This window comes from Hypanus sabinus (genome assembly GCF_030144855.1).
Source record: "Hypanus sabinus isolate sHypSab1 chromosome X2 unlocalized genomic scaffold, sHypSab1.hap1 SUPER_X2_unloc_10, whole genome shotgun sequence".
Lineage (NCBI taxonomy): Eukaryota > Metazoa > Chordata > Chondrichthyes > Myliobatiformes > Dasyatidae > Hypanus > Hypanus sabinus.
The window spans coordinates 122,418-194,506 of record NW_026778980.1 but is presented as its reverse complement, the minus strand read 5'-3'; the positions used below and the strand labels follow the sequence as shown (position 1 = coordinate 194,506).

Here is a 72,089-nt window from a genome sequence, read left to right as displayed (position 1 = left end):
CGCTGATATCCCCACAAGCACATTAGATTATCCCAGAGAAAGAATCATTTCAAACAGTTCACAGAATAGTTGCCTCATTGAAAAAGCAAACTGCATTCATTTTTAAAGAATTTCTGTCTGTTTGCATCTCTATGTGTTCCTTTGCGTCCTTGTATGTGTCTGTCCGTCTCTTTGTGTGTCTGTGTGTGTTTGTGTCAGAGACCAGGTCACAGACAGCGCTCGGTCTTTGTCGTGACGGCGTAGCTGCTGAGAACACATGGCTATCCCGTCTACTCCACACTCCGTGCCCCCACCTATTCTGTAGCGCACAGAAAGGGAACAGACCGGCCTCTCCCGGAAACCACAAGCCTTCATCTCTGAGAGAACATTGCTGCTTTCCAAACTATGAAGAATTACACAACATCTATAATTCACTGTGCGTGTCAACCGTCATCAAAGTGCGGGATGTGGGGACGGGTGGGTGGCGGGGAAAAAGGCGACAGAAAAGGGGGAAGATTAGGGAGGAATGTGTGGAGGAAAGAGTTGGGCAGTGTGGATGAGAACGGATGAAGAGAGGAGGACAGGGGTAAGAAATTGAGGCTGTAGGTATTTAGTCTCTCTCTCTCTCTCTCTCTCTCTCTCTCTCTCTCTCTCTCTCTCTCTCTCTCTCTCTCCTCTCTCCTCTCTCCTCTCTCCTCTCTCCTCCACACTCCCTAACCCGGCCTATTCTGTAGCACATAAAAAGGGAACAAACTGGCCTCTCCTGGAAACCACAAGCCTTCATCTTCCGAGAAAACATTGTCACTGTCCAAACAACGAAGAATTGTACAACATCAGACAATTCACTGTGCGAGTCAACCGTCATCACAGTACGGGTGGGGGATGTAGGGACGGGAGGGTGGCCCAGAAAACGAGCTGCAGTAAAGGAGGAATTGTGGTGAGGGTGAGAGGCAGGGGAAGCATTGAGTAGAAAGGGAGAAAGAGACAATAAGGGAGAGAAGAAGGGGATTGAGTGAGTGGGTAGAGTAGGGAGGAATGTGCGGAGAACAAGGGTGTGTCAGTGGGGAAGTGAACGGATGAAGAGAGGAGAGAGAGTGTGTGAAAAAGAGGGAAATAGGTGAGGCGAGAGGAGGAAGAGAAAGGATGAGGGATTGGGAGACATGAGATGGAGAGAAAGTGACGGTGAGGGAACGGGGAAGCAGAGGTGGCAAGAGAGGGAAGGGGTGAAAATGGGGGCAGGAGAGTTTGAGGTAAAGAGGAGAAACGGGCAATTTTTTGGAAGCGGGGTGAATGGCAATGGGGGGAGGGAGGGAGGGAGAGAGAGGGAGAGAGAGGGAGAGGGGGAGAGAGGGGGGGGAAGAGGGGGGGGGGAGAGAGAGAGGGGGGGAGAGAGAGGGGGAGAGGGGGAGAGGGGGAGAGGGGGAGAGGGGGAGAGGGGGGGTGGAGAGAGAGAGAGAGAGAGAGAGAGAGAGAGAGAGAGAGAGAGAGAGAGAGAGAGAGAGAGAGAGAGAACGAGAGAACGCGCCACACCTTGACCATGGATATCTAGTATCAATTCACATCTGTCCCCAGCAGGAAATCCTGAAAGCTTCCCGACAACAGCCCCAACCAATTCCCCTTCATCAAGACTTTATTTGGAGTCAGAGAGCACTATAACAAACAAACCCTTTTTCCCATTTAGTCCATACCGAATTGTTATTCTGCGGAGTCCCATAACCGCAGCTGGACCATGGTCCTCAATACTCCTCCCGTCCCTGTACTGATCCAAACTTTTCTACAATGAAATCCATAACTTCCACTGGCAGCTCTTCCCCGACGCTCACCACCTTCAGAGTGAAGGAAATCCCACTCAGATTCCTTATAATTATTTTACATTTCACCCTTAAACTGCGACCTCCAGTTCCCATCTCACCCAACCTCAGATGAAAAATCCTGCCTGCATTTTCCAACACTAAAGGGAATAAAGTCCTTAACTTTTTCTAAAGCTCGAGTCCTCAAGTCCCAGCAAACGTAAATTTCTCTGCACTCTCTCTATTTTGTTGATAATTTTCCTTTAGGCAGGTAACAAAAACTACACACAATACTCCAGATTAGGCTTGACCAACGACTTATACAACTTCAACATAACATCCCATCTGCTGTACTCAATACTTTGATTTATGAAGTCCAATGTGCCAAAAGCACTCATTTTGATGCTGTCTACCTGTGACGCCACTTTCAAGTCATTATGAACCTGTGTTCACAGATCCCTCTGATCTACCAACTCCTCAGGACCCGTGTCTTCATGCACCCCAAATCAGTGCACACCCCGAATTCAAACCTTTGAATATGAAACAATGTTGGATGAGTTTCCAGCAGTAAATCTGACCTGCTGCAAGAATGACCTTTTTAAGACTCTTGAAAACCGAAAGGGAATCTGAAAGAATTACAACTTTGCAGCAAAAAAATTCCTCACCCACTGTAAGCGTGAAATGATGACAAGCGATTCTGTTGCACCTGATAAATAGTTGGTAGGTCATTTTTTATTGTTACCAATAATTCACGCAGAACGCAGCAACATCAACAATCCCAGTTAATTTATATTTTGATCCTCTGGAAAATGGTTCAACTTTCTCAATAATTTCCTTAATATACACTGAACCAACAAATTCTCAGGCAGAACAGAATTGTTAGACTTCATTAAATTGAGTATCTTATAATCAAATAAAGGCATTGACAGAAACAAGGTGGGGTTACCGAGAACACAACTGTGGGACGATTTGCATAACCCAACAAACACATATTTCCAATGTGATCAGAACCCAGGCAACGAAAACTAAAAACACTCTTCTTGTGAAGTTCCCAAAAGTCCTCCAGCACACCTTTAACAGCATACTCATGTTTCCCCCTTAAATTAATCCAATATGTTAAGATTAAATTCAAACTCCATAATTTCAATCAGTAAAGCCGAAACAGGGGACGACCTGACTGCACCACAACACAGTCTCAAAGCCTGTGCTTGTATCACACACAAACATAATAAAGTTGAAGCTGATCTATAAACCACAACTATAATCAAGAATAGATCCAAATAAACAAATGAGATTGGTCATCAAATATTTTCATGTCACACCCAAGAATACTCACAGGGATAACGAAGAGTATTTAATGTTTCTTTATATTTATCAATTATTTTTGTCCGGTGCTTCCATGTCAGCTTATTATCCATCCACATGCCTGGAAATCTCACCACTGACACCTTTTAAGGAGTTTGACCATATCATTTCCAATCAAGTGCAGGTCCATTAATCCTGTCTGAAAAACACATAACTTGTCCCACCCATACCTGACACAAAATGTTCAATTAAAACAACTCAAAGTTAGATAATAGCCCCTCCATCCTCATTTCCACAATTTCATAAAAATTCTTTCCTTCCATAAATACCATTTCCCTTTTGAATAGTAAAAATACTACTGTTACAACATCTATATTTAACTGGCTTTACTAATACCATCTTCCAAATATAAAAATGAATTTAATGTCATACTTGCCCACCCATACCTTTACAAGACGTACAAATAGAAACAATCAGAAAAATTGTACAATAGCCCTCTCAATTGCATTTCCAAAAATTAATCAAAAGTCCGTCCTTCAATAAATATTATTTGCCTCTTCAATATCAAAAATATTGCTATTACAACATGTTTATTTAACTGTACTTTTCTAATATGATCTTCCAAACCCAAACTGATTCCAATGTTATTTAAGGCAGAGATTGCTAGGTATCTGAGTAGCCAGGGTATCAACGGTTATGGTGAGAAGGCGGGGGAGTGGGACTAAATGGGAGAATGGATCAGCTCATGATGAATTGGCAGAACAGAGTCGATGGGCTGAATGACCGACTTCTGCTCCTTTGTCTTATGGTCTTATTCTACCGTTCCAAATTCCCCTCTGATAAAACGTGAATTTACCTCTTTTATCGAAAATATAATTCAAACACTCGATTACCATACATTCCACAAGTTTACATAAATGAGACTTTAATGATATTGGCCTACAAGAAGGAGGATCAGACGGGGAGATCCAGGTTTTAGAATGGGAACTACTACAACCATTTTCCATGAGAAAAGTAGATGGCCAAACCTCCAAATGTGATTCAGAAAGTTAAAATCAAGATTTTCTACAAGTTCATGATGCAGTCTATTCCCATTCACAACACTATACTCTGCCCCTTTTCCTTATAAAACTGACATCACCCCTCTACCAACTAACCTGTCAAGCCAAACGACAATATAATCCTGCACAGGAATAAAACTTAAAATTTGCAGGTTTCCTGAACAGATATAACATCGGAAGAATCTGACAAATCAGAAATAAACTGCTGAAAGTGTTGGCCATGTAAAATCAGGCTTCTTGCATTTCACTTCAATATTTCAATCCCATTACATATCTTCACAAGTAGACTGGGATGCAGAAACCCCCACAACTCAGAGCTTCATTTACAGCTTACCACATAACACCAGTTACACCAAGATACCTTTCTGCAGCTTTCACAATAATTTTAATTCCCTCAGTCTGATGAGATGTCTGACGTGTACAATTTACCGCATCCGTTATAAACATCACAAACTTCATTTTATCCAGCAGTGAAGTACCTTTGGTGAGAGAACTGTGATGCCGGCATATATCCACTGACGTCACAGTCTGTTCCTTGAGTGGGATCACTTTATCCAGTTTACCTGCTCTGCTTGCTGTACTTGTCCTTGAACAGGCCCTTCTGCTCACTGTGTTGTTCTGAACCAATTGTCACTTCATGCCTTACAAAACCAATCCCTTCTGACTACACAAGGAACACATCCCTCCATTCTCCTCACATCCACGTGGTACCTAATAGCCTCGTTTGCACCTGCCTCCACCACCACCCGATATTCACTCCAGACACCCACCACTATGAGAATGAAAAGCAAAACTCGAAACGCAAATCTCCTTTAAACATTCGGAGTCAGGTTTTTAACATCATTGCCTTTTCAATTTTTTTTTCAACAGCAGCTATGCAGAGAAAAGAGACAAAATGCACTAAATTACAAAATACTTCAATAGTGAAAAAAGGTCCAATGAGGATGTGTTCCCCCTTTCTCCTGAAGTGCATGCCCACTGGCATTGGACATTTCCTCTTTAGAGAAAAAATCCCGTCTCTCCACTCTGTCTGTGTCTCTCACATTCCTGTAAACGTCTGTCAGACCTCCCTCAGCCTCTGCCACTCCGGAGAAAATTCCCCGAGATTGTCCGGTCTCACTTTATCCAGGCAGCATCCTGTTAAGCCTCTTCGGCTCACCATTCAAAACCTCCACATTATTCTTGCATTCGAATGCAATTCTCCAGATGTGGTTAAACAAGAGATTTATACAACTGCAACATAACTGCCTGACAATGGAACCACTATCTGGGAGTTATGAACTTGCATTCCAAGATCCCCCTGCAGATCAACACAGTCCAATCTCGCCCCATGAATATAACAGCAACGAGATAATGCTGAGGCTTTATGAGACACGAGTTAGGCCGCACTTGGAGAAGTGTCAACAATGTTGGGCCCCACATCTCAGACAGGATGTGTTGTCATTGGAGAGAGTCCAGAGGAGGTTCAGAAAGATGATTTTGGGAATGAACGGGTTAAAATATGAGGAGCACTTGGCAGCTTTGACCCTGTGCTCACTGGAACTCAGAAAAATGCGGGGAATCTCAATGAAATCTACCGAATGTTGAAAGGACTGGATAAGGTGGGAGAAGGTATTTCCTGTGGTGGGGCACAGCCACAAAGTTGAGGGGCCACCTTTTCAAACAGAGGTAAGCAGCTTATTTTTTTTTATTAGACAAGGTGTATTGGATCTGTGGAATTCTCTGCCACAGACTGCGGTGGAGGCCGAGTGTGTGGGTATATTCAAGGTGGAAGTTGATCGTTTCCTGATCGGTCAGGGCATCAAAGGATATGGCGGGAGGTCAGATATCTGGAATTGAGTGCGATCTGGGATCAGCCATGATGGAAAGGTGGCTGACTCAATGGGCTGAATGGCCTAATTCTGTTCCTATGCCTTATGGACTTATGAACAGAAGCCCCCTCAATCATGATGAATCTCCTCTGCACTCTTCCAGCACAAAACATCCTTTGTACAGAATGCTAAGCGGAACTGAATGCAACGTTTCAAGAACATTATCATGTCAGGCAGCATCTGTTGAGGGGATTAGAGTCGATGGTTGGGACAGAACCCGTCACTTACGGCACTAACACAGGCCTTTCGGCCCAACCTTTTCATGCTGTCCTCCTGTCCATTTAAACTAATCCCTCTGCCTGTCTTTGACACAGAACACAGATATCTACAGCACATTACAGGCTCTTCAGCCCACAATGTTGTACCGACCATGTAACCTACTCTAGAGACTGCCTCGGATTTCCCGATCATATAGCCCTCTGTGTTTCTAACCTCCATGACGCTATCTAAGAGTCTATTAAAATATCCTGTTGTATCCACCTCCACCATCGCTGCCAGCAGTGCATTCCACGCACCCAGCACTCTCTGTGTGAGAAACTTACCCCTGACATTCCCTCAGTACCGACTTCTAAGTGCTAAAACTACGTCCCCACGTGTTAGGCACTTCAAGCCTTGAAAAATGCCTCTGGCTATCCACATGGTCAAAGCCTCTCACCATCTTATACACCTCTATCAGGTCACCTCTCATCCTCCGTCGCTCCAAGAAGGAAAGGCCAAGTTCACTCAATCTATTCTATCTATCTATCTATTAAGGCATGCTCTCCAATCCAAGAGCAACATCCTTGTAAATCTACTCTACACTCTCTGTAGTATCCACATCCTTCCTGTAGTGAGGCCACCAGAACTGAACACAGGACTCCCAAGTGGGGTCCAACTAAGCCCACAGCCCTGCCGTGTTGGGGTACAATTACTTTTGTACAGGTTAGGAGAAATATAGCTTCAACATCACCTCACAGCTCTTGAACTCAATCCCACGGTTGATGAAGCCCATCACACCAGACACCTTCCTAACAACACTGCCAACCTCCACAGCAGCTTTGAGTGTCGAATGGACATGGACCCCAAGATCTCTCTGACCGTCCACAATGCCAAGAGTCTTACCATTAATATTATATTCTGTGTTCAAATTTGACCTGCAGAAATGAACCTCTTCATCTGTGTTGAACTCCATCTGCGCTTCCCAGTTCTGCATCCGAGGCAAGGAAATAGATTGCAGAGCCTCTGGCGAAGATCATTATGTCCCCATTGTCCACGGGAATTGTACCGGAGTATTGGAGGGAGGCGAATGTTGTCCCCTTGTTCAAAAAGGGTAGTAGGGATAGTCCCGATAATTATAGACCATTGAGCCTTACATCTGTGGTGGGAAAGCTGTTGGAAAAGATTCAGAAAGATAGGATTTATTGGCATTTAAAGAATCATGGTCTGATCAGTGACAGTCAGCACGGCTTTCTGAAGGACAGATCGTGTCTAGAAAGCCTGATGGAGTTCTTTTAAGAGGTGACCAGGCATATAGATGAGGGTAGTGCAGTGGATGTGATCTACATGGATTTTAGTAATGCATTTGATTAAGTTACACGCGGTGGGCTTATTCATAAAGTCAGAAGGCTTGGGAACCAGGGATGTTTGACCAGGTGGATTCAGAATTGGCTTGCCTGCAGAAAGCAGAGAGTTCTGGTGGAGGGAGTACATTTGGATTGGAGGGTTGTGACTAGTGGTATCCCACAAGGGTCAGTTCTGGGACCCCTACTTTTTGTGATTTTTATTAACGACCTGGACGTGGGGGTAGAAGAATGGGTTGGCAAGTTTGCATAAGACACAAAGATTGGTGGTGTGGATAATGAAGAGGATTGTCAAAGATTGCAGAGAGACATTGAAAGGATGCAGGAGTGGGCTGAGAATTGGCAGATGGAGTTCAACCCAAAGAAGTGTGAGGTGGTACACTTTGGAAGGACAAACTCCAAGGCAGAGTACAAAGTAAATGGCAGGATACTTCGCAGTGCAGCCTAGCAGAGGGATCTGGGGCTACATGTACACAGATCCCTGAAAGTTGCCTCACAGGTAGACAAAGTAGTTACGAAAGCTTATGCGGTGTCAGCTTTCATAACTCGAGGGATAGAGTTTAAGAGTCGCGATGTAATGATGCAGCTCTATAAAACTCTGGTTGGGCCACAGGGAGTACTCTGTCCAGTTCCGGTCATCTCACTATAAGAAGAATGTGGAAGCACTGGAAAGGGTACAGAGCAGATTTACCAGAATGCTGCTTGGTTTAGAGAGTATGGATTATGATCAGAGATCAAGGGAGCTAAGGCTTTACTCTCTGGAGAGAAGGAGGATGAGAGGAGAAATGATAGAGGTATACTTGATATTAAGGGGAATAGATAGAGTGGACAGGCAGCGCCTCTTCCCCAGGGCACCACTGCTCAATACAAGAGGACATGGCTTTAAGGTAAGGGGAGGGAAGTTCAAGGGGGATATTAGAGGAAGATTTTATACTCAGAGAGTGGTTGGTGCGTGGAATGCACTGCCCGAGTAAGTGGTGGAGGCAGATACACTAGTGAAGACTACTAGACAGATGTATGGAGGAATTTAAGCTAAGGGAGGCAGAGTTTAAGGGTCAGCACAACATTGTGGGCCGAAGCGCCTGTACTGTGCTGTATTGTTCTGTTTTCTCTCCATTTCTCGCTGGAATGTTTCTTTTACTTTATTTTTTCACTGAAGGCACGACACAGTACAGAAAACTTAATGCATTACATGTTCCTCCATTTTGCTTTTACACCTTACCCCGAAACAACAACACAACATCATCAGTGGGGCCTTCCGGGAGTTGTAGTCATTGGTCCTCGTTCGCTCCCTGTCAAAGCATGTTTCGTCAGCCACCACAGACGTCACCGAAACAGACCCACCGGGGCGCGAAGGGGAATCACACCCGTCCTTGTGGGCGCCGAGGCCGGCGACACCGACAGAAGCGACTCGCTGATCTCCGCCATGGCGATGGAGCGGAAGAGGAGGGGCTGATCATGGGCCGCTTTCCTCCAGCCTATCGCAGCTCAAATTTAATACTAACCCCTGCTGTCATTGGCTGTAGTGCCCGTCGCTCAAGTGGGAACTCAGAGGGTGATTAGTTTATTTGAACGTCAGTCAGCCTTCCTGTCTTTCTGAGTTTGGATTTGGATTAATAATGGGACAGGAAGCAAATTGGGAGAAATGTGAGTTTTTGTGTGATGGTGCATCAGTCTCCGAGTTACATTATTAACAACAAATGGGCAAAGGCCGTGGTGAGGAAGTAGGTGATTTACTGGAGATTATATGAAGGGATATCAAACTTGAAATTGTTTGGGATATGATTTAGAAAATGGGATTTGTGGGGATCATAATATTCCAGTGTTGATTAATGAGGGCAAAATGATTGTTACTGAAACAGGGAAGGTTGTGTTACTGGCTGGGTCATTTGCTGAGATTCATAATCAGGATAATTTAAGTGAAGAAGTTAAACAATGTAGGGATATGTTTTTCAGTGAATACCCTGATGTGCTGGAAGTCAGCTGCAGCAATGATAGTATCACGGATGGAGAGATTTCTTTGTATGAATTTAAGAAGTATATTAATAATGCAGGTCAGGTGTCTCCAGGAAAGAGTGATATTTGAAATTGTAATTGTATATAATTCGCATTTGTAAAATATTAAATATTTGAATTGTGCATCCACTTTCCTCATGGAAAATGGAAATAGTAGTGCCTATTCTAAAACCTGGCAGATCCCCATTTGATCCTTCTAGTTAAGGGCCTATATCGTGAATGCCTCATTTATGTAACCTTATGGAATGTATAGTAATCAAGCGCTTGAGTTATATTTTGGAAAGAGTGGTGATAAAGTGTTTTATTAGAGTGGATTTTGGAAGTGTGAAATGACATTAGATTCAGTTTTAGGTTTGGAAGATGATATTTGGAAAGCACAATTAAATAAAGATGTTGTAATAGCAGTATTTCTTGAGACTGAAAAGGGAAATGATATGGAAGAAAGGACTTTTGATTAAATTAGGAGTAAGGGGGACATTGTATAATTTTTCTGAGTTTTTTTTTGTATGGACTGTCCAAGTAACGGTCGGCATGTTTGTGTCTATGAGATAGAGAATGGAATCCCACAAGGCAGTATTTGTAGCCCTTCATTATTTAATATTATGATTAATGATATTTTCTCTGAGATGGGAAAATGGGATTCCCTGGGTAAATCACAATAGCTTTATGGATTTGAGGTATTAACTGCAATTTACAATTAATAGCTCAAACAGTGGGCAGATTGATGAGGATTGTAAGCTTTCAGTCGTTAAAACACATTACGTGGTTTACAAACAGCATTAATAGACTTGCAGTTGATTTTAAATTATATGATTAATATCTTGAGGAAGTGTCAGTGGTAACATTTCTCAGTATGTGGATGGATAATAAGCTGACGGGGAAGCACCTATCAGTAAAATAATTGATAAATGTAAAGAGCTTTAAATCCCCTCAGACATCTATGTGGGTATTCTTGGGTGCAACATGAAAATCTTTGCTGACCAATTTTATTTGTTTAATTAGATCTGTTCTTGATTATGTCTGTGTGGCTTGTGGATCACCTTCATCTTCAAATTAAAAGTGTTTGTATGTGATACAATTACAGACTTTTAGATTGTGTTCTGGTGCGGTAATGTTGTCTCCTGTTTTGGCTTTACTGATTGCAATGGGACAATTGCCCTCAAAGATTCAAGTTGATGTCAACATACTGGATTAATTTGCGGGTCAAGGAAATGATCATCCTGTTAAAGGTGCGCTGGAGGACGGTTGGGGACATCACTAGAAGAGTGTATTTTGTTTTGGGTGGCTGGGTTGTTACCACGCTGCGAATATGGGTGTATTTGATGATACAGTATGTCCCACTGTAGCGTTCTCTGTAACCCCACATTGTTTTTTCCAATGACTTCAGTTGATTTTAGTTTTTACACGATCGGATTCGGTTCTGCCTGAGAGTCTGTTGGTCATCAGTATATTAATGAAAGTTATTATCATACAGTAACCATTTTTACAGATGAATCAAAAGATAATTTAATTGGGGATGTTGGTGTGGCTGTTTTTGTGTGCCTGAATTGCAGGTAATGATAAAGAAATGACTTATAGCCATTTATCAGCATAGAAGGCAGAATTCTTTGCCAACAGTTTAGGCTTACAGTGGATGGAAGAAATTGGTCCTTATAATTTGCTCAGAATACATTTCGGTTTTGATGAGTCTTAAACAGGTCATTCTGGCAGTAGGTCAGATTGACTGTTGGAAACTTGTCAAACGGTATTTCATATATAAAGTTTGATTTATATGTCTGCACATGATGGGCCCTTCATATCACACTGTTGAGGGAAATGATGATGTTGACTGTTTAGCTCCAAAAGCTGTTAAATGTTAAGCTGTGGATATAGACTTTCCACTCAGCAAATTAGAAGCTAAAAGGTTGGTAGTGTTAAGAATTAGGGGCTTATGGCAAGACGTAGGATAATGGACGTAAAGACAGACACCTTTCCAGAATACATAAACCTGTTGGGTTTATAGAAGAAGGGCTTAAATGATATTCACATGACAGAAATATCCACACTATGCTTAATTATGCCTTGTAACTAATTGGAAAACTTCATTCTGTGTCGTGTACATTTTGTCATTGTGAAACCGTCAAAACACATACTATTTCAATGTGAAGCGTACAAGGCTGAAGAAAAATCAAATGCAGTCTTCAGTACAATCTTTGCGAGGGAAGATAGTTTTCAAATAAAAGCTATTAAATTATGGGACTGACTTTAAATCAATTCACAGTTTGAGCTGGAAAAGGCACGTAATAATTGTGTTAAACATAAGGAAATAACATAAAGGGTAGCAAAGGTGAGTGGGCTGTTGGTGGGTTATTTTATTATTATTATTATTATTATTATTATTATTATTATTATTATTATTAATAATGGGTTATTTATTTTTTTAGAAAATTTCAAAGAATAAATGTAATGAAAAATTAGTAAGAAAAAGAAAAATAATATTAATCCTCCCCCTCCCCACCTTAACCCTTATCTAAAGAAAGAAATAAGGAAGAAAAAGATTGCCTCGATATTGGAGGATACCCACATGCTCCATGGAGTTCAAAATAATTTTAATATTTATTCTTACTTTCCCCAATTACATTATAATTTTATCTTCAAAGGACCTATATATTTAATCCCATCTTTTGTAGGTATGGGAGACAAATTTTGAAAAATATATCATATTCATTTCTTAGATTATATGTAATTTTTTCAAGTGGAATACAACTATATATTTCATTATTCCAATGATCCATAGTTAAATATAACTCAGATTTCCAAGTAATTGCGATAACTTTTTTAGCTACTGCCAATGCAATATTTATAATTTTTTTCTGATACTTATTCAATTTAATTTTCGGTATTGTCCCTTCAATATCTCCTAATAAAAATAATATTGGACTATTTGGGAGTTGAACTCCAGTACTTTGTTCCAATAAAAGTCAGATTTATCGAAAATGGTTGAATTTTAAAACAAGACCAAGTAGAATGTAAAAAAGTACCAATTTCTTGATTACATCGAAAGCATTGGTCAGACATATTTGAATTTAATCTATTTATTTTCTGTGGTGTTATATATAATTGATGTAAAAATTATATTGTATTAATCTAATTTGAACATTTATTGTATTTATCATACTATCAGAACATAATCTTGACCAACTTTTTCCAACAATTTTAAGATTCAAATCAGTTTCCCATTTTTGTCTTGATTTATGAATTCCAGATTCAGTCTGTTTTTGAATCAAATTGTACATACAAGATGTAATTTTTTAAATTTTTCCTTTTTGAATTAATATTTCTATTTCACTAAGTTTTGGCATCAACATTGTTTGACCCAGCTTTTCTCGTAAATTGTCCATTAATTGAAAATAAGAGAAAAGAGTGTTGTTTGATATTTTATATTTATTTTTTCATTGATCAAACAACATCAATATACCTCCTTCAAAACAATTACGTATGTATTTAATCCCCTTTTGGAACCAATTATGTAAAAGTTTATTATCCATTGTAAAAGCAATAAGCCTATTTTGAATTAAAGTTTGTTTTTGCTAATAAAGATTTCTTTATCTTATCGTCCATATTTACCTTATTCCATAAATCAATCAAGTGTCCTAATATTGGAGATTCTTTTTTTTCCCGTATCAATTTGGATTCCCATTTATATGTAAAATCTTCTGGTATGTTTTCTCCTATCTTATCTAATTTTATTCTAATCCATGCCGGGTTTTTTTTCATCAAAAAAAGATGCAATAAATCTAAGTTGATTTGCTTTATCATAATTCTTAAAATTTGGAAGTTGTAATCCTCCTAAATCAAATTTACATCTCAATTTTTCCAATGATATTCTTGACATCTTTCCTTTCCAAAGAAATTTCCTTACATATTTATTTAGTTCTTGAAAAAACTTCTGCGGTAATTGTATTGGTAAAGTTTGGAATAAATATTGCAATCTATGGAATATATTCATTTTTACAGCATTAACTCTACCTATTAATGTTATTGGTAACATCATCCAATTATCAAGATCCTCTTTCATTTATTTTTAATAATGGCAAATAATTTTGTTTATATAAATTTTTGACATCATTGTCAACTCTGATACCTAAATATTTTATCCCATTTATTGACCATCGAAATTGAGTTACTAATCGACATTGATTATAATTTCCTTTGGTAAGGGGTAAAATTTCACTTTTATCCCAATTTAATTTATACCCTGATACTTTCCCGTATTCTTCCAATATAAAAGATAACCTTTGCAAAGATTGTAATGGGTTTGTTAAATGAATCAAAACATCATCAGCAAATAAATTAATCTTATATTCTTCTTGATTAACTCTAAAACCGCCAATATCTGAATCTGTTCTAATTAATTCAGCTAATGGTTCTTTTGCCAATACAAATAAAGCAGGTGATAACGGGCAGCCTTGTCTAGTTGACCTTGTTAAGCAAAATGGTGTTGAAATCTGAGCATTTGTAACTACTTTAGCTTGAGGATTAGTATTTAAGGTTTTAATCCATTTTCCTAGCTCATATTTTTCCAATAGCTTAAACAAAAAATCCCATTCCAATCTATCAAATGCTTTTTCTGCATCCAAAGCAAATGCCACACTAATTTCCTCTCTTTATTGCGCCAGATGAATTATACTAAGTAACCAGGTTAGATTATCCATTGATTGTCTGTTTTTAATAAAATCTGTTTGATCCATATGTATTAATTTTGGTAAATATTTAGATATTCTATTAGATAAATTTTTTGCTATTATCTTATAATCTGTATTCAACGAAGAAATAGGCCTATATGATGTTGGTTTTAGAGGATCTCTTTTTTTGGCAATACCGTTATGATCGCTGTTAAAAAAGATTGTGGGAGTTTATGCATTCTTTCCACTTGGTATATTAATTCCATAAAGGGAGGAATTAATATATCTTTAAATTTTTTTATAAAATTCAGGAGGAAAACCATCTTCTTCTGGGGATTTGTTACTCTGAAGTGATCCTAAAGCTTCTTCAACCTCTTTTAATGTAAAGGGCATATCTAATCCTTTCTGTTCTTCCAAATTAAATTTTGGAAGGGTTATTTGTGATAAAAATTTATCTATCTCAGTAATCTTATTTTGTGATTCTGATTGATATAGTTCAGTATTAAAAAAAAATTAAAGTTTCATTAATTTCTAAAGGTTTATAAGCAACCTTATTTACACTTGTTCTAATTGCATTTATTGTTTTAAAAGCCTGTTCTGTTTTCAACTGCCAAGCAAGAATTTTATGTGATCTTTCACCTAATTCGTAATATTTCTGTTTAGTTCTCATAATTACTTTGTCTGTACGATATGTCTGGAGTGTATTATATTGTAGTTTTTTATTAACAAGTTGTCTTTGTTTTTCTTCGTTCATATATCTTGAGATTCTTTTTCTAACTTTATGATATCTTTTCTCAATTTTCCTTCTTAATTTTAGATGTATAACTTATAATCTGACCCCTTAAATGTGCTTTCATCGCTTCCTATAATGCAATTTTATCCTCAACTGAATGTAAATTTGTATCCAAAAAAAATGAAGTTGTTTTTTCATAAAATCACAAAAATCTTGACGTTTTAATAAAATTGTATTAAATCTCCATGTCTATTGTTTTATATGTTTTATGTCTATTTGAATAAAATGAATAATCTCTTTCTCTTGGATTAATTTTTCTCCATATATCAATCAGGTTTAAATCTTTCATTAATGATAAAGTTAGTTTTATTACTTTTAATTTTGTAACAACTGTAGTTGGCCTTTCCAAAACTGGATCTAAACAAAAATTAAAATCTCCGCCTATTAATATTTTATCATTTGCGTCAGCCAAGTTCAAAAAATCTTCTTGTATGAATTTTGCATCATTTTCATTTGGTGCATAAATGTTCATAAAAGTCCATAATTCTGAGAAAATTTGACAATGTATAATCACATATCTCCCCACAGAATCAATTATTACATTTTGTATTTTAATTGGTAAAGATTTATTAACTGAAATTGCAACTCTTCTTGATTTTGAATGAAATGAAGTTGCTATAACATTTCCAACCCAATCTCTATTTAATTTCTTATGCCTGTGAACTTACTGAACACATCCTGGCCAGAAAAAAAAAACTTATCCCAATCCACTCTTCCTAGATCCTTTTTCATTTCCACAAAATTGGCCGTTCTCCAATTTTACCAGAACATTAAGCTGCCAGTTCTGCCCCTCACTAATAGCAGTAATGACGTTATCCCACGTGTCAACCCAAGCCCTAAACTCATCTGTTTTACCGACAATACTCCGTGCATTGAAATAGATATACCTGAGAATATGTATACCATCTGCTTTTTTTTTTCATTTCCGTTTATACATGCAGTCCTCTCATGTTCCTTATCCTCCTGCACCTCACTATCTGCTCTGACACTCTGGTTCCCCTCCCTCTGCAAAACTAGATTAAATTCCCCGGAGCAGCACTGGCAAATCTACCCGCAAGAATGTTATTCCACCCCCCCCCCCCCCCCCCGCCCAGTTTAGGGGCAAACCGTCCTGTCGGAACAGGCCCCACCTTCCCTGGAGCAAAGCCCAATTGTCCAGAAACATAAAGCCCTCCCTCCTGCACCATCTCCTGAGCCACGTATTTAGCTGCACTCTCCGCACATTTATATTTACAGAGACTTTACTCCTGACGCCGGTCCAGGGACCCGACCCGTTTACAGACCCGGAGCGGAACCGGAGCAGATTCTCAGCCACTGGTTCACATCCCAGGTCCGGAAGAGAGGATAAAGTTTCCCCGTGAATTTATTCCCAGTGAAGGTGTGAAGATGGGACTTGGTCTCCGCGTTGTAAAATGAAACTGTCCCGGACTCGTAACTGAGATAAACTCCCACCCTCCCGGGGATGGGACCGGCAGCGAGACGGGACTCGGGGGAGGGGAGACCGGACACGTCACAATCCCGATGTAACACGTCATAATCCCGCCCGATGACCCAGAATCCGGTCTCCGGACTCAGTCTGACCCGTCTCTTCCTCTCCACAGACTCTGCGGCGACTCCCAGACACCAGAGCCGAATCCCCGTCACCTCCACCTCCCAGTAATGTCTCCCCGATGTGAATCCCTCCGATCCCAGCACACAAGCCCAGACTGTGAATCTCTTCCCGGTGTCAGGGAGATTCCTCCGGGTCCCGGTCCGTCTCACACTCTTCCGATCCTCAGACACCTCGAGATACGGATGCGCCGTTTCCAGATCCAGGGTGACAGAGACTGGGGGGAGAAGCAGAGAATTAGAGAGTCCCCGGGGATCGGGGGGAGACTCGGACAGCGGGACCCCGGGGATCGGGGGGAGACTCGGACAGCGCGGCCCCGGGGATCGGGGGGAGACTCGGACAGCGCGGCCCCGGGGATCGGGGGGAGACTCGGACAGCGCGGTCCCGGGGATCGGGGGGAGACTCGGACAGCGGGGCCCCGGGTATCGGGGGAGACTCGGACAGAGGGGCCCCGGGGTTCTGGGGGAGACTCGGACAGCGCGGCCCCGGGGATCGGGGGGAGACTCGGACAGCGCGGCCCCGGGGATCGGGGGGAGACTCGGACAGCGGGGCACCGGGGATCGGGGGGAGACTCGGACAGCGGGGACCGGGGATCGGGGGGAGACTCGGACAGCGCGGCCCCGGGGATCGGGGGGAGACTCGGACAGCGCGGCCCCGGGGATCGGGGGAGACTCGGACGGCGCGGCCCCGGGGATCGGGGGAGACTCGGTCAGCGCGGCCCCGTGGACCGGGGGTGGTGGAGATCTCAGGCGCCATTCGGCCCTTCGAATCTGCTCTGCCATTTTATCATAAGCTGATCCATTCTCCCATTTAGTGCCACTCCCCCACCTTCTCACCGTGACCTTTGATGCCGTTGCTACTCAGATACTGATCAATCTCTGCCTTAAATACACCCAATGACCTGGCCTCCACTGCTGCAACAAATTCACAGATTCACCACCCTCTAGCTAAAAAAATTTCTTTGCATCTCCGTTTTGAGTGGGCGCCCTTCAATCCTTAAGTCATGCTCTCTCGTACTAGACTCCCCCATCATGGGAAACAACTTTGCCACATCCACTCTGTCCATGCCTTTTAAAATTCAACATGTTTCCATGAGGTTCCTCCTCATTCTTCTAAACTGCACGGAGGTCAGTCCAAGAGTGATCAAATGTTCCTCACATGTTAACCCTCTCATTCCCGGAATCATTCTGGTGAATCTGCTCTGAACCCTCTCCAATGTCAGAACATCCTTTCTTAAATAAGGAGCCCAAAACTGCACACACTATTCCAAGTGAGGTCTTACCAGTGCCTTATAGAGCCTCAACATCACATCCCTGCTCTTATATTTTATTCCTCTAGAAATGAATGTCAACCTTCTTCACCACCGACTCAACCTGGAGACTAACCTTAAGGGTATCCTGCACGAGCACCCTCAAGTCCCGTTGCATCTCAGAACTTTGAATTCTCTCTCCACTTAAATAATAACCATACACTTTTCAACATTGTATTTCATTTGCCACTTCTTTGACCATTCTCCAAATCTATCCAAGTCTCTCTGCAGACTCTCTGATTCCTCAGGTGGGGGAGTTTCCACCTACCTTTGTATCATCAGCAAACTTAGCAACAAAGCCATCTTTTCCATAATCCAAATCGTTGATATACAACGTAAAAAGAAGTGGCCCCAACACGGACCCCTCTGGAACACCACTTTTAACCGGCAGACAACCAGAATGGGATCCTTTATTCCCACTCTCTGTTTCCTCCCAATCAGCCAACGCTCTATCGACAGATGTAACTTTCCCATAATTCCATGGGCTCTTATCTTGTTTAGCAGCCTCATGTGCGGCACGTTGTCAAAGGCCTTCTGAAAATCCAAATACACAAAATCCACTGCATCTCCCTTGTCCAGCCTACTTGTAATCTCCTCAAAAGATTTCAATGGGTTTGTCAGGCAGGATTTTCCTTTAAGGCAACCATGCTGAGTTTGGCCTATCTTGTCATATGCCTCCAGGTACTCCGTAACCTCATTCTTGACAATTGACTCCCACCGATGTCAAGCTAACAGGTCTATAATTTACTTTTTGCTTCCTTGCCCCTTTCTTAAATACCAGAGTGGCATTTACAATCTTCCACTCCTCCAGAACCATGTCAGAATCTATTGACTTTTGAAAGATCATTGCTAATGCCTCTGCGATCTCCACAGCTACTTCCTTCAAAACACAAGGGTGAATTCCATCTGGTCCTGGAGATTTATCTACCCTGAGACTATCCAGCTTCCTGAGTACTTTCTCTGTCGTAATTATGACAGCGCACACTTCTCTTCCCTGACACCCTTGAGTGTCCGGTATACTGCTGATATCTTCCTAGTGAGGACTGATGAAAATACTCGTTCAGTTCCTCAGCCATCTCCTTATCTCCCATTACAATTTCTCCAGCATCATTTTCTATCAGTCCTATATCCACTCTCACCGGTTTTTTACTCTTTATATACTTGAAAAAGCTTTTGGTATCTTCTTTGATATTATTTGCTAGCTTTCTTTCATAGTTCATCTTTTCCCTCTTAATGGCCTTCTTAGTTTCCTTTTGTAAGCTTTTAAAAACTTCCCAATCCCCTGTCTTCCCACTATTTTTTTGTTTCCTTGAATGCCCTCTCCTTTGCTTTTACTTTGGCTTTCACTTCTCTTGTCAGCCATGGTTGCATCTTTTTCCATTTGAAAATTACTTCTTTTTTGGAATGTATCTGTCTTGCACCTTCCTCACTTCTCGCATAAACTCCAGCCACTGCTGCTCTGCTGTCCTTCCGCTAGTGTCCCTTTCCAGTCAAATTTGGCCAGTTCCTCTCTCATGCCACTGTAATTTCCTTTACTCCACTGCAATACCGACACATCGGATTTCTGCTTCTCTTTCTCAAATTTCACAGTGAAGTCAATCATGTTACGATCACTGCCACCTAACAGTTCCTTCACCTCAATCTCTCTAATCACCTCTGGGTCATTACACAATATCCAATTCAGTACCACTGATCCCGTAGTGGGCTCAACAACAAGTTGTTCTGAAAAGCCATCTCGTAGACATTCTTCAAATTCTCTGTCTTGAGATCCAGTGTCGATCTGATTTTCCCAATCCACTCGCATGTTAAAATCCCCACAATTATCATAAAACTGCCCTTCTGGCAAGCCTTCTCTATTTCCTGTTGTAATCTGTAGTCCACATCGCTGCAGCTGTTAGGAGGCCGGTAGATAACTGCCATCAGGGTCCTTTTACCCCTGCGATTTCTTAGCTCAACCCATAAAGATTCTGCACCTTCCGATCCTATGTCACCTCTTTCCCATCCCCCTGCCAAATTAGTTTAAACCCTCCCTAACAGCTCTATTAAACATTTCTGCTATGATATTGATCCCCTTCGGGTTCAGGTGTAACCCGTCCTTTTTGAACAGTTAATACTTCCCCCTAAAGAGATCCCAATGATCCAAGAATCTGAAGCCCTGTCCCCTGCACCAGTCTCTCAGCCACACATTCATCAGCCTGATCCTACTGTTCTTGCCCTCGCTAGCACATGGCACAGGTAGCAATCCTGAGATAACTACCCTGGAGGTCCTGCTTCTCAGCTTCATTCCTAACTCCCGGAAATCTCTCTTCAGGACCTCCTCCCTTTCCCTCTCTATGTCATTGGTACCAACATGTACCAAGACAGCTGGCTGCTCGCCCTCTCCCTTCAGGATATTCTGGACCCATACCCTGGATCCCATACCCTGGCACCTGGGAGGCAGCCCACCATGCGGGTATCTCTATCAGGCTCACAGAATCTCCTGTCTGTTCCCCTGACTATGGAATCCCCTATGACTACCGCATTCCTCTTCTCCCTCCTTCCCTCCTGCACAACAGCGCCAGGCTCAGTGCCAGAGACCCGGTCACCATGGCCGTCCCCTGTCAGGTCATCCACCTCAACAGCATCCAAAACGATATACTTGTTGCTGAGGGGGGCAGACACAGTGGTGCTCTCCACTACCCTGGCATTTCCCTTCCCTCTCCTGACAGTCACCCAGTTTTCTGACCCCTGTAGCCTAGGGATGACTACCTCCCTGTAGCTCCTGTCTATCACCTCTTCGTTTTCTCTAATAAGCAGTAGGTCATCAAGCTGCTGCTCCAGATCCCTAACACGGTCTCCGAGGAGCTGAATCTCGGTTCACCTGGTGCAGATGTGGCTATCAGGGAGGCTGGAGGTCTCCCAGGATTCCCACATCTGACACCCTGAACAAAGCACTAACCCTGCAGACATGCTACCTAATTCTACAGGAATGAAACAAAGAAAGATAGGTCTACTCACCCACTTACTTCACCAAGCACACGAACTTTTTAAACCATTAGCTAATGTGCCCTGCTGTTCCCCCGTCCGTCCGGGCTGATTTTCAAAGGGGAGAAAAAGAGTCGGTTCCTCGCTCTCGCCTCTTCCCGTTACCGCCTGAGCCCGTTGAGCCAAAGCCCTACACTCTGCTGCCACCCACTCCGCTGCCCGCTGTATAGGGTGCTCATCTTTTTAAACTCTCCGCGCTGTCCTGCGCAGTCTCGCCGTTCTTGTACACAAAGTTTTTTTTTTACACTGTCTTCCTTCAGAATTTAGCTCCCACGCCGCCCTTCTTGTCCCAATCTAAAAAAACACCTTCAGTCGTGTATTCATCAGCTTATTCCACACTGTCCACATGAAATTTAGCAAGGCCTTTGATGTCGATGATAGACCATACTTGGAGTATTGTCTGCTTTTCCGGTTCCCGAATATGGGGAGGATGTCATTACACTGGACAGGAGGCTTCAGGAGGATGTTACCAGGACTGGGGGCTTGGGTTAAAAGCAAAGAGTGAGTAAGCTTGGGCTATTCAGCTGTAGTGTAGGATGTTCAGGTATGACCCCTTATCAAGGTAAATAATTCTAAGGAGCTTAAATAACGTTCTTTTTCCAAGAAATGGGAGTACAGAACCAGAGGCCTCAGATTGAAAGTGAGATGGGAAATCGGGTAACATTCTCAGAGAGAGGGAGGTTGGTGAACGGAATTTGCCCTCAGACGCTGTAGAAACAGGTAAAAAATAACATATTTTCAAATAAATACACAGATGGGAAATGGTTAGAGGGATGGGGGGGGGGGCAAATACACACAAATGGGCCATGCTTAAGAAAACATCTTAGTCTTGCAAATTGATGAAGTGGGCCGTGAGTTCAACATCCATCAAACCCTCCGAGATCATCCTCCTGAGGAATCTCACCCCTGAGTCTGTGTGTCAAGTGTTGATGTGACGTCACGTCAGAGGGCAGCTCAGTGCCACAGAACAGACAAACTGGGTAAGGACAGGTTTCAATCCTAAATGGGAATTTGTGCCTTTTTCTGTGGCCCTGTGACACACTCTGATAGTGTGTGTGTGTGTGTGTGTGTGTGTGTGTGTGTGTGTGTGTGTGTGTGTGTGTGTGTGTGTGTGTGTGTGTGTGTGTGTGTGTGTGTGTGTGTGTGTGTGTGTGTGTGTGTGGATTGTGGTAAATATCCGTGTGGTGTGTATACACATTGAAGGAGAGTATGCACATTGAAGAATTTTTATGTTACAGTGTGTCATCACATGTCTGGTGTGTGTTGACAATGTGTCACATGTGATTGAGTTGTTTAAATGAATAAATGACTGTCTCTGAAGAGACTGGTTTCCAGGTTACTGAGGGAAATAACAACGTACATTGCTGAGGCTCTGACTACAATCTGCCAGTCCTTCCTGTGTATGTGTGTGAGGGAGCTTTGCCAGGCCGGTTATGCTGTGTGTGCTTCTCCCGAGATGAAATCTTGACCCATGTCAATGCTTGTTGGTGTGTCCGAGCTCATTCTCACAATGCTTCAATGTAGTGGTCTGATCACCATGAGACATAGGAGCAGAATTAGGCCATTTTCCTATCGAGTCTGCTCCGCCATTCAATAATTGCTGATCCTTTTTTCCCTCCTCAGCCCCACTACCTGGTCTTCTCCCCGTAACCTTTGATGCTGTGTCCAATCTAGAACCTATCAAGCTCTGCCTTAAATACACCCAACAGGTTCCACAAATTCAACTGCTGCTGGCACAAATTTCTCCACATGTTTTAAATAGATTCCCCCTCTGTCTTGAGGCTGTGCCCTCTTGTCCTAAACTCCACCACCATGGGAAACATCCTTTCCACATCTACTCTGTCTAGGACTTTCAACATTCGAAAGGTTTCTAGGACTTTCAACATTTGAAAGGTTTCAATGAGATTCCCCCTCATCTTTCTAAATTCCAGCGAGTACAGACACAGAGCTATCAAACGTTCCTCGTATGATAACCCTTTCATTCCTGGAATCATCCTTATGAAATGAACCTTCTGCAATGCCAGCACATCTTTTCTTAGACGAGGAGCCCAAAATTGTTCACAATACTCAAGGTGAGTCTTCACCAGTGCCTTATAAATCCTCAGCATCACATCCCTGCTCTTGAACTGAATGCTATCTAAACCCCTTGGACTGAATGCTAACATTGGATTTGCCTTCCTCACCAGTGACTCTACCTGCAAGTTAACATTTAGGGAGTTCTGCAGAATGACTGCTAAGTCCAATTTCGTCTCAGATTTTTGGATTTTCTCCCCATTTGAAAAAAAAAAATCTGCACATTATTTCTACGACCAAAGTGCAGGACCATGTATTTTCCAACATTGTATATAATTTGCCAATTTCTTTCCCATTCTCCTCATCCAAGTCCTTGTCCAGCCTAACTGTTTCCTCAACACTACCGGCCCCTCCGCCAATCTTCGTATCATCTGCAAAACCTGGAAACAAAGCCATTTACTCTAGGACAAGAGGGTGTGACTTCATGATTGAAGGACGTCCTTTTAGAACTGAGATGTGGAGAAATTACTTTAGTCAGTGTGTGTGGAGAATCTGTGGAATTTGTTGCGACATGTGGCTGTGGAGGCCAAGGCATATTTAAGGCAGAGATGTACCGGTTCTCATTGAGCCAGGGCATCAAATGGTATGGGGTGAAAACAGGGGAGTGGGGATGTCCGGAAGAATTGGGTCTTCCCATGACTGAATATTGGAGCAAACTCAATGGGCCGAATGGCCTATTTCTGCTCCTACATCTTATTGTCTATTCCATCAGCTAAATCTTGATATACAGCATAAAATGAAGGTGTCCTAACACCTGTGTCCCTGTGGAACACGACTCACTGGCAGCCAACCAGGAAAGGTTCCGTTTACTCTCCTTCGCTGTTTCCTTCCAATCAGCCAATGTTCTAACCATGCCTGTAACTTTTCTGTAATACCATGGCCTCTTAACCTGGTTACCACCTTCATGCGTGGCACTTTGTCAAAGGCCTTCCGAGATTCCAAATATACAACATCCACTGTTTATCGATCCTGCTTGTAATCTCCTCAAAGAATCCCAACAGGTTTGTCAGGCAGGATATTCCCTAACGAAGCCATGCTGACTTGTCCTATCTTGTCCAGTGTCACCAAGTATTCCATAGCCTCACACTTAACAACTGACTCCAATTTCTTCCCAACCACAGAGGTGAGGCAAACTGGTCAATAATTTCCTTTCTGCTGCCTTCCTCCTTACTTAAAGAGTCAAGTGACATTTGCCATTTTCCAGTCCTCTGGCACCATGCCAGGGTCCAGTGATTTTGAAAGATTATTTGGAATGCCTCCATAAGTTCTACTGCGACCTCTTTCAGAACACTAGGGTGCAGTTCATCTGGTCTGGGTGACTTATGTATCTTTGGGGCTTTCAGCTTTTTGAGCAGCTTCTCCCTTGTAACAGTAACTGCACTCACTTCTCTTCCCTCGCACTCTTCAACACCGGGCACAGTGCTGGTGTCTTCCACGGTGAATACTGGTGCAAAATATTTGGCTTATCTGCCATCTCTTTATCCTCTGTTATTATGCATCCAGCCTCATTTTCTAGCTGTCCTATATCCACTCTCACCTCTGTTTTATTTTTTTACAATACTTGAAAAACAATTTGATATTGTTTGCTATCTTGTTTTCCAAAGATAGGTGTGTAAAAAGGGCCAGAAGGATCATTGGATACCAGAGTCACCCCAACCACAACCTGTACCAGTTGCTACCATCCGGGATACGGTACCGCAGCATAAAAGCCGGGAGCAACAGGCTCCGGGACAGCTTCTTCAACCAGGCCAGTTCAATTCAAATCAATTTCTTGTTTATTTTTTCCCACCCAATCATCCTTTTAGTTCCTCTCTGTAGATATTTCAAAGCTTCCCAATCCTCTCTCTTCCGAATAATTTTTGTTTAGTTGTATGCCCTCTCCTTTGCCTTTACATTAACTTGTCTTCCCTTGTCAGCCATGGTTGAACTATTTCGCCATTTGAGTATTTATTTATTTTTGGAGTATATCTATCCTCATTTTCCCAGAAACAGACACCATTTCTGCTCTGCTCTCATCCCTGCCAGCATCTCCTTCCAATTTGCTTTGGCCAACTCCTCACTCAGACCGCTGTAATTTCTTTCACTCCTCTGAAATACTACAAGATCAGACTTTACTTTCTCCTTATCAGATTTCAAGTTGAACTCGGTCATCTTGTGAGCACTGCTTCCTAAGGTTTCTTTTAACTACTCACCTCTGGTTCAATACATAACACCCAATCCAGTAGAGCTGTTCCCCGAGTAGGCTCATCGACAAACTGCTCTAGAAAGCCATCACATTGCATTCAACAAACTCACTCTCTTGAGATCCTTTGCCAACCTGATTTTCCCAATTGACCTGCATGTTGAAATCTCCCATGATTATCATAACATTGTCCTTTTCATCAGCCTTTTCTATTTCCAGTTGTAATCTGTGGGCCTCAACCCACTGACTGTTGGGAGGCCTGTATATGACTGGTGTCTGTGTCATTTTTACTTTTGCAATTCCTTACCTCAACCCACAAGATTCAACATCTTCCAATCCTATGTCACATCTAGCTGCTGATTTACCAGCAGAGCCACACCACCCCATCGGCCTTCCTTCCTTCCTCCGATACATTGTGTAACCTTGAACATTCAGATCCCAACTACAACCATCCTTCAGTCAAAATTCAGTGATGGCCAGAACATCATACCTAACAATCGGTAATAGTGCAACAAGATCATCCACCTTATTTCTCATACTCCATATATTGGAATATAACACTTGGTCTACTGTATCTGCTACCCTTTTTAATTCTGCATCCCTAATGCACTGATACTCACCCTACTGGCTGCAATTTTCTCCTCTCATCTGTCCGCCCTATCTGACAGCCTGACTGGACGCTATCTTTGCATTTTTACCATCAGTCTTATCCCTTCACTCCAGTTCCAACACCCCCCCCCCCCACCAAATTAGTTTCAATCCTCCCCAACAGCTCTATCAAACCTCTCTGTGAGAATATTCTTCTCCCTCGGGTCGAGGTGCGACCCATCCCTTTTGAGTCGGTCATTCCTCCACCAGAAGAGATCCCAATGATCCAAGAACCTGAATCCCTGTCCCCAGCACCATCTTCTCAGCCATGTTTATCTGTCAAATTATCCTGTTTCAACCCTCACCAGCACGTATCACATGCAGCAATCTGGAAATTACAACCCTGGAGGTGCTGCTTCAGTGCTTTCTACCAAGCTCTCCAAATTCTATTTTCAGGACCTCTTTGTTTTTACTTCCAATGTCATTGTCACAAATTTACAAAGATATCTGGCTCTTTTCCCTCCCTCTCTAAAATGCTGCGGACACGATTCGAGGCATCCCTGACCCTGGCACCCAGGAGGCAACATACCATTCAAGTGTCCCGTTCACATCAATAGATTCTCCTGTCTGTTCCCCTGACGATTCCCTAATGCACTGATACCCATCCCTGACCCTGGCACCCAGGAGGCAACATACCATTCAGGTGTCCCGTTCACATCAATAGAATCTCCTGTCTGTTCCCCTGGCGATTCAGTCCCCGATCACGACCACTCCCCTCTTCTGCCTCTAACAACAATGAGAGATGCTGATCCGGAAGGGGGAAGACCTGTGTCAGTCAGAGTCTGCACTCACAGGGCACATGAACGACTTGTGTATTTTCCTGACAATCCCTATCACCACACTGATACTCATTTTTATTCCTGACAATATTATTGTCAGTATTAAATTCTCAGCTCCTCTGGTAGATCCAATCTTATGTCCTGGTGTGTTAATGCATTTGCCTGGGATTGGAACACAGTGGTTCATCTGACAGTCCCGTGTATTGATTGTGTTGTGACCCTGTGGTGGTGTGTTCAGGGGTCTGACATCTCCAGCTGACCATGTGACAGTGATGCCTCCCAGTTGGTGGGGTTGATGTGGAATAAACTTCAGTTCCCCTTCAGCCCAGTATTACAGACAATCTTTGCCTCACATTGGAACTAAATTGAGCTTCATAAACAAGGGGAAATGAATCGTTGTACGTTTTACCTCGATTAATAGCATCAAGCGTTTCTCTCAGCACTGTGTTCAACAAATAGGGGTGATCGAAGTTTTCAACCGGTAGGGTCTCATCTGTCACTGACAATTCCTGGACATCGTCATTAATCCTGTAAATATTAAACTACTGGTTATAAATTGCTATTCTGAACTATCTTACAAATCCATTCAGTGTTTCAGTAAAGAGCATGTCCTACCTCCTGTTCCGACGAGCTTCCTCCTGAAATAAATAAAACACAAATCTGATTAGACTTGGACTTACTGTCCACATCCTGAATTTCATCCCAATCATTACAAGGTGTTGAAAATTCCCACTCCCACAATCACTCAGACACACGGACAATACAGAACCATGAATTTACAGGGAAAGTTTCTGAATGTCATACCATTACTGAGAGGAAGAAACTAACAGGGAAGACAGGACAGGCTGTGCATTATCATCTGGATATGACGTCAGTGTGATAGGATGGAGGAATTTAAGATCAGTGATGTATGTGATTGTGTGCGGGTGGAGGAAGTACCTCTATTTATGGGAAGACTCGTGGGGATATGTAATTCCAGATGGATTTTAACAAATTCCACAAGAAATTTAAGTGAGGAGGATGTGAAACTCGCTGCCACAGGAGTGGATGAAATGGAACAGCAGAGACTGACTGTAATGGGGAGGCTGGATAAACACGTGAGGGACCAGGGAGTTCAGGGCACTGTTGCTGGGTGCGGTGAGTAGGTGGCAGGAGGATTGTGAAGCAGGGATACTGATAGAAGATGGACCTAATGGCCTGTTTATGATAGAGAATGGGATATAATCCCATGCGAAATATATCCAAAAAATAAAGAGACATTGAAAGTTTCCATAATCTGATGGAAACCGGATATGGAGGATAAGTCTAATGTGTGGGTCAAATTCTTTGTTCTCACTGATTGACAGAGAGACCCTCGCACCAACTGCAACAGACCCACTCACAGCCTGTGACTGAAACCGGGTGTTAATGGGAGTTTCAGAGGATATTTAATGCGGTAATTAAGGAAACAGTCAGCAGCTCTGTGTTATGATCGGAGTAAATAATTTCAGAGAGATTTGCATTTTGTCCTGGGGTGTACAGAAGTTGTGGAAGCCCAGTTTTAGGACAATAGACAATAGGTGCAGCAGTAGGCCATTCGGCCCTTCTAGCCAGCACAGCCATTCACTGTGATCATGGCTGATCATACACAATCAGTACCCCGTTCCTGCCCTCTCCCCAAATCCCTTGACCCCGCTATCTATAAGAGCTCTATCTAACTCTCTCTTGAATGCATCCAGAAACTTGGCCTCCACTGCCTTCTGGGGCAGAGCATTCCACATATCCACCACTCTCTGGGTGAAAAAGTTTTTCCGCATCACTGTTCTAAATGGGCTACCCCTTATTCTTAAACTGTGGCCTCTAGTTCTGGACTCACCCATCAGCGGGAACATGCTTCCTGCCTCCAGCGTGTCCAATCCCTTAATAATCTTATTATTATGGGACAACAACAACCCTGAATAGATGCAACAATTATCTGGTGAGAAACAGTTTACTGCCATTTGTAAATGCTGTGTGTAGGAGTAACACGTCTGTTTTCGGTCTGCATTGTATTCTGTGTTACGTGTTTATTATGGTAACTCGTCACGTGATTGGGGACGTGATAAAGGCGAAGGGGAAAGGTTACGTATCTGTACGTTGTTCTGGGCAGTTTTGAGCTGGGGACGGGCGGATGTCATCCTGTTGTTGACCGCTGTGTGGCAGCTTACTTTACAATGAATTACCCTGAAGTTTCATCACTTCAAGGTTGTATTTGGCGAATGAAGGACTGAAAGCGTATCTTGGACATTTTGAAATGTCATTATTGGAGTGATGGGAGGGTGCATCATGCAGGTATAACAACTTGTGTGAGGTCGCCAGCAGCGGCAATTGATTTGTTAGAATTGGCCTCGGTGCTGTGTTTATTTCAAATATACCACTGTTCATTCAGTGCCCTTTGACAGAAACAAATTGAAATATAATCCCTCACCTTGAGAAATATCACACCAGCTTTCTGATCCATCTGTTCCTTTAACTTAGTGATTTCCTCCTGAATACTCCTTATATTCTCTTGAAGAGCTAGAAGATTTTTCTCCATTGGGTTGAGAATCCTCTTCTCTTCTTCCCTGAGATCCCTGAGTAAGCTCTGCTCTTTCTCAGTGATAATCTGGCGCAGTTCAGCAAACTGGGATGTGATGTGGGACTGAACACTGTGTGACTGTTCCTGTCGAAGGAAAGGTGAAGATTAATATACTGCATTGCTGTGCTCTGTTTCCTTTTGTCGTTGAGTTCGGTCTATTGGAGTCCATGCTACTTCTGAGAGCATTCCCGTCAACACCATTCCCTCACGTTTTCCTGAAACCTACTCTCACATATTGAACCATAAACTCCCATCTGATTCACACACACCTTCCCCACCTTTTCAGGTTAACGGTAATTAGCCATTCATCCAGCATGTCCCTGGGATGTGTCGGAGTCTCTCGTGGTCACAGGGAGAGCATGCAAACTCCACACAGACAGCAGCAGAGGTCAGGATCGAACCCAGGTCACTGGAGCTGCGATACTCGGCTATTCTGCATTAAATGGAGCAAAACTCGACAGTAATATCAGAAATTCCGCTCAGGAAGCCTCACCCGAACTCCGGAAATCTTCTCTTTCTGTTGCTGCTCCTTTTCCTGGAAGTCTGATTTCTTTTTTGTGAGAGAGTCTAAGGAAGATTTTAGCTGATCCTGGAAGTCAGAGAGTGAAGGAAATAGAAACAAAGATGCATCAAAAGAAACAGGTGATCAAACCCGATTATCACACAAAATGCCGGAGGAACTCAGTGAGTCAGGCAGCATCTATTCAGGGGAAATAAACAGTCGGTGTTCCGGGATGAGACCCTTCTTTGGGACTGGGAAGGAATGGGAGAGAAGCCAGAATAAAAAGGTTGGGGATGAGAACCAGCTGACAGGTGACGGGTGAGACAACGTGAGGGGGAACGTGGGGGAGGGTGATGAAGTGAGAAGCTGAGAGGGGACAGGTGGAAGAGGTAAAGGGCTGGAGAAGAAGGAATCTAATACGAGAGGACAATCGACCGTGAAAGAAACGGGAGGAACTGGGCTGTTTGCGGCCCTGAATGGTGACGAGGGAGGAGGTTAGGAGTCAGGTGTTGCAAAGGACAAAGGAAATGTGTTAAGTGTTAAATTAACGTTAGTTTTTACCTTATAGTTTTTAACAGCCTCTTTAATCAGCACAAATCGATGCTCTCTGTGTTCCTGCGCAGCTGCACAGATCACACAGATCAGTGTCTTGTCCGTTTCACAAAACAGCTTCAGTTCTTCCTCATGTTCCTCGCAGTGAAGTTTACTTTCCTTCCCTTTCGGATTCAGATTTCGAGCTTTTTCAGCCAGATTTGCTAAGGCCCGATTCACCCTGAGGGTGCGGTCAGCAAACTCCTCTCGACATTCCGGGCAGAAGTTTTTCTGCTCCCTTTCCCAACACCGTGTGATACAAGAGCGACAGAAGTTGTGTCCACACTCCAGTATAACCGGATCGGTGAAGAAATCCAGGCAGACGGGACAAATTACCTCCTCGGTCCAACTCTCGGCCGGTCCTTTTCGAAGCCATGTTAACTCCCGACACTTCCTGATTCAGAATGCTTTCACTTTCGGAGAGCTGCTGATCCCCTGCAGTACCGGGATTGTCCACTACGCGCGCTGCAGACTCGGGGAATCACACAACACACACACAATGCTGGTGGAACACAGCAGCACTGTCGACGTTTCGGGCCGAGACTCTTCGTCAGGATAGCTGGTGTGGTATACTGCGTCCGGTTCTCCCGGTGTGGCCTTTTGTATATTGGTGAGACCCGACGCAGACTGGGAGACCGTTTCGCTGAACACCTACGCTCTGTCCGCCAGAGAAAGCTGGATTTCCCAGTGGCCACACATTTTAATTCAACGTCCCATTCCCATTCTGATATGTCTATCCATGGACTCCTCTACTGTCAAGATGAAGCCACATTCAGGTTGGAGGAACAACACCTGGGTAGCCTCCAACCTGATGGCATGAACATTGACTTCTCTCACTTCCGTTAATGCCCCTCCTTCCCTTCTTACCCCATCCCTGACATATTTAGTTGTTCGTCTTTTTTTTTCTCTCTCCCTCTCCCCATCACTGCCTGTTCTCCATCTCTTTCCGGTGCTCCCTTCCCCTTTCTTTCTGCCTAGGCCTCCCGTCCCATGATCCTTTCGCTTCCCCAGCTCTGTATCCCTGTGGCCAATCACCTTTCCAGCTCTTAGCTTCATCCCACCCCCTCCGGTCTTCTCCTATCATTTCGCATTTCCGCCTCCACCTCCTACTTTCAAATCTCTTAATATCTTTCCTTTCGGTTAGTCCTGACGAAACGTCGACAGTTCTTCTTCCTATAGATGCTGCCTGGCCTGCTGCGTTCCACCAGCATTTTGTGTGTGTTGCTTGAATTTCAGCATCTGCAGACTTCCTTGTGTTTGCTCAGGGAATCAACTTGGTTTTGCTGGATGTGTTCAGTGGAAATTCTGGCCTTTTCTATGTTGAGTGTGGGATCAAAAACACATTAAACAGACAACAGATACGAAAACGCATCCATGGACTGTCTAAGCCCGGCTACGAGCGGAGGACGGTTGGCCGTATGGCTGGCAACCCTATCTTGTAAAATTCCAGTGCGACAAAAACGTCAGCTGAATCTCCATAGGCCTCATCCATGCGGTCGGAAGGACATTCCCCTGGAAGACAGTTGAAGTCCTGAGATGAAAGGAGAAGCCATGTGCCCCCTGGGGTGGTTCACTACTACCATAACTGTGAGGCTTCCTCAGCCAACCAGGCCTCTCCCTGTCCAGTGTAGAGGGCCCCTGTAGTTCCAATGGTGTCCCTGTCGTCTGGAATGTGTCAGTAGGCAGCATTCCTGTACGACTGGGCTTCACAAACTTTTTTTAATGCCAAGGACCAATACCAGTAACCGTGAATCTCAGGTTGGGAACCCCTGCTCTCCAGACATCTCGATGTGATGGCAGGCCAACAAGTTTCGGGCGTCTTTCCCCGAGTTGATGATCTTCCAGCAGCATTCGCTGTCTATTTTCCAGAGCATCCTGGGAACAGCCCGAGGATCAGTGGGCCTTCTGTCACACACAAACACACACAGCTGGGCTCAGACATACAACACTCCCACACTCCCTTTATGACACCCTGCTTGCTCCGTGGCCCCCGGTATGAAGCTCAAACTGTTGCAACACCTGCCCTTTAAATTCATGGCTGAGGCTGTGTTGTGTCTGTTCACTGTTTGAGTTTGATATTAAATGAAGAGCATTGAATGGGAAGGAAGGTTTGAATAGAAGAATAAAGATCTCCACTGAAGGTATATGGGGTCCTGGTGAGAGCGTACATGGAACACTGTGCACAGGTCTGCTCTCCCTCCCGGAGTCAGCCTGTGGGATGAAGAGAAGGTTTCAAAGATTGATTTGGGGGGTGCGGTAGTGTCCTCAGAGAGATTACATTGACTGGGCCTGTCTCAAAATTGGAGAAATAAGAGGTGGTCTGAGTGAGACAGACACAGTCTCACAGGGTATTGACAGGGTGGGGCAGGAATGGCGTTTTTCCTCACTGGGTGTTGAATAAGGTCACAGACTCAGAATCCGATGTCGTCTGACAGGTCGCAGATGAGGAGTGCAGCGAATCTTTGGATTTTTTTCCCCACAAGGTTTCTAAATTCACAAGGAATATTGAAGGGCGGAGCGAAGATGGGAACATTGCAAGAAAGTGTCCCTGAGGTCAAAGATCAGCCATTATCGGAGTGAAAGGCCGAACTGGCGCAACGGGCCGAAAGGCAACCCCTGCTACTGTTTCTTATTTCCTAAATCACGAGTTTACCTTTGCGCCTTGTTCTCCCTTGGCCTTCCGCCTGTCGGATTGCACAGGGGAGCGGTGAGAGCTCTGGAGATCCATCAGCAGCCGCTGCGGTTATTTCATGCTCTTGTTATTTTATCGCTGTTTCTCTGTATTTGCACAGTTTGTTACCTTAAGCACTCTGGCTGATCTTTCACTGCCTGCTTCTGTTATGGTTACTATTCTATACTTTTTCTAAGTATGTCCGCAGGAAAATGCTTCTCCGGGTGGAACGTAGTGATTTATCTGGACTCTGATAAAATTTACTTTGAAATTTGAGTTTCGGGGATTTTCCTTTAATTCTGGGAACAAACTGTGACTGACATCTCCAGCTCCCAGTAGCTCCCTCTCCCAGCGGTGATCGCTGATTGGCTGTGTGGTGTCAGTGGGCGGGACGCTGTTTGGACCGGGACCGAGTGGGCCGGAGACCGGGAGTTGCGCCTCGGGTTTCGGCTGCACCACCGGCGGGTCGTGAATCCTTTCGAAGGCAGAGCTGAAGCGACCGGCGGAGATTCCGTGAGATGTTTCAGCTGCACGGAGGCGCCCGGCCTTTCCCCGTCGAGGATCGGGGCCTGTTGTCTGGAGTTGTCTCCCAGACCCGTCCCTTCCTGCTGGGTGACGGGAGCTGCCCCGCAGCGGCTGCCGGTGGATCTCCGGAGCTCTCACCGCTCCCCTGTGCAATCCGAACGGCTGAAAACCAAGGGAGAACAAGGCGCAAAGGTAAACACGTGCTTTAGAAAATTACGAACAGGAGCATGTCTGGCCATTCGGCCCGTTGCGCCTATTCCACCCTTTCCTCAGAGTAGTCCTTTTTAAATCTTTTTATTGAGTTTAAACAAACATAAATGAAACACGAATACAAAGAGCTTGAGAGTACATAATTAATAGGTTAAGGTATAAATACAAATAGATGATAATAACCTCCCAAACTCATAGGTGTTACAAAAAATGGAGAAAATAAATGAAACAAATCCTAACCGACATGGGCCATTGCATTATATCAATTATACACAGTAACGTCAATAACTCCGCACCTCCAACCAAATAATTAAGGATATTAAAAGTAAAGTTTTGGAAAAGTAAATTTAGCTCATATGAAAATGTTGAATAAATGGTCTCCAAATTTCTTGAAAATTAACTGAAGGGTCAAAGACAACACTTCGAATTTTTTTCTAAACTCAAACAAGAAATAGTTTGAGAAAACCACTGAAATATAGTTGGAGGATTAATTTCTTTCCAGTTAAATAGGATAGATCATCTAGCCATTAATGTAACAAATGCAATCATCCGCCGGGCTGAGGGGGGAATAAATGACTATTATCCACCATTGGTGAACTGAAAGTTGCAGAAATAGGATGCGGTTGCAATTTGATATTCAGAACTGTTGAAATAATACCAAAAACATCTTTCCAATAATTTTCCAAACGGGCAAGACTAGAACATGTGGGTCAATGAAGCAACTTCAGAATGACATCTGTCACTGGTTGGATTAACATAAGAATAAAATCAAGCGAGTTTATCCTTGGACATGTGAGCCCTATGAACATCCTTAAATGGTATTAGGCATGTTTAGCACAAATAGAAGAAAAATTGATTAATTGTAAAATGTTCTCCCACTGCCCTGTGGGTATAAGAAAATGAAGTTCTTTTTCCCATTCCTTCTTAATTTTTTTCTCATAGTCCTGGCTGTATTTTCATGATCGTATTATAAATGATGGCTACTAAACCCTTCTGGCAAGGATTCAGAGCCAGATTTTTTTCTGTAATGTCCATTGGACATAATTTCAGAAAAGACTAACATTCAAGAAATTTCTAACTTGCAAGTATCTAAAAAAAAAGAGTTTTAGGCTGGATAGCTGTTCAAAGGACATAAAACTGTTATCCAAAAATAGATCACGAAAACATGTTATACCTTTTGTTTTCCATAACACAAAGGCTGGGTCCATAAAAGAGGGCTGGAAAAAAAAGTTAGATATCAGAGGGCTTGATAAGATAAACTTATTCAAGCCGAAGAATTTACGAAATTGAAACCATATTCTTAATGTATGTAGATTAGTTATTTGTTTATTTTGTTTAGATAAAGCAAAAGGAGGCAAAAATCCTAAAATAGAAAACAATGAGAAGCCTTGTACAGATTTACACTCCAAATTTACCCATTGTGGGCAAGGTACTACGACCAATTCTCGTGTCCAAAATATTAACTATCGGATGTTAACTGCCCAGTAGTAAAATCTTAGGTTTGGCAAAGCCAAACCACCTTCCTACTTAGTCTTCTGTAAATATTTCTTACTTAATGTAGGATTTTTATTCTGCCACATGTATTAAGATATTTTGCAATCAATAATATCAAAAAAAAGTTTTAGGAACAAAAATTGGTAATGCATGGATTAAATATAAAAAATTGGGTAATACTATCATCTTGTTAGTATTAATTCGACCAACCAATGACAGAGATAATGGGGACCACCTGGTAACAAGTTGCTTGATTTGGTCAATTAAAGGTAAAAAAATAACTTTAAATAAACCCTTATGTTTCTTGGTAATTTTAATACCCAAATAAGTAAAATGATCCGTGACAACTTTAAATGGTAAGTGTTTATAAATTGGAACTAGCATATTTAATGAAAATAATTCACTCTTATTAAAATTCAGTTTGTAGCCAGAAAAGCTACTAAACTGAGCAAGCAAGGATGAAATAGCAGGAATAGATCTCTCAGGGTCAGATATGTATAGTAGCAAATCATCAGCATATAATAATAACTTATGTATCTTACCCACGGGTAATACCAAAAATATTAGGTGATTCATAAATGGCAACGGCTAAAGTTTCCAAAGCAATGCCAAATAATAGAGGACTTAAAGGGCAGCCTTGCCTCGTACCAGGGGACAACTGATAAAAAGATCTTTGATTATTGGTAAGAACCGAAGCCAAAGGTTTATAATACATTAATATAATCAATGATATAAATTTCAAGCTGAAATTAAAATTCTGCAACGTATTAAATAAATATAATCATTCAACTCTATCGAACGCTTTTTCAGCTTCTACGGAAATGACATTCTGGTATTTTAGATGAAGAAGTATAAATTATATTAATTTATTTTCTAATGTTAAAAGATGAATAACAGGTTTTAATAAATCCGGTCTGATCTTCAGAGATAATTTGAGGTAATACATTTTCTCATGTAGTGGCCACAATTTTGGAAAAAATCGTAGAATCCGCATTCAGCAAGGATATTGGCCGATAGGATGCACATTCTCCCACTTTACATAATTACTGGAAGGACATATTTACTACTATTTCCTCAATTTGGAATATAGATTTACAACCTCATTTTATTACTGCAATTTTTGGCATACCAAATGAAGAGGGTAATCAGTTTTCCCCTTCAATCAGACGAATGATTGCTTTTGTAACATTAATGGCCAGAAGGTCTATATTACAAAATTGGAAAGAAGTAAATCCTCCTACCACGTTTCAATGGCTTTCTCAAACTATTTCTTATCTGAGCCTGGAAAAAATTAGAAGCACTATTTTTGACTCATCAATTAAATTTGAAGAAACTTGGAGACCGTTTATTCGACATTTTCATATGAATTAATTTGGCCCTTTCCAGACCTTCTTTCTGCTTATTCACGTTCTGGTATGGAGTTCCGGAGTTTGTTGACACTATCATATACTTATAAACTGTTATTATTGCCCATGTTAGTTTAGTTTAGAGTTTTATTTTTCTTAATATATACTTTTTTTTCACATATTTTCAAATTTTTTTTTCTCTTTTTTAATCGTTATTTTTGATTTTTTTCCATATATAATCATATGGACTTGATTGATTAAGGTATTTTCTTCTGTTGATGTTTAATAGGATATTGTTATCTTATTATCAATGTGATTTCAAGTTTATTGTATTCATAATTTACTCATTATTATGTTATGTTTTTTTGTGTATATGTGAAAATCAATAAAAAGATTGAAAAAGAAAGAAAAAGGATGCACATTCAGTGGGGTCTTCAACTTTTTTTAAGAATTGGTGAAATGGAGGGATCATAAAAAGATTGTGGTTATTTACTTACAGTTAACGCATCTTTAAAAATTTTACAAAGCCAAGGAGTGAATGTAGAAGAAAAGGATTTTAAAAATTCAGCAGTATAACAGTCTGGACCAGTGGCTTTAACTGAATTCATTGAAAAAGGGAGTGGGTTCCCTTTTCCAGACCCTGCCCGGGGACGTGCCTCTCCTCAGGGTTATATTTTGAACCTCTCGGACAGGGACAGGGACTGGGTTCCCCTTTCTAGACCCTGCCCGGGGACTTGTGCCACTCCTCAGGGTTATATGTGGAACCTCTCAGGCAGGGACAGGGAGTGGGTTCCCCTTTCTAGACCCTACCCAGGGACTCGTGCCACTCCTCAGGGGTATATATGGAACCTTTCTGACACAGACAGGGAGTGGGTTCCCCTTTCCCAGGCAGATGCCTGAAGGTGACCGGGAGCCACCAGAGGGTCTGATGTAATACAAGCCCTGGCACGGTGGGTCACTGAGGTAAGGGAACCCATTTGAATGACAGCCCGACTGCATGCGGATTTTGAGAATTTATCCGATAGATGCAGAAAAAAGGAGAATCCCTTGCGTACTTTATAGCTCGTTTTAAGGATACGTGAGAGTCCAATGCCGGCAAACCCCTGGACAGATCAGTATGTCCAGCTGGCAGTGCAGACTTTTCTAAACTGTCTCAGGCCGAAGCTGTGTCAGACCTGGCCCCGGGTGACATAAATTCTGATGAATAGGGAGCGCAGTTGACTCTTTAAAGGGACTGTGGAAAAGCGAGAGTGTGCACAGGGAACTGGTAGTGAGGAGATGGAGTTCGGGTACTGGCGAAGAACCCAGAACGGGTGTCAGGATCGTGCGGACAGTGCAGATGAAGAGGACACTTGGCTAAGGACAGAAACGGGGTTTGTAGAAAGAGGGGACATTGGGCCAGAGATTGTCGCACTGCATTCACAGACAAGAATAATAAGCGGCAGGAAGAGAGCCTGGATGACAGTGATACTCGACAGAGTACCACATTTACTCTCCACAATCGCTTTGGTCCTGGATAGGACAGGCCAGAGGGGACAGATCACAGTGATACTCGACAGAGTACCACATTTACTCTCCACAATCCCTTAGGTCCCGGATAGGGCAGGCCAGAGGGGACGGTGATACAGGCAGCTGTGATCTGGCTCACCACACAGACAGGCTCTTTTCTTACTGCTGCAATCAGGTAGAAGGTACAAGACCCTCAGGACTCGCCCCACCAGGGTCAGGAACGGTTACTACACCTCAACCATCGGGCTGTGGAACAACACAGGATAACTGCACTCACTGGTCATAGAGAGGCTCCCACAACAAATCATCGTACTGGGACTGTATCAAAATGAGTGAAATTGGAGGTGGTTTGACTGAGACAGATCACATTCCTGTCTCAGAATTAGAGAAATAGAATCTCACAGGATATTTACAGCGGAAGAGCTGGAATGAAGTTTCCCATAAGGTGTGGAACCAGCGCTCAGATTCTGTGACACCGGTTCCTCAGCACAGCCAAAGGAAACATCATTCCTGCCTCTACCCTGTCAATACACTGCGAGACTGTGTCTGTCTCAGTCAGACGGCCTTTTATTTCTCCAATATTGAGAGAGACCCGGTCAGTATAATCTCTCCGAGGACACTACCTCACCTCCTAAATCAATCTGGGAAATCTCTTCATTCCCTTCATCCCACAGGCTGACTCCGGGAGGGAGACCAGACCTGAGCACAGTGTTCCATGTACGCTCTCACCAGGACCCCATATACCTTCAGAGGAGATCTTTATTCTTCTATTCAACCTTCCTTCCCATTCAATGTTCTTCATTTAATATCAAACTCAAACAGTGAGCAGACAGAACACAGCCTCAGCCATGAATTTAAAGGGCAGGTGTTGCAACAGTTTGAGCTTCATACCGGGGGCCACGGAGCAAACAGGGTGTCACAAATGGAGGAATGTGGGAGTGTTGTATGTCTGAGCCCAGCCGTGTGTGTTTGTGTATCAGAATCAGTTTTAATATCAGCGGCGTATGTGGTGAAATTTGTCAGCAGCAGATTGCATTATTTAATAGTAAAACCTACGGATTACAATAAGCATGTATAAAATTATATTTAAAGTGTAGTGCAAAAAGCGAGGGAAAATCCTGAGGAAGTGTTTATCGGCTCATTGTCCATTCAGAAATCTGACAGTGGGGAAGAAGCTGTTCCTCAAACGGGGAGTGTGTCTTCAGGGTCCTGTACATACTCCTTGATAGTAGAAATGAGAAGAGGTCATGTCCTGGGTGATTGGGGTCCTTAATGATGGATGTCACCTTTTTGTGGCATCATCTTTTGAATGTGTCCTGGATGCTGTGGAATCCAGTGCCCATGAAGGAGCTGGCTGAGTTTACAACTTTCTGCAGCATTTTCCGATCCTGTGCAGTGGCCGCTCCACACCAGGCAGTGATGCAACCAGTTAGAATGCTCTCCACAGTACATCTGTAGAAATGTGCAAGTGTCTTTAGTGACAGACCGATTCCCCTCAGTCTCCGAATGAAATATAGCCGATGTTGTGCCTTCATTGTAACTACATCAATATGTTGGGCCCAGGATAGTCCCTCAGAGATGTTGACAGGCAGGAAATGGAAACTGCTCACCCTTTTCACTTCTGATCCCTCGATGAGGACTGGTGTGTGTTCCCTCGACTTCCCCTTCCTGAATCCACAATCAATTCCTTTGTCTTCATGATGCTGAGTGCAAGGTTGTTGCTGTGACACCACTCAACTTGCTGATCTATCTCACTCCTGTACTCCTCCTCGTCACCGTCTGAAATTTCAGCAACAATAGTTGTGTCATCAGCAAGTTTATAGATGAGCCTAGACACACAGACGTGAGTGCAGAGAGAGTAGAGCAGTGGGCTGAGCGCGCATCGTTGAGGTGTGCCAGTGTTGATTGTCAGCAAGGAGGAGATGTTATTTCTGATTCACACAGTCTGGGGTCTCAATAGACAATAGACAATAGGTGCAGAAGTAGACCATTCGGCCCCTCGAGTCTGCACCGCCATTCTGAGATCATGGCTGATCATTCACTATCAATACCCAGTCCCTGCCTTGTCCCCATATCCCTTGATTCCCCTATCCATCAGATATCTATCTAGCTCCTTCTTGAAAGCTTCCAGAGAATTGGCCTCCACCGTCTTCCGAGGCAGTGCATTCCACACCTCCACAACTCTCTGGGAGAAGAAGCCCATCCTCAACTCTGTTTTAAATAACTGACCTCTTATTCTCAATCCATGCCCTCTGGTACTGGATTCTCCCAACATCTGGAACATATTTCCTGCCTCAATCCTATCAAATCCTTTTATTATCTTAAATGTTTCAATCAGATCCCCTCTCAATCTCCTCAATTCCAGCATGTACAAGCCCGATCTCTCCAATCTCTCTGCGTAAGACAGCCCTGCCATCCCAGGAATCAACCTAGTGAATCAACGCTGCACTTCCTCAATTGCCAGAATGTCCTTCCTTAAACCTGGAGACAAAACTGTACACAATATTCCAGGTGTGGTCTCACCAGGGCCCTGTACAAATGCAAAAGGACATCCTTGCTCTTGTAATAAAGGCCAACATTCCATTTGCCCTCTTCACTGCCTGTTGCACTTGCTCATTCACCTTCATTGACTGATGAACTAGGACTCCTAGGTCTCTTTGCATTTCTCCCTTACCTAACTCGACACCGTTCAGACAATACTCTGCCCTCTTGTTCCTGCTTCCAAAGTGGATAACTTCACATTTACTCACATTGAATGACATCTGCCAAGTATCTGCCCACTCACCCAGCCTATCCAAGTCTCCCTGTATTCTCCTAACGTCCTCTTCTCATGTCACACTGCCACGCAGTTTAGTATCGTCTGCAAACTTGCTGATATAGTTTTCAATGCTCTCATCTAAATCGTTGACATAAATCGTAAAGAGCTGTGGTCCCAATACAGAGCCCTGTGGTACCCGACTAGTCACCTCCAGCCAGTCCGAGAAACACCCATTCACTGCTACCCTTTGCTTTCTATCTGCCAACCAGTTTTCTATCCATGTTGAAACCCTGCCCCCAATGCCATGAGCTCTGATTTTACTCACCAATCTCCTATGTGGCACCTTATCGAATGCCTTCTGAAAATCTAGGTACACAATATCCACTGGCTTACCCTCATCTAACATCCCTGTTACACCCTCAAAAAACTCCAACAGATTAGTCAAGCATGATTTGCCCTTGGTAAATCCATGCTGGCTCGGCCTAATCCTATTACTGCCATCAAGATGTGCCACTATTTTGTCCTTAATAATGGACTCAAGCATCTTCCCCACGACTGACGTTAGGCTAACAGGGCGATAGTTCTCCGTTTTCTCCTTACCTACCTTCTTGAAAAGTGGGATAACATTAACACTCTCCAATCTTCAGGAACTGATCCTGAATCTAAGGAACATTGGAAAATGATTACCAATGCATCTGCAATTTCCTGAGCCACCTCTTTTAGAGCCCTCGGATGCAGACCATCTGGACCAGGGGATTTATTAGCCTTCAGTCCTACCAGTCTACTCATCACAGTTTCTTTCCTAATGTCAATCTATCTCAATTCCTCTGATAACTTATGACCCTGGCCCATCCATACAACTGGGAGATTGCTTGTGTCCTCCCTGATGAAGACAGATCTAAAGTACGCATTAAATTCTGTTGCCATTTCCCTGTTTCCCATAACAATTTCTCCCAATTCATTCTTCAAGGGGCCAACATTGTTCTTAACTATCTTCTTTCTCTTTACATAGCTAAAAAAGCTTTTGCTATCCCCTTTTATATTCCTGGCTAGACTGAGCTCATACCTGATGTTTTCTCTCCGTATTGCTTTTTTAGTTAAGATCTGCTGTTCCTTAAAACTTTCCCAATCATCTGTATTCCCACTCATTTAGCCCTGTCATACTTCTTTTTCTTTAATGCTATACAATCTCTGACTTCCTTTCTCAACCACTGTGGCCCCTTGCACCTCTTTGAATCCTTCCTTCTCTTTGGAATGAACTGCTTTTGCATCTTTTGTATTATCCCCAAGAATATCTGCCACTGCTGATCCACTGTCTTTCCTGCCAGCGCATCCGCCCATCCGTAGTCTCCTTTATTTACTTGCAACACTGACACCTCTGATCTGCCCTTATCCCTCTCAAATTGTAGATAAAAACTTATCATGTTATGATCACTACTTCCTAATGTCTCCTTTACTTCAAGATCACTTATCAATTCCTGTTCATTACACATCACCAAGTCCAAAATAGCCTCGTTCCTGGTTGGCTCAAGCACAAGCTGTTCCAAAAATACATCCCTTAGACACTCCACAAACTCCACAAAGTCCTCCTGGTGAGGATCCAGTGGCAGAAGGAGGTACAGAGGCCCAAGTTTTGGAGCTTGTTGATTACAATTGAGGGTCTGACTGTGTTGAATGCTGAGCTGTAATCATCAGCCTATCTTGTGTATTGCTATTGTCCGGGTGATCTGATGCTGATTGTGAGCCAATGAGAATTGTTGACCGATTGTAGCGATTGGCAAATTGCAGTGGATCCCTGCACACAGACAGGAATTGATTGACCATGACCAACCCCTCAAAGCACTTCATCACAGTAGTGAGCGTCACTGGGCGATGGTTGTTGAGGCAGGTCACCCAGGTATTTTTGGGCACTGGTATAATTGTTGACGTTCTGAAACGCGCCCGTGTGTGTGTGTGTGTGTATGTCTACGTGTGTTTGCATGCTTGAGCAGAGAGACAGAGTACTTGAGGCTTTCCAGTTCGATGCAGGAATATTTCCAGTAATTGGTGTGCCTTGAAAGACGGGTCACAGTGTTGGGCCGACTATTCAGATCAGAACAAAATCATTTACCCAGCAGACTGAGCTCTCAACCCGCTCTTGTGTTTCAGAGTTATTTACAAATTGAAATGTAAAATTTAAAATGTGCAAAGTAAATTTATTATCAAAGTATAGGCACATCACCATGTATAATCCTGGGATTTGATTATGTTGTAAATTCAGTGAACTCAGGAACCATTATAAAATGAATGAAAGATCGCCCCCAACAGGACAAACAAAATAACCATGTGCAGAAGACAACAAAATTCAAATACAAAAGAAATAAAACCAAAAAATAACCCAGAAATAAACATCAAAGACATGAGATGAAGAGCTGTTGATTGTGTCCATTCGTTGTGGGAATAGCAAAGTTTTAGGGATCTGGTCTCAATTTAGAATTTTTTTTGGTTTAGCGAATTTTTCATTATCATCTCCCAATCTCCTTAATTATTTTTTTTAATCCCTTCCATGACTGACAAAGTCTTTAAGGATTGGATGAACTAGGTATTAAGTGTTTTTGGGACTTGTTTATCTCAGGATCTCTTGCATCATTTGACCAATTGTCAAATCAATTTGCACTCCCAAAATCACATTTTTCCAGATACCTTCAAATTAGAGATTTTCTACGTTTCCAATTAGCTACTTATCCTATAGGTCCAGATAAAAATTTACTGGAAGATCTTTTAAATTTAACACCTTTTGTTAATGGTTCTATTACCAGTATCTATAACTTGTTGATTGATTCTAGACAAGACTTTTTAGATAAAATAAAAAAACGCTTGGGAGGATGACCTAAATTGTCAGATTTCTGATGATAGATGGAATAAAATTTTTAAACAGGTTAATAAATCATCTTTCTGTGCTCGTCATTCTCTTCTACAATTTAAAGTGGTTCATAGAGCTTACATTTCTAAACAGAAGCTGTCCAGTTTTTACCCGAATGTTTCCCCACTTTCTAATAAATGCAACTCTGCTGATGCCTCTTTAATTCATATGTTTTGGTTTTGCCTTACAATTGAAAAGATTTGGCGGGAAGTATTTCATACCTTCTCCCAACTTTTTAGGATCCAATTTGACCCAAATCCCCTTACTTCCTTGTTTGGTAATATTGCAAATGAAGACATAACTTTAAATACTCCTAACCTACAGGTTTTAGTTTTTACCTCTCTTTTAGCAAGAAGAGCAATCTTGCTTAAATGGAAGGAGTCAACCCGTCCTACACATCTTCAATGGCTACGTAATATTATGTCGTATTTAAATTTAGAAAAGATCCGCTGCTCAGTCTTAAATTCGAAACAATCTTTTTATGATATTTTGGGACCTTTCCTAAATAACGTTTCCAATTTATAAAGTTTAACAGTGCACAGACTTTGATGTATATTTTTATCTTCTCTTCTTAAGTGAATATGTTTTTTTTTTCTAATCCATTGTCATCCATCAGCTTTTTTCTTTGGTAGTTGGTAGGGGGTTGACTTTATATATATATAACATTTATTTTATGATTTGATCTGCCTTTAAATTTTTGATTCCCAAGTGCTATACCTTTATGTGTTATGCTATAACATCTTGATCAATATTATTACAATATATGAATGTACACGTTATGATGAGATGTATCTATGTGTTGCGCTCTGTAAATCTTTTTTTTTCTTCTGAATAAAAATATTGTAAAAAGAAAGCAGGACCTGTTGGTTGAGTGTAATAACTGTTCCTGAACCTGGGGTTGATGCTCCTGAGACTCATGCACCTTCTTCCTGATGGCAGCATTGAGAAGAGAGCATGGCCTGGGTGGTGGGGGTCCTTGATGATGGATGCTGATTTCCTGCGACAGCACTCCACAGAGATGTGCTCAGTCGTGAGCAGAGTTTTACCTGTGATGTGCTGGGCCACATCCACTATGATGTGCTGGGCCGTACTACTGAGGACAGAGAGTTCCTGCTTTCTTGTAATTGCACTTGTGTCCCGGGCTCGGGACAGATCCTCTGAAATGTTAACACTGTGGAATTTAAAGTTGCTGAACGTCTCCACCTTTGAGTCCCGATGAGGATTGCCTCATGGCTTCCTGTTTCCTCCTCCAAGGTCCAGAACCAGCTCATTGCTCTTGCTCTCATTGAATGAGAGGCTGCTCTTGGACCATAAGAAGCAGAATTACGCCATTTGGCCCATCAAAACTGCTCTGCCGTTTCGTCATGGTAAATCCATTTTTCCTCCCAGCCCCAATTTCCTGCCTTCGCCGCGTATCCTTTCATGCCCTGACCGATTGAAAGTCCATCAACGTCTGCCTTAGCAAAAGGAAAAGCAGCATCCGTCATCAAGGCAAGATGAGATGAGGCACCTCCCACTCCATACCCATCCATTTCTGTCCCTCCGCCCTCCCCACTCTCTTGCCTACAAAGCTCACTTTCACTCCTTACCATTACCTACCCAGGACTGTATACAGTGCAGGCATTACAATAAATAATAAACAGGACAGTAGGGCAAGGTGTCAGTCCAGGCTCTGGCTATTGAGGAGTCTGATAGCTTGAGGGAAGAAACTGTTACATAGTCTGGTCATTGTCCGAATGCTTCGGAGCCTTTTCCCAGACGGCAGGAAGGAGAAGAGTTTGTATGAGGGGTGCATGGGGTCCTTCATAATGCTGTTTGCTTTGCGGATGCAGTGTGTAGTATAAATGTCTGTAATGACGGGAAGAGAGACCCCGATGATCTTCTCAGTTGACCTCACTATCCGCTGCCGGGTCTTGCGATCCAAGATGGTGCAATTGCCGAACCAGGCAGTGATGCAGCTGCTCGGGATGCTCTCAATACAACTTCTGTAGAATATGATGAGGATTGGGGGGGGGGGGGTGTAAGATGGACTTTCCTCAGCATCCGGAGAAAGCAGAGACGCTGCTGGGCTTTCTTTGCTTTGGAACTGCTGTTGAGGGTCCAGGTGAGATTCTCCGTCAGGTGAACACCAAGAAATTTGGTGCTCTTAACGATCTCCTCTGAGGAGCCGTCGATGCTCAGCGGGGAGTGGTCGCTCCGTGCCCTCCTGAAGACAACAACCATCTCTTTCGCTTTGCTCACATTCAGAGGCAGGTTGTTGGCTCTGCACCAGTCCGTTAGCCGCTGCACCTCCTCTCTGTAAGCTGACTCGTTGTTCTTGCTGATGAGACCCACCACGGTTGTGTCATCGGCGAACTTGATGACGTGGTTCGAGCTGTGTGTTGCAGCACAGTCGTGGGTCAGCAGACTGAACAGCACTGGACTGAGCACACAGCCCTGGGGGACCCCCGTGCTCAGAGTGATGGTGTTGGTGATGCTGTACCTGATCCGGACTGACTGAGGTTTCCCAGTTACAAAACTGTCTGCCCTTTTATTTCTTCTACCAAAGTACACGACCATGCCGTCCCCGAAATTCAGTCCTTCATCCATTGATGTCCTCTGTAAATCTTTCTACAGGAAAGGAACAGCAATTTGTGTCCGGGAATTCTCAAATTCCGGACACATCTATGTCCGGATATTTAAGGAGTGACCAGATATTTCCATTGAAACACCGATATATCAGTTGTTGATCCTTGAAGTAGTGTCTCATCTCAGCCGGAGACGTGACTGAAATATTTTCGATGTAACTCAGTGAAATCCACTGGAACCGGGCGCTGAGAACACAAGTAACAGAAGTAAGGCTGTTTACAAGAGGGGGATGAGCGGTCCCCGTTTTCTAAGGAAGCCGAGATCCTTGAATGTGTCAGGCAGGATGCTGGAGATGTTTTACCAGTCTGTTGATGTAACTGCAGTTTTCTTTGCCGCTTTACGTAGGGGCAGCAGCATCGGTGCAAAATAAACTCATCAGAAAGGTTGGAACCATCCTTGGCCACAACCGGGGCTCTTACGAGTGAGTGGTGGAGAGGAGTGGTGTCACTAAACAAATGGCCATCCATTACGGACAATCGGGCACATCCTCTCCATGACCGACTGCACAGGCAGCGGAGCACCCTTTCGAACAGACTCACTCAGCACCGCTGTCACAAGGACCGTTACAGAAGCTCTTTCCTATCAGATGTAATAACCACATACAACAGTTCATCTGCTAACCGGCCACCCACAGCTCCAATCTGTTCATTAAATTTGCCGACAGCACCACATTGATTGGCCTAATCTCAAACAATAATGAGGTGGCCTGCAAGGAAGAAGTCATCTCTCTGACACACTGGTGTCGAGAAAACAACCTCTCCTTCAATCTCGAAAAATCAAGGGAGCTGGTTGTGGATTACAGGAGGAATGGAGACGAGCTAACCCCTAGAGACATCAGTGGATCTGGGGTTGAGAGGGTAAACAGCTTTAAGCTCCTCGGGACCCTCATCACTGAGGATCTCACGTGGTCTGTACACACAAGCTGTGCGGGGAAAAAGGCACAACAGCGTCTCTTCCACCTCAGACGGTTGAGGAAGTTTGGTATGTGCCCCCCCAAATCCAAAGATCTTTCTACAGGGGCATAATTGAGAGCATCCTGACTGTCTGCATCACTGCCTGGTATGGGAACTTTACCTCCCTTAATGGAAGGGTTCTGCCGAGAGTGGTGCGGGCAGCCCTGCGCATCTGTAGTTGTGAACTTCCCATGATTCAGGAAATTTACAGAGACAGGTGTGTAAAAAGGGTCCGTAGGATCATTGAGAACCTGAGTCCCGTCAATCACAATATATTCCACATGCTACCGTCGGGGCAAAGCTACCGCAGCGGAAAAGCCAGGACCAAGGCTCCGGGACAGCTTCTTCCACCAGGAATCAGACTGCTTAACTCACGCTGATTTGAGTGCATTTCTATGTCACCTTGACTGTTCTGTTTATCATACATTATTATGAATTACTATGATTGCACATTACACATTTAGACGGAGTAACAGTTTTACTCCACATGTATGTGAAGGATGTAAAAAAATAAAGTCAATTTAATACATCTTTCTGCGACAGATTATAGTTCAATAGTCTCTGCAATATTGTTTCATGCATTATTATTGCACATTGGTACAGTATTACTGTGTATGTTATTATTCTCTATTTTTTGTAAAGTCTTCACACTGTTAAGTCCGATTTTAAATATTGCTGCTGTAACGAAAGAATTTCCCACTCGGGATCAATAAAGTATTTATTATTATTATTCTCCAGCCCTATATCTCTTTCACCGACTTCACCGCTCTTGACTTTACGCCTCCCCCTTTCCCGTTTTCACCTATCACCTCATGTCGCCCCACAACCTGACTCCCGCCCTTCCTTTCCAGTCCTGAAGGGTCTCGGTCTGAAACACCGACTGTTCACTCCTCTCCAGAGTCGCCGCCTGCCCCCCTGAGTTCCTCCAGCATTCTGTGTCTGTTGCTTTGGGTTCAGGATCTGCAGATTCTCGCCTGATAAATCATTGCGCATGCGTGGTCGTCGCCACCAATCCCGACTATCGCGCATGCGCCAAGTAGCAGAGGCTGACAACGACCGGACAAAGGTAAGAGCGGGTTCCGGCCGGGTTCTGATTCACCGGCGTCTGAAACGCGACCGAAGGACAATTACTGTGATTTCCAGCAACATTGGTGCTGCACTCCACGACGGTCCTGGTCCTCTCCCTCTCTCTCAGCCCCATGATCCGTACCCGGCCCCGGAGAGATTTCGACTCCCCGGCGTTGGTGCCGCCGCCGCTTACTTTGCGGCGCATGCGCATTCTCGGGCCTTTCGATGCGGCCAGGGAGGTTTCTCTCTCCCTCCCCCTCTCTCTCCCTCCCTCCCTCCCCCTCTCTCTCCCTCCCTCCCCCTCTCTCACCCTCCCTCCCTCTCTCTCCCTCCCTCCCTCCCCTCTCTCTCTCCCTCCCCTCTCTCTCCCTCCCTCCCCCTCCTCTCTCTCCCTCCCTCCCTCCCCCTCTCTCTCCCTCCCTCCCCCTCTCTCTCCCTCCCTCCCCCTCTCTCTCCCTCCCTCTCTCACCCTCTCTCTCTCCCTCCCTCCCCCTCTCTCTCCCTCCCTCTCTCCCTCCCCCTCTCTCTCCCTCCCTCCCCCCTCTCTCCCTCCCTCCCTCTCTCACCCTCTCTCCCTCCCTCCCTCCCTCCCCCTCTCTCTCCCTCCCCCCTCTCTCCCTCCCTCCCTCCCCCCTCTCTCCCTCCCTCCCTCCCCCTCTCTCTCCCTCCCTCCCTCCCCCTCTCTCTCCCTCCCTCCCACCTCTCTCCCTCCCTCCCTCTCTCACCCTCTCTCTCTCACTCCCCCTCTCTCTCCCTCCCCCTCTCTCTCCCTCCCTCCCTCCCTCTCTCACCCTCTCTCTCCCTCTCCCCCTCCCCCTCCCCTCCCCCTCCCCCTCCCCCTCCCCAGCTTAATGGTGCATTACCGCCACCTTCTGCTCCGGAGTATGCGATGGATTCACATTCTAAATCCCGTCACCCAATCGCACACATACACATACCCTAACCTAAACTTTATCCTCCCCATCATAATATCCTATTTCTGTTTATCCATCATATCCTATAAAAAAAAACCATGTACCCCTTAAGAAAGCTAAAAATACCCTGACCTGTGTTCTCCCACCCATGCCCAGCAACCCTTTTAATGTGAATTCCTACACCCGCAATTCCCTTAGATTAATTCTCATCATCTCTCTCTGTATCCCATACTTCCTGCAACTCAGAACTACATGCTCTACTGACTCCTCTTCCTGACATTGCTCACACAGTCCTGTCTGGTGTTTCAGTGTTTGGTTTAGTGCACAGTGCCCCAGCCTTAACCTTGTTCACACAATTTCCTCTCTTCTGTATCTACTTCCTACCCTAGTACCTGCAACACTTTTATGTATTTGATATAAATGCCTCCCTTTCCCCTCCCTGTCCCATCTTTCTTGCCACATTTGGTTATTTTTTTCCCCGATTACACACTTAACCTCTGCTTTACTAATACTAATGTGCATTTCTATAATTTCTTTCTTTATTGCCCTCTTTGCAAACTCATCCACCCTTTTGTTGCCCTTAAACACCTACATGAGCTGGAACCCATAGAAATTTAACCTGACCTCCCTGATTTGGAACTGTTGTGACTGACTGAAGGACTTCATGAAGTACATCTTGCCGGCTGTTTGAGTGGGAAGACCTGAAACCTGCTAGTACTGAAGATGAATCTGAGCATATCAATGCTTTGACTAGTTTAGATTTCTCCACCCATCACAATGCAACCAACACTGCCATCATCTCCACTGGACACACCGCTAACTTATCAGATGTTCTTCTGCTGATTGCAATCGCTTTTGCAGGTAAAGCCACCCCAAACCCTGTCACTCTGGTCTCAGGTTCCTTAGCACCATCTGTATAGACCTGAGTATAATCACTATACTTTTCCATCACATAACAGTTAAATGCACTTACCAAATCAGTTTTATACTTTCCTTTCCTTTTTCCCTCTAACAAATGCCAGTCTACATCAGGCCATACCAGTTTCCATGGAGCTACAACTGGATAAACTACTGAAGGACTTATCCTTAAATCAAACACTCCACATGATCTAGCAATATCATTCCCTACGCAACTAAACTTTTCCCTCTGTAACCACCCATTTTCCCAGGACTCCTGCAACACTCATTAAGAAGGGTGAGAATCATTGTGTCCCTGCAAATTAACCCAGTAGTTTGCCATCAATTGCGTCCTTCTCAATTCCAAAGACATTGTTCCCATTTCTAACTGCAGGGCTGATACTGGTGATGTTTTAAAAGACCCACTGCACACTTTCAAAACCTGAGCCTGAATCACATCCAGTTTCATTATAAGAGACCTGGCTGCTGATCCATATGCTACACTTCCATAATCCAACACAGATCTTACTAAAGCCACATACATTCTCTTCAATGCTGAACAACTTGCTCCCCATTCCCTACCAGTCAAACATCTCATCACGTTTATTACTTTTTTACAATTCTCGTCAACTTTTCTTATATGGTCTGCCCATGTTAATCGTGAATCAAATATAACTCCCAGAAATTTAAATGATCCAACCCTTTCTAATTCAATCCCATACATCCTTAACTTCTTCCCTACTTCATTTCTTTTCCTAGTGAAAAATACAGTTAGTTTTTTCCACTGAAAATCTACATCCTCAATCATAACCACACTCTACCACTTAATCAATTGCTCCTTGTAGTTTCCTGATTATATGCTCCGTCTTCCTGCCTCGTTTCCACAAGCCCCATCATCCGCAAACAGTGACCTACCTATATCCACCGGTACCTTTGTGAAGACATCATTGATCATGATGATGAAAAGTAACGGGCTAATCACACTACCCTGAGGTGTGCCATTTCCCACTGTGGACTGTATTGACAATTCTGATGCAATCCGAACTTGAATTTTTCTACCAAACAAAAAATCTTTAATCCAATTAAAAACTCTCCCTCCAACCCCCATCTTGTGCAGTTTAATTAATAATCCTTCCTTTCGCATCATATCATAGGCTTTTTCAATGTCAAAAAACACTGCAACTACTGATTCTTTACTTGCCTGGGCCTTTCTTATTTCAGTCTCTAACCTTATCACTGAGTCCATGGAATTCCTTCCCTTCCTAAAACCACTCTGATAACTTGCCAGCATTCCTCTCTTCTCAAGATCATATGATAACCTTTCAGTTATCATCCTTTCCATTACCTTACATATACTTGATGTTAGTGCTTTTGGCCTGTAGCTAGTGGGTTTTGACGGATCCTTGCCAGGTTACCTTATTGGAATTACTACTGCTTCTTTCCATGCACTTGGCAACCTTCCCTCCTCCCACACTCTGTTGTAACAATGCAGTAACTTCAAGAGCGCTCCTTCTCCTAGATTTTTTAGCATAATGTAGCGTATTAGATCTTTCCCTGGGGAGGTTGGTCTCGATGTCTTTATTGCTCTCACCATTTCTGCCAAAGTAAATGGATCATCAGTTATATCATCTGTTTCTTCCCTCCTGTTTAACGCACCTGGGTATTGACTCATTGTTCTTTCCCTTCTCCTTCTCCCTTCTTCAGAGAAATCTTCTGAACTGTGTATCTTTACAAATGACTTGGCCATGATCTCAGCCTTATCCCTGCTGGAGACTGCTGTTTCCTCCTCAGATATCATTACTGGATACTCCCAATCCCTTCTATCGCCCCCCATCCTCTTAATCATTCCCCATTCCTCTCCCACAGGCGTTGTTCTTCCTATTTTGTTGCAAAAACTCCTCCAACTTGCCCTTTTAGCCTGACGTATACTTCTTCTCACCACTGCCTGTGCCTTCTTATATTGAAGCAAATGCTGCATAATGTGGGTTCTTTTAACTAGCCTGAATGCTCTGTTTCTGTTTTTTACAGCCTGACCACATTCCTCTGCCCACCATGGCACTATTTTTCTATTCATCCTATTTTTAGTCCTGGGTATAAATCCTTCTGCTGCCATAATAATTGCTGAAGTCACCTGACTGTTTAATTCATCTATATCTCCAGAAATGTCAATCCTTGTCAATGCTTCTTCAGTTAACTTCTGGAACTTACCCCAATCTGCTTTTCCAAACACCCACTTTGGGACTACCCCACCTGGTATTATTTCAACTCTTTCACCCACTGAACATAAAACTGGGTAGTGATCACTACCTACTGTTGAAGCAGTCCAAACTCCCCAGTTACTGATGACAGCCAAGACATAAGACACTAACGTAATATCTAATACCGACTCAGTTCCTGTTGTTATGTTTATCCTTGTTCCTCTCCCATCATTCATACATACCTAATCCCTTTCTTCCATCAAATCTTCAATTACAGTTCCATTTGAATCTGTAATCGGATCCCCCATATTGTGCTGTGAGCATTGAAATCTGAACACCGCACTACTTTATGTCTATTTTGTCCTTGTATCCTTAGTAGGCTGTCCAAATCCAACCTTTTACATGGATTGTAGTAGTTAATTATAACCACTCCCTCCCCTCTCTCCCATATTTTCACCACTATGTATTCCTGATCGTTTCCTTTTTCCAGTACTCTATACGGTGTACCTTGCTTGATTAACATAGCACAACCTCCTCCTCCCCCTAGATTTTTATCTTTTCTTATCATTGTATACCCATGTACCACAAAGTCTAAAGCTGGTTTCAACCAAGTTTCCTGAATACACACTACATCTGATTTTACAACCATTTCCTTAATAAATTCCTTAAATTCCTAGCCATTGGCCAGTAAACTCCCTGCATTCCATTCAAAAGAATCACCATAATGAGTACTAACCAAACTATGACACGTCCTGGCTTGACTGATTAGTGAGGTTCTCCCTGACTTCTTCCCATGTCAGTCCTACTAACACTAAATGGTTTACTGCTGCCTTGACCACCAGCAGAATTTTGTCACTTTTTGACTTTACCTCTACCGTACAATTAATGACTCCTGCAATGAATGTTACCAGAGCTTTTTTTCCCACACATAAATCCTGTCTGCATAAACTCTTCGCTGCATCTCTTGCATCCCAATTGCTCTCTGGTCATTAGGAGCATTATTCTGTTCTCTGGACATTCTTACAGCTCCTGCATAAGTGATCTTTCTTTTCACTTCTTATTTCTTGAATTTTATTCTCTCGTCTCATAACCCCACACCCACTATATGCCACATTATGAGCTCCTCCACAATTACAGCATTTTGGTTGCACTCCTGTTCCGCACTTTCCATATTCATGAACATCCCCACATCTGGCACATCTCCTCTGCCTTTTACAGTTTTTAGCTATGTGTCCAAACCTTTGATAATTATAGCACCTCAATGGCTTTGGCACATATACCCTTACTGGGTAACTCATGAAACCCAGGAAAACTTTACTTGGCACTCTTGCTTCTTCAGATTCAATCAATACTGTTTCACTTTCCTTTTTCATTCCCTCCTTTGTTGTTTTCAGTCTTAGAACATTAATTACTTTCCACCCTTTGATATTCCTCTTCAACTCTTCCATGTTTATACTCATTGGTACACCTGTGATCACTCCTTTACAACCACCATTTCGTGCTCCCACCCTCCCTGTATATTCCACCTTGCATTTTCCTATCTCTTTTAGCTTGAGTGCTTTCTCAAGTTGTTCCTCATTCGCACATCTTACCAATAGATTGCCATCATTAAAGACTTTTGCAAATACTATTTCCCCTATCTTATTTGCCAGAGTTGTTGTTAGCACAAACGGGTTAATTTTCTTCATGTGTCCTTGCGCCTTCTCATTAAACCCAACACCTCCCCTCTCAACTTGTTCATCTTCCTTACTTTCAGCACTCTCTCCACTGTCATTTCTTATTCTTTTATTCCCTTTGTCTTGGTTTTCATTCATCCATCCCCTCACTATCTCCTTATTCCTTTTTGTTTCTCCCTTCACAATAATCCATTTCTCCCCAGCTGCCTACCTCTGCTCCCAAATCCCTATCTCACTCCTTCTCCACTCTCTTTCCCTCAACCCCTCCTCTCACCTTGTCTGCCATTCAAAGACCCAGGCAACCCGCTCCCAGCAATTCCCACTCCTTCCCCACTCTCTTTCCCTCAGCCCCTCCTCTCACCTTGTCTGCCATTACCAGACCCAGGCAACCCCCTCCCAGCAATTCCCGCTCCTTCCCCACTCTTTTTCCCTCAACAAGTTCCAAACCACATTCACACATGCGCCACCACCTTCCAACCTCTCAGCCCAGCCCACAACCAACCCAACAACACCGGGAGGTTTCTCTTCGTGAGGGTTTCTGGGTAAAGAGGTCCGTACATTCGAAGGAAGTGCGAGCGGATGTATCTCCTGAACGTCGCTGTGCTCCACTATGTAAATCCGAGGATTATGAACTCCGAACGAAAATATAGTTCCCAGTTAAGCTCGGTTGAAGAGTTTACCTTCCAGTCAGTGAAAATGTCAATTAGTGCTGTACGGAAATAAAACCTTCCATCAGATTTAGTTCTCTCTGGGTCAATAACGATATGAAACACCTTTGCCTCGATGACAAGTGACTTCTGGCTTTCAGATCACAAAGGTGCCGCACTCCAATGAGAATAACCACTGCCCTCCACTATATATTCATTGGCATTGCCATCGATGGGTTCATCACTGTCACTCAGCAGATGGGGGGGGGGGGCGATCCAAGTAATTAGTAAATCTCCAGGATCGTACATGCAGTAACACGTGATCTTTGTAGTATTGTGGAACATGACCAGAACTTGAAATAATCCCGAAGGAGAGAGACAAATTGGGCCAAGTCACAGGTTGATTGAGGTCAGCAACAGCCCATTCTCATAAAGACAGGGATATAGTCAGATAATTTGATGGTCAGTCAGAGTGTCTGATCCGAGCCTTGTTAGAAGATGAGTGCTTATGGAAACATGGAAATCTACAATATAATACACAGTGTGCCGTCCATGTAACCTATTCCAGAAACTGCCTCGCATTTTCCAACTGCATTGCACTCTGTGTATTCTAAGCTCCATGAAGTTATCTGAATCTCTCAAAAGACTGCATAGTATCTGTCTGTACTGTCATCGCTGACTGTGTATTCCATACACCTGCTACTCTGTGTGAGAAACCTATCTATGACATTCCAATCTACCAAGCACCTTAAAACAATGCCCCTTGTGTTTGCCAATTCAGCCCCAGGAAAAAGCCTCTGGCTGTCCACACGATCAATGCCTCTCATCATCTTTTACACCTCTATCAGGTCACCTCTCATCCTCCTTCGCTACAAAGTTCACTCAACCTATTGTCATAAGGCATGTTCTCCAATCCATGCAACATCCTTGTAAATCTCCTCTGCTCTCTTTCTATAGTATCCACATCCTTCCTGTAATGAGGAAACTGAACAGAATACTCGAAGTGGGGTGTAAATCAGGTCTTGTACAGCTGCAACATTACCTCACCACTCGTGAATTCAGTTCCATGGTTGATGAAGGCCTTATTAACAACAATGACAATCAGCGCTGCGCCTTTAATTGTAAAATTGACATGGACCCCAATATCTCGCTGATCCTCCACACTGCCAAGAGTCCTAACATAATATTGTATTCTGTCTTCAAATCAGGTTGGATAGATTTTGGCATAGTAGGTGAATTAAGGGTTATGGGGAAAATGCAGGTAGGTGGAGATGCCCATCGCCAGATCAGGCATGTCCTTATTAAATGTTGGAGCAGGCTCGACGGGCTGGACGGCCGACTCCTGCTCCTATTTCTTATGTTCTCACCACAGACTATAATCTCTCCTGAAATACTCTCCTTCTCCCATTGATGTCTTTTGCAAATATTTTTTACAGGTTTGAAATGGCAGAACACTTGCGCATGGGAATCTCAAACACAACAACACATCAGTTTTGCTGAATGACTGGATATTTAAGGAGTGACCAAATATTTTCTTTGCAACACCAACACCTCTGTTGTCGATCCACGGAGATGAAGAATTATCTCATAACATCTGGTAATGTGTTCTGTCACTGAAATCAAGCATTCTGTTGTAACTCAGTGAAATCCACTTGAACCGGGGTGCTGAGAACACACCAGCATTTGTTCACTGGAGATCAGTTCTTCTACTGCATTGATTGTAGAAGGGATTCAAACATCTGACTGTCTGAATTGCAGAGAATTGATCACAGTGAGATATCATTCTCCTTCTCTCAGTGTGGGAGGGGATTCACTCACAGCCTACCCGCAGACACGCCAGTGAGTTCACAGTGGGGAGAGGCCATTCACCTGCTCTGTGTGAGGGAGGGGATTCACTCACAGCCTACCCACAGACACGCCAGTGAGTTCACAGTGGGGAGAGGCCATTCACCTGCTCTGTGTGAGGGAGGGGAACTACCCAGTCATCCAGCCTGAAGATACATCAGCAAGTTCACACCACAGTGAGATGCTCCACCTGTTCTGACAGCGGGAAGCAATACATTCTGTCATCGATGCTGAAGATATATCCTAAAGTTCACCAGTGAGAGGACATTGACCTGCTCGGATGGTGGGAAGACATTCACACGCTCAACCAGACCACAGTGACACCAATGAGTTCACACCGGGGAGAAGCCATTCACTTGCTCTGAATAGGGGAAGATACTCACTCATTCGTCCACACTACATAGACACCAGCGAGTTCACACTGGGGAGAGGCCATTCTCCTGCTCCTGAAAGGAGTCAAATCACCTGCTGCAACATCAGTTAGTTCACACTAGGGAGATGCTATTCACATGCTCAGACTGTGGGAAAGGATTCACCCAGTCATCTCAACTGAAGGAGCATCAGCGAGTCCACACTGAGGAGAAGCCATTCACTTGCTCTGAATGTGGGAAAGGATTTGCTCGGTCATCTGAACTGAAGGTACATCAGCGAGTTCACACTGGGGAGAGGCCATTCACCTGCTCAGACTGTGGGAAGGGATTCACTCACTCGTCCAACCTGCACAGACACCAGCGAGTTCACACTGGGGAGAAGCCATTTATCTGCTCTGAATGTGGGAAAGTATTTGCTCAGTCATCTGAACTGAAGTCCCATCAGCGAGTCCACACTGGGGAGAAGCCATTCACTTGCTCAGAATGTGGGAAAGGATTCGCTCGGTCATCTGTACTGAAGTCACATCAGCGAGTTCACACTCGGGAGATGCCATTCACCTGCGCAGACTGTGGGAAGGGATTCACTCACTCGTCCAACCTACAGAGACATCAGCGAGTTCACACTGGGGAGAAGCCATTCACATGCTCTGAATGTGGGAAAGGATTCGCTCAGTCATCTGAACTGAAGGTACATCAGCGAGTTCACACTGGTGAGAGGCCGTTCAGCTGCTCAGAATGTGGGAAAGGATTCATTCGTTCATCTCAACTCCTGAGACACCAGCAAATTCATACTGGGGAGAAACCATTCATCTGCTCAGAATGTGGGAAGGGATTCACCGATTCAGTTCATCTGAAAGAACATCAGTTTGTTCACACTGTGGAGAGGCCGTTCACCTGCTCAGACTGTGGGAAAGGATTCATTCGGCGTTTTAGTCTATTAACGCACCAGTTAGATCACAGTGAGGAGAAACCATTCATATGCTCTGAATGTGGGAAAGGATTCACACAGTCATCTCAACTGAAGGAGCATCAGCGAGTCCACACTGGGGAGAAGCCGTTCATCTGCTCTGAATGTGGGAAGGGATTTGCTCAGTCATCTCAACTGAAGTTACATCAGCGAGTCCACACTGGGGAGAGGCCATTCAACTGCTCTGAATGTGGGAAAGGATTCAGTCGTTCTTCTCAACTCCTGAGACACCAGCGAATTCACACTGGGGAGAAACCATTCATCTGCCCAGAGTGTGGGAAGGGATTCACCGATTCAGCTCAGCTGAAAGAACATCAGTTTGTTCACACTGGGGAGAGGCCATTCACCTGCTCAGACTGTGGGAAAAGATTCAGTCGTTCATCTCAGCTCTCGAGGCATCAGCAAATTCACACTGGGGAGAAACCATTCTGAGGAAATGCGGATATATAAAAAATTATTTTGAACCTAAGTAACCTCTAGATAAAAGAATAATTGGGACTGAACAGGAATTTTTGAACTAAAGTAAACTCTGTCTTCAGCAGTTAAGAAACTCAATGGCTTATACTGGTTTCCTTTTAATTGTCAGAGGGACATTGAGAATTTGATAATATATATTGTACTCGTGTTTGAGTCAGGACTCATCGATAAGGTCAGCAATGAACATCGGTCTGGAATGAAGTCAGGACCTTGCAAAGGGAATAGCTGATAAGGACTGGACTGTATATCCATCTATATTCAAGCCTTGAGTTAGTGCACTCTGTTATCTAAGACATTAAGTTTTGCACCAACAGACTTGGTGGGCGTACCAGTTCTAATAGCAGCTTGCAACAGTGATGTATGGGACTTACTATGTATGAATATACTGCTGTAACCTGACTGAGAGAGTCCAATTGTCAGATGGTTGGCAGCACTGACATGCCTTCCCTCTGATAACTGGGTCTCAGACTCTTGCAAGAGAATGCAATAAACTGTGGTGCCGAGAGGAAACTGGTCTCCCGAGTTTAACATTGGGCGTCACGAACAGGATCCTAATACAAAGCAGACAGACTGAGTAAGCGGCCGGACCACTCCGGGGACCGCGGAGACCGACCGGGTGCCCAACAGGTATTTCACCTTTTGTCACTCACCGTCAGTTCCTTTGGAGGCACGGTTCCTCGCTGAGGGCTGCTTGCATATCTTGACAGGATAGGGAAAGTATCTGTCGGAAGACTTGTATAAGGTAGGCAAATTTTATTAATTGAGTAGGAGGCGGTACCGGGTTAATTTTACTAACTGGGCAGGAGGCAGACGTGCTGGGTAAATTTATCAATTCAGCACGTGGTGCCTGCTGGGTAAATTTATCTTATTGTTAATTGAGCAGGAGGCTTTGTGCCGGGTAAATTACTTAGAGAGCACGGAGTTGAGTGATACGAGTGGGCCAAGAGCAGCCCTACACAATGTGTGTGAGAGTTTTCCAGACAAGGAAAAAGATTTGTGAATTTTGACTGCAGCGCTGAATAAACCGATTGGGGAAAAGAATGTGGCCACTGGGCGGGATCCGACGATATCACCTCTTGAGAACACGCAGTAAATCTGATCTGGAAGATGAACTGTGGGAAGAAGTGGAAATTGTTGAAAAGGCAATGGAAGGATAAGGCAGATGCAAAGTTGAACAGTACATGATGAGCAAGTTGGAGGGATAATGCGTGTGACAAAGGGAGAGAGGTACGTACTGCAGAAGGTTGGGAGACGCAAAAGCGGAGTGTGAGTGGGTGAATGGGCGCCGAAAACGAGAGCAGGAAAAACAACATCAGCAAAATCTAGGCCGGCCTAGATAGGAGAGAAGGGCAGGAACGTCAGTCTAAAGTTCGAACTGACAGGGAAACAAGGGATCCCGATCCCATGTTTGGGATACCGATCCTGTTTGAGGATGGTGACCATGATTAGGAATGAGCACCCACCGTACTCCCCCCACCATACCAGGGGCCGAGTGCACCCGAGCCCCAATCCGCCCAGTACTCAGATACGGTGGCCACTCGGGTAAAGCAGCGGCAGCGGGGAAGGGGAGGCTCTCTATACCCTCAGATCCAGAAGGGGAATACCGAGGATTATTCCGAGACAGGGAGGGGAGAATCCAATAAAAGCCCAAAGTTAATGGCTCCACAGAGACAATTACCCACCCGAATGCTGCCTAATCCATGAGCAGCGGAGGAGGGACAGCTCTCAGTAATTCCTGTGTATGCACCCTGGAAGCCTCAAGAAATGACAATGATTATGAATCCGGCCCCCGATAGAAAAGAAAACCCAGCACAGATTGCTCAGTGTGTCCGCAGTTCTATACAAATGTATAATGTGACCCCACAAGGTTCATTCAGTCTCTGCTGCATGATTCTCTCAGCTGATGAGGGGCGGAAATGGAAGGCAGAACTAAGATACCAAACCTATCAGGAGTTACAGGTGGGAATCCATGATGAGAATGAACGGACAGACCAGATTATTCAAGCCTTGGAGAGGGATCTCCAACAACCTGTAAACGTCACTAAAGTGCTTGAGTCCAAACGTAACCCTGGGGAATTGGGACCAGACTATCGGAGAGAATTGTGGCCGGCTACGCACTTTTGCAGGGGACAAAACCTCTAATACTGGTACGGAACGCATATGGAATTACAGGGGGACCCAGTGTGAGGTTTAATTTACAGCCACCGCCAGTCTGGGGTGTAATCTAGCAGACTGAGACTTGCTGTGTCCGTTGCAAGTGGAGATTCTATACACAGACTAGCGAACAACCAACAGCTTCCCCAGTTACCGAATCCCCCTCCAGTGGTGGGCACTGAATCTGGTCTCCACTTCGTCTGAACCCTCTCTGCCGGAGGCCGACCCTCATGTGACCCCTATGTGGTGCTAAACTGAGGAAACCGATATTATGCACCCCTCGAGGGACAGAATTTCAAAGTCACCGTGACTGGTGAGGCTGAAGGAAAAGTGGGCAGTGCATTACTGGCCGAAGTTCCAGGTTTCCTTTGGTGACAGACAGGATTCGTGCTTCCCCAGACCACCATTAGGATTTGCCCTTGGTTCAAGCTAAAGAGCGTGGGTTTCCTTCCTAATCCCTGACGAAACAAGCCTCTAGCACCAAGGGGGACTTGCAAGACTTGGCCACGGGCCACCTCCGATACTGGAAGGAGTCAAAGGTGAAGACGGGACATCTGGTAAGACACTCTTTTAATATTGACCAAACCCAAGACGTTGTACCACATCTCTGGACAATTTCAGTCCATGAAGTCAGCTGCACGAAGTTCACCCCCCCCCCCCCACCACTGTTTGGATCACCGTGAAAGAAGGACAGACTCTCCCACCCCTTCCGCATTACCCCCTCAAGCCCGAGGCAACGTTTTATGAGGATGGAAGGTCTCTGGTAATCCAGCGAGGAATCGATGTGTGATAATGAGGGATAGTGACGTAAGCCTCTTTCGAAACAGCTGTGTCCGACCAGAAGGCTGAGCTGCTCACTCTGACTTGTGCCTGTAGCCTAGCACTTTTAGACGGAATCCCGTTATGCACAGACGACGGAGCTTTGAGGGTTTCCTGACTTGTTTTGGCTACCCCGTTTTAACCTACCTTTGCAAACAACTTTCTCAGCACTCTACAGCTCCCTCGAGTTTTGTCTATTATGGAATGTGCAGCCCATATTGGGGAATCTGTTGAGATATCTAAGGGTAATGCCAGGGCTGATTCAGCAGCCAGGCAGACAGCCTCGAATCCCACACGTTTAGACACCTCGGGAACCCAGCAAGCTCCTATCAGACAAAATCGAAGGACGGACATGCCAGACATGGGGGAGATACGTAAGTTTCAGGAGGACGCTCCTGAAGGAGAGCGAGGTCCCACATGGTTTGCCACCTTGAACCGCAGACCAATTTTTGGGTGGCCTCTGCAGGTCAGGTCTGTGTTCCCTCTGTGTTCTTACCTATTGTGATAGATTATGTACATAATTGTACACGCCTGGGCAAGGAGGGAATGGTTGAATAGTTAATACATTATTACAATCTTGCTGGCACTCTGATTTCCAGAAAGCAGCTGCAAAGCGTGCACACGCCCAGCTAATCCACAGCCACTTCCAGGACAGCAGCGACACGAGGCGCATGTGGAAGGGCATCCAGGACATCACCAATTACGGGACAACATCTCCTGCAGACCAGCTAGCAGATGTTCTCACTGACATCCTCAACATCTCCCTGAGCAGCGTCACCGTTCCAACGTGCTTCAAGGCCGCCACCATCGTCCCCGTGCCGAAGAAGTCTTCAGTGTCCTGCCTGAATGACTACCGTCCCGTTGCACTTACATCCATCATCATGAAGTGTTTCGAGAGGCTCGTCATGAGGCATATCAAGACCCTGCTCCCCCCTTCACTGGACCCCCTGCAGTTTGTGTGCCGTCCCGACCGCTCAACAGATGCTGCCATTGCTACCTCCGTCCACCTGGCCTTAACCCACCTGGACAAAAAAGACACATGCGTTCAGATGCTGTTCATAGACATCAGTTCAGCATTCAACACAATCATCCCTCAGAAACTGATTGGAAAGCTGAGCCTACTGGGCCGGAATACCTCCCTCTGCAACTGGATCCTGGACTTCCTGACTGGGAGTCCTCAGTCAGTCCGGATCGAGAAAAGCATCTCCAACACCATCACACCGAGCACGGGGGCGCCCCAGGGCTGTGTGCTCAGTCCACTGCTGTTCACTCTGCTGTTCCATGACTGTGCTGCAACACACAGCTCGAACCATTTCATCGAGTTCGCCGATGACACAACCGTGGTGAGTCTCATCAGCAAGAACAACGAGTCAGCTTACAGAGAGGAGGTGCAGCGGCTAACGGACTGGTGCAGAGCCAACAACCTGTCTCTTGATGTGAACAAAAACAAAAGAGATGGTTATTGACTTCAGGAGGGCACAGAGCGAACATTCCCCACTGAACATTGACGGCAACTCGGTAGAGATCGTAAAGAGCACCATATTTCTTGGTGTTCACCTAACGGAGAATCTCACCGGATTCCTCAACACCAGCTCCTTAGCAAGGAAGCCTGGCAACGTCTCTACGTTCTGCGAAGGCTGAGTAAAGTCCGTCTCCCACCCCCATCCTCATCACATTCTACAGGGGTTGTATTGAGAGCATCCTGAGCAGCTGCATCACTGCCTGGTTCAGAAATTGCACCATTTCGGATCGCAAGACCCTGCAGCAGATAGTGAGATCAGCTGAGAGGATCATCGGGGTGTCTCTTCCTGCCATCACTGACATTTACACAACACGCTGCATCCGCAAAGGAAACAACATTATGAAGGACCCCATGCACCCCTCATACAAACTCTTCTCCCTCCTGCCGTCTGAGAAAAGTCTCCGAGGCATTCGGGCTCTCACGACCAGACGATGTAACAGTTTCTTCCCCCAAGCTATCAGACTCCTCAATAGCCAGAGCCTGGACCGACACCTTGCCCTATTGTCCTGTTTATTATTTACTGTAATGCCTGCACTGTTTTTGTGCACTTTATGCAGTCCTGTGTAGGTCTGTAGTCTAGTGTAGCTTTCTCTGTGTTGTTTTTAACGTAGTTCAGTCTAGTTTTTGTAGAGTCAAGTAACACTATGGTCCTGAAAAACGTTGCTCATTTTAACTATGTGCTATACCAGCAGTTATGGAAAAAATGACAATAAAAGTGACGACTTGAAGAGCGAGCCAAAGCATGTTTACTTTGTAAAAGGATGAATGCTGGAAAGGAAGTGCCTTGTGTTTCCGGATCTACCCCCTTGTCTGGCGGGCCTTTTTCTTGTTTACAGCTTGGTTTTATAGAATTTCCTACATTGTTATCAGTATTGCTTAGTGACAGTAGATGCATTTAGCAGATGAATTGAAGCTGTTCCTCCAACTAATAATACGACCATGACTTGTGAAAATATTTCTAAAATCAATAATTCCTCGCTGTGGACTTCCAGAAATGATAAACTCGATCAATGCGCCACATTTTGCAGCCAAAATAAATGAGGAAGTCTGCAAAAAACTTGCTATAAAACAGCAGATCCACTGCTCCTGCCTTCTGAAAGCAGCCGGCATAGTGGAACCAGCCAATAGTACAGTGAATGATCAGCTGGCCAAACTTACACCAGAAACTGGATTGACTTGGTTGAAGGTTTTACCCTTAGCCCTAGGCTGCCTCCATCATGCCCCACAATGTGACGTCACTGATCTATGTTCCCACCTTTGTCTGTTGAAGTTTTAATGATAAAGCTAGAATTTGTAAGTAAAACCTGTGATTTAATGTACACTCTTATCTAATTAATTATTTTTTGCTGTAACTAATTTGGTGGGAATATCCATTGAACCGACTGTTCTTTGTTCCGCCAGTTCTATAAATTGTCATGTTTCTGAGTGTTAGACAGAAAGCTTGTTGCGAGCCGCCGGGGAGAGAGAGAGATACTCAGTCTTCCTTATGATCGGCTCCGAGTCCTTTTCGCCGGCTGAATTCGAACAAATAAACGAGTGAAAGATTAAATAAAAACTTGTTTGTGGTGCAGTAATTTGGTCTGGTAAATTTAAGCTTACACCCTCATCCAAGACTTCCATCCGGACCATCGGGACAAGCCTGGAGGATCGCCTGGAGGCTCCCGCTGAAGGGGTGGGGTGTACTATCATGGACCCGTCTGGCAATTCCCCATCTTGGTATTACCTCCTTAATTAGGCAGTAATCCACTCATCTGATTGTCAATCATTCCCAGTTCCACTAATTACAACACACCTGGTTCCATTAGCGAAAATAGGATAAAACTCGGGCGTCAGGGCCAGGCTTTGCCAGTTCGTTGTTCGACTCTCGTGTGAGTAAACCTCGTTTCCTGATTCCTCAGGACTGTCAGTTCTAAGCTCCGCATCATTTCCTGGATACTCTACGTTAACACTGTCTCCGTGTAAGGACTCTTCTGGATACCGGTTTCCCTCTCGCCACGGTGCTAACGCCTCATAACTCTGCCTCCACGCCTCTGTCCTGCACTAGGGTTCATCCTCGGCCTCGACCTTGCAACCATAGCAGGGAGATGAAATAAACAACAACACTGGAAGTTACTCCAGTAGCTACTCAATTTCGTGAGACTCTGAGCCCAACCCAGCTGACAGACTTCTTGCAGAACTGGCACTTGTCCAGGGAATATTTTAACTTTTCAGCTCTCAACCGAGCACCTTCAGTAGCCTCGCTTCATGTTTCTCAGGTGGACCAAAAAAGTCGTCCCGATTCACCTATACCTCACGTAAGTTCATACCTCGCACCGTTTACTCCATGACACACTGGAAGGTTGCAGAGGCTCGAAAAGTCTCCGGAGACATATAAATGCCCGTCCTCGTTTTGTCAGCCTCACGGATGAGGATCTTGTAATACCCAGTCCTCAAGTCCAGTACACTGAACCACTGCTCACCAGTCAGACAGTCCAGCGCGTCTTCGCTTCTCGGGACCGGATACTAGTCTGGGACGGTACGCCTGTCGTCCTGCCGTCCACACACTTCCGTATCTTACATTCATCTTCCAGGCCAATACTATTTGGGACACACTGGGGCTTCCTTCCCTTTGCACAACTGCTGCCGAACGTCTTCCACCTTTGCAGGGGCTAGTTGCCGCGATCTTTCTCTGAACGGGGTGTCCTCGGTCACCCCGATAGTCTGGCGAGTGCCCTTGGATCAACTCACATCAAACTCGTAGGTAGAAGAACACCTTCCATTTCCACATCTTCTGTATCGGTGTTCTCTTCCAACCCGGAGGAGCCGGGGAGTCAGCGGTATCTTTCCTCCTTTTGCAGATGGTTTCTCGCCGCCTGTCTCACAGGAACACGGGATATTACGGTCATTGGGAAGAGATTCGCCAGGGACAGCGCCGCTTGAAGGTGATCTGATTCTTCGTGGTGTTCCTGACAATCACTGCCATCCTGTTCGCCAGTACAATCAAGTGTGTCTGTAGTTCGGGCCTCACCAGTATCCCAGCAGGCACATCCGACTCTTCTTCGTGGTCTTTCGGAGCAACCATCGGGAGGGCCTCAGCCTCAGGCATTCCGGAAAATTGGAGATTTCCCATCACTCGCCCTACTTCTGTTAGCCATAACAGGACTGGCTTTGACTGAGTGAATCACACACTCGTCCGTCTAAACTCATTATCCGGCCGAGTGCGGCCGCACATTTCCTCGAAACACCGGGTGAACAGAACTGTTTACAGAAAGCTCTCTCCAGCACTCCCCTTACAGGCTCCCTTTCGCCTCCCCACAGCTGAGACATTGGATCGCACCAGGATTGAAACTCCGCCCCTCTCAACAGGGTCCGGACAAACCAGCGCTGATTTATCAAATACCTTAGCCAGTTTGACATCTGCCTCTGAAGACTGCAGTTTCACTGACAAATTACCGTCATACTGTCAATCACCCGCACTAAGATCCCAGATCTCTGGTGTACTGAGTGTCGTCACTGATGTATGCGTCAAATACTGATTGTGAAATGAACGGTACGGCAAGGTGATCTGCGCGCCTGTATCAAGCATGGCTCTCGCATAAATCCACAGAGATACACTGCAGCTTCTAAGCCTTCAGAAACGTTTTTTTTTCTTTAGGGTGTTCCTTGATATATTGCTGGGAATGTGTTCTCCTCGATACGCCAGGCAGTCCCCTCACTGGGTCTTTTTAAAATTTTTCCCACTCCTTCCCCTCGCTCCGCAGAAACGAACATAACTTTTGTTTGAATTCTCCGCCCCCAGCTATGGGAGACTCAGCACTGGCCGCATCCATAGCACGTAGTGTAATCAATTTACCGGACAAAGGTTTAGCGCAGATTTAAACACACAACTCACTGGTTCAATGCCACAATTGAAACACTTTGCTTCTGTCGGCTGCGTAAGTTTAGAGAAGGCAATCTCTGGCCCCGCCGGACATGTGTGATTGAGGTGCGAACCCACTCCGAAAAACCCCTGTTTGTGTGGATGCTGCGAGATTTGTTACCCTGTTGCAAATCAGCACCACGAAATACTAATCAGTAGCGGCGTACAATTAAACGATTTATATTAATTCTTAATTTGACTGCAGGGTTAGTGAAGAAAAAGCTGAGAAGAAAAAAAGATAAGGGCCCATTATAATGAAGCGATCGAATGTGTACAAGTTGGAGCTCACGGTTTCCCCTTCACCGATCCGCCTTCGATCTCCCCGCCTTCGTCGGACCATGGCTCCGCTCCGGGTCGAGTCTCTCCGGCGGCTTCTCGCTTCATCTCCCACCTGGATCATCCCGGTGTCGGTCTCACGGCTCGAAACTGCAGCCCCGGCATGGGACGTCTCACATTCCACAGCACACGTTATCTCCAACCACAACCCAAACACTGTTTCTACAGAAAGACCGTTACATTCGCAGTGACATCGTTCTCAGGGTGTTACAGCTTTTTCTCAGCTGACCCTTTAGTCAAATTAATAAATATAAAGCTAAATCATTTGATTGTGTGCGGGTTACTATCTGTAATTTCCTGGTAAAACAGGGTAACGATTCACGCAGCATCCACACAAACAGTTGTTTTCGGGTTGGGCTCGCACCTCAGTCTGGAATGTTTGACGGGACCAGAAATTGTTTTCTTTGGACTTGCACAGCCGACGGGACCAGAGTCCTTCAATTCTGGGGGTATCGTGCGCGATCGATTTCTTTGGATGCTGTGTGATTACCCTGAGCATTGAGCTAGTGGGTCGTGTGTTTAAATCTGTGCTGAACTATTGTCCGTTAAAGTGATTACGGTCTATAGCTATGGATGCTGACGACTTTCAGCGGGCCGAATTGCAAGCCGAGTCTCCCATCGCTGGGGGCGAAAACCTCAAAGACAATTGCTCTGGATTCTGCGGAGTGAGGGAAAGGGGTGAACTGATTCGGAAGTTTCAATGAGTCCTCCAGTGAGGGGTGACAACTCTGAGTTGGCATCGGCCCTGATCACCCTGTGGAATAAATGCCCAAATGCCCACGTGGAAAGACGCCGTTATTGTAGACTCAGAATGTTCTCTGGGATAACGCTCACCTCGGTATGATCCTGACCTGATAAGAGCGCTTAGGTTTAAGGAACACTTACGGAACAGCGGTCACAATATGATCGTGTTCACATTGAGATTGAGAGGGAAAAATAAAATCCAATGTATCTGTATTTCAATGGAATAAACGAAGTTACATTGGCATGAGAGGGGAACTGGCTGAAGTTGACTGGAAAGGGACATTTTCAGGAAGGACAGCAGAGCAGCAATGGCTGGAGTTTCTGTGAAAAATGGGGGAAGGAATACATACATATTCCAAATAAGAAGAATTATTTAAAGGGAAGAAAGACACTACCTTAGCTGACCATTGAAGTCAGAGCCAAGTTAAAAGCAAAAGAGCTTTCTTACAAGGAAGCCAGAGCTAGTGGGTGGATATAGGATTGGGAAGATTTTACAAACTTTCAGGAGAAAACTAAGAAGCTAGTTACGAACGAAAAGATCAGTTATGAAAGGAAGCTGGCGACTAATATCAAGGAGGATACTAAAAGATTTTTTTAAGTATATAAGGAGTAAAGGAGAGTCGAGTGCAGAGACTGGGCCAAAACAAAATGACGCTGGAGATGGCAGAGGAAAATAATGCGTTTTTCATCAGTCTTCACAGTGGAACACGTCTGCAGTATATCAGACATTCGCGGGTGTCAGGGAAGTTTACACAGAAGGTAAAAAAAGAAAAAGACTGAGAAGGTGCTCTGGAAGCTTAATCGTCTGAGGGTAGATAAATCTCCTTGACCTAATGGAATGCACCCTTAGGTCCTGAAGGAAGTAGCTTGAGAGATTGCAAAGGCATTAACGTTGATCATTCAAGAATCCATATATTCTGGCATTGTACCGGAGGACAAGAAAATTGTAAGTGTTACTCCGCAGTTTTTTAAAAAAGGCGAGGCAGCAGGAAGGAAACTACAGACCTGTTAGCCTGACGTCAGTGGTTGGGAAGTTGTTAGAATCGATTGTAAGGGATGAATTTGCGGAGGACCTGGAGGACATGGTGAATGTGTTTCTGGGCGCTGCTAGAAAATATTAAGATATCATCGATGAATAAAGTCCCTCAACATATGTTTGATTAGGGCTGGAGAAACGGCAGTGGCATTGGTAAGGTTAAACGGCATGACTAAGTATTCAAAGTGGCCGAAGGTTGCACTAAAGGCCGTCTTCCATTCGTCTCCCTCCCTCATCCTGACTAAATGGTAGGCTCTACGATAGTCCAGCTTCGAGAAGATGGTGGCTCCGTGAAGTGATTCAAATGCCGAGTTAATGAGGGATAGTTAGTACTTATTTTTAACTGTTATATTCTTTAGGCTTCGGTAATCAATACAGGGACGAAGCGACCCATCCTTTTTTCTCTACAAAGAAACCGGCGCCCACCGAGGAGGATGAAGGTCGAATAATGCCCGCCGCGAGGGACTCACTAATGTATTTCTCCGTGCCCACTCTCTCCGGTCGGGATAAGTTATGAAGACGACTGGTGGGCAACGAGGCCCCAGGGAGAAGGTCGATAGCGCAATCACACGGGTGGTGCGGAGGAACGGAAAGAGCCCTTTGTTTGCTGAATACCTGTCCCAGGTCCTGGTATTCTGCGGGGACTCCGGACAAGTCGAGGGTTTCCAAGACAGGCGAGGTCGCAGTAGCCTCTGTCGGAGATGGAACCGACCGCAGGCAGGTGGCGTGGCAAAACTGGCTCCAGCTGGCTATCTTCCCGGTAGACCAGTCGATATGGGGGTTGCGGTGGTTCAGCCAGGGATATCCTAGAACTCCAGGGGCTTGAGGAGAATGGATAAGATTAAATCTCACCTCCTCGCGAGAGTTTCCGGACAGAATCATGGTCAGGGGTGACGTATCCTGGGACCCCGATCCAGCAGTTTTCCTTCCAGTGCCCAGGGCCCCAGAGGGGTACTTAACGGCAGCCGATGTTTTCCGGCCCGGGAAGCTATGTCCTCGTCCAGCAGATCTCCCACGGCACCGGAATCCACCAAGGCGAATAGGGACAGGGGCTGTTGTTAATAATTCACTGTAGCCGGGATCTGCCTCCGGGTCTGGGGGACTGAAGCGATTGTCGTCCGGCTCACAGGGATTTCCCTTTCCGCTGGTGAGCCCTCCCTTTGGCCGCAGAGGACAGGTATCCCGGAAATGTCCCGGCTGGCTGCAATAGTAACAGTCCCCAGCTCTCCGCCTCCGAAATCGTTCAGCGGGGAGAGACGGTTCCGTCCCAGCTGTATCGGTTCTTCCCCCAGGGCAGTGGGGACGGTCGGATCAGGATCTATACTTGGAGTGGCCGGGGAAGGGAGGCTGGCTGAAGATGGTAAGGTGGGGCGTGGGCTGACCCGAGGAGCTGGGCGACTTTTCTCTTTTCTCTCAGACGCTTTTGAAGTCGATTATCTAACCTGGTGGCTAGAGAATTCAGAGAGTCCAGGCTGTCCGCGTTCCCCGCCGCCGCCTAATCATCTTTTATCTTATCTGAGAGGCCTTGTCGGAACACTTACCGTAGTGGCTCGTCATTCCACCCAGAGCCGGCCGCCGACGTTCGGAACTCGATGTCGGAACACTTACCGTAGTGGCTCGTCATTCCACCCAGAGTCGGCCGCCGACGTTCGGAACTCGATGTCGGAACACTTACCGTAGTGGCTCGTCATTCCACCCAGAGTCGGCCGCCGACGTTCGGAACTCGATGTCGGAACACTTACCGTAGTGGCTCGTCATTCCACCCAGAGCCGGCCGCCGACGTTCGGAACTCGATGTCGGAACACTTACCGTAGTGGCTCGTCATTCCACCCAGAGCCGGCCGCCGACGTTCGGAACTCGATGTCGGAACACTTACCGTAGTGGCTCGTCATTCCACCCAGAGCCGGCCGCCGACGTTCGGAACTCGATGTCGGAACACTTACCGTAGTGGCTCGTCATTCCACCCAGAGACGGCCGCCGACGTTCGGAACTCGATGTCGGAACACTTACCGTAGTGGCTCGTCATTCCACCCAGAGTCGGCCGCCGACGTTCGGAACTCGATGTCGGAACACTTACCGTAGTGGCTCGTCATTCCACCCAGAGCCGGCCGCCGACGTTCGGAACTCGATGTCGGAACACTTACCGTAGTGGCTCGTCATTCCGCCCAGAGCCGGCCGCCGACGTTCGGAACTCGATGTCGGAACACTTACCGTAGTGGCTCGTCATTCCGCCCAGAGCCGGCCGCCGACGTTCGGAACTCGATGTCGGAACACTTACCGTAGTGGCTCGTCATTCCGCCCAGAGTCGGCCGCCGACGTTCGGAACTCGATGTCGGAACACTTACCGTAGTGGCTCGTCATTCCACCCAGAGCCGGCCGCCGACGTTCGGAACTCGATGTCGGAACACTTACCGTAGTGGCTCGTCATTCCACCCAGAGTCGGCCGCCGACGTTCGGAACTCGATGTCGGAACACTTACCGTAGTGGCTCGTCATTCCACCCAGAGTCGGCCGCCGACGTTCGGAACTCGATGTCGGAACACTTACCGTAGTGGCTCGTCATTCCACCCAGAGCCGGCCGCCGACGTTCGGAACTCGATGTCGGAACACTTACCGTAGTGGCTCGTCATTCCACCCAGAGTCGGCCGCCGACGTTCGGAACTCGATGTCGGAACACTTACCGTAGTGGCTCGTCATTCCACCCAGAGTCGGCCGCCGACGTTCGGAACTCGATGTCGGAACACTTACCGTAGTGGCTCGTCATTCCACCCAGAGCCGGCCGCCGACGTTCGGAACTCGATGTCGGAACACTTACCGTAGTGGCTCGTCATTCCACCCAGAGTCGGCCGCCGACGTTCGGAACTCGATGTCGGAACACTTACCGTAGTGGCTCGTCATTCCACCCAGAGTCGGCCGCCGACGTTCGGAACTCGATGTCGGAACACTTACCGTAGTGGCTCGTCATTCCACCCAGAGCCGGCCGCCGACGTTCGGAACTCGATGTCGGAACACTTACCGTAGTGGCTCGTCATTCCACCCAGAGTCGGCCGCCGACGTTCGGAACTCGATGTCGGAACACTTACCGTAGTGGCTCGTCATTCCACCCAGAGTCGGCCGCCGACGTTCGGAACTCGATGTCGGAACACTTACCGTAGTGGCTCGTCATTCCACCCA

General features: G+C 44.8%; 2 protein-coding genes and 1 long non-coding RNA gene across 4 annotated transcripts in view; 1 reads left to right on the top strand and 2 right to left on the bottom strand.

The window, feature by feature from the left end:
• Positions 1-10,587, bottom strand: part of LOC132385719 (uncharacterized) — a 16,889-nt gene extending 6,302 nt beyond the window's left edge. Inside the window, exons 1-2 of the long non-coding RNA XR_009509243.1 lie at positions 8,788-10,587; positions 7,108-7,374 (exon numbers count right to left, since the gene is read on the bottom strand). This is a non-coding gene — a long non-coding RNA (uncharacterized LOC132385719). The remainder of the gene's footprint in view (positions 1-7,107; positions 7,375-8,787) is intronic.
• A 5,518-nt stretch (positions 10,588-16,105) lies between these two features.
• On the bottom strand, positions 16,106-30,466 carry LOC132385716 (E3 ubiquitin-protein ligase TRIM39-like). Its single transcript, XM_059957927.1, has 6 exons — positions 30,322-30,466; positions 29,752-29,847; positions 29,109-29,342; positions 27,278-27,300; positions 27,072-27,190; positions 16,106-16,864 (listed from the first exon to the last, which is right to left on the bottom strand). The coding sequence occupies exons 3-6, from the start codon at positions 29,214-29,216 to the stop codon at positions 16,314-16,316; spliced, it is 801 nt and encodes a 266-aa protein (XP_059813910.1). The 5' UTR covers positions 29,217-29,342; positions 29,752-29,847; positions 30,322-30,466; the 3' UTR covers positions 16,106-16,313.
• Positions 30,467-33,421: 2,955 nt separating this feature from the next.
• Positions 33,422-61,209, top strand: LOC132385713 (zinc finger protein 229-like). Of its 2 annotated transcripts, none has more exons than XM_059957924.1 (2): positions 33,422-33,739; positions 56,184-61,209. In XM_059957924.1, exon 2 carries the CDS (start codon positions 57,091-57,093, stop codon positions 58,360-58,362), a length of 1,272 nt encoding a protein of 423 aa, XP_059813907.1. In that variant the 5' UTR covers positions 33,422-33,739; positions 56,184-57,090; the 3' UTR covers positions 58,363-61,209. The 2 variants fall into 2 exon arrangements, with proteins under 2 accessions (XP_059813907.1, XP_059813906.1); XM_059957923.1 differs by lacking the exon at positions 33,422-33,739 and adding an exon at positions 48,230-48,413.
• The last annotated feature ends 10,880 nt before the right edge of the window (positions 61,210-72,089 follow it).

Bases quoted from the DNA above. Each gene is read 5' to 3' on its own strand.
- LOC132385713 (XM_059957924.1), top strand. From the start codon at position 57,091: ATGCTATTCACATGCTCAGACTGTGGGAAAGGATTCACCCAGTCATCT.
- LOC132385716 (XM_059957927.1), bottom strand. From the start codon at position 29,216: ATGGAGAAAAATCTTCTAGCTCTTCAAGAGAATATAAGGAGTATTCAG. The intron at 27,301-29,108 runs GTGAGGGATTAT...TATTTATTTCAG, and splicing joins CTGGTGTGATATTTCTCAAG to GAGGAAGCTCGTCGGAACAG. The intron at 16,865-27,071 runs GTAAAACGTACA...TTCTCCCCCCAG, and splicing joins GCTTGATGCTATTAATCGAG to TCTCTGTCACCCTGGATCTG.